This window comes from Rhododendron vialii, chromosome 7a (assembly GCF_030253575.1).
Source record: "Rhododendron vialii isolate Sample 1 chromosome 7a, ASM3025357v1".
Classification (NCBI taxonomy): Eukaryota; Viridiplantae; Streptophyta; class Magnoliopsida; order Ericales; family Ericaceae; genus Rhododendron; species Rhododendron vialii.
In genome coordinates this window covers 18,793,699-18,865,787 of record NC_080563.1, presented here as the reverse complement: position 1 = coordinate 18,865,787, position 72,089 = coordinate 18,793,699, and the positions used below count along the sequence as shown (strand labels likewise).

Below are 72,089 nucleotides of genomic sequence, written 5' to 3'. Positions count from 1 at the left end.
AAGTTCGGGATGGAGTCACTTTGTGTAACTTAACCGTTCGATCTACTTTGTCGACCCGAGTCGTTGAGGCCCAACAGCATGATGAAGAAACAAGGGAGTTTCGCACCAAGTTTCTTAGCGGAAATGCTCGAGAGGGGTGGATGATTCATGCTGATCAAGGTTTACGATACCAAGGGAAATTGTTCGTACCCATTTCATGTCGGGAGGAAATATTGAGGGAATTTCACCATTCACCGTTAGCCATGCATCCGGGGGGGACGAAAATGTATCACGATTTGCGTAGACAATTTTGGTGGCCGGGAATGAAGAGAGATGTCGTTGTCTTTGTGTCTAAATGTCTCACGTGCCAACAAGTCAAAGTTGAGCATCAACGACCCTCGATGGAGTTACAACCATTACTAGTGGCCGAATGGAAATGAGAGAACGTGATGATGGATTTCGTTACCAGTTTACCGAGATCGCCGAGAGGGCATGATGCCATATGGGTAATAGTTGATCGATTGACCAAATCCGCACATTTCTTTCCGATTCAAGTTTCGAATTCGATAGATACGCTTAGTCGTTTGTACATCCGCGAGATTGATCTCCACCATCCGCACTCTTCGCCGCGCAGTGTCGAACCTCTAGGATTTTGCCTTTGACTAGCAGGACGACAAGCATGACCCTGAGTACGTGCCGGAGCGCGGGTCTGACGACACCGCGAAGGATTCTGAAGGGAATCTGAACGGTTCTGATGACCGTTTGGGAAGCGCGAACGATGCTTCCGGGGAGGGGAGCGACTAAGGGAGGAGAAGAAGAAAAAAAAAAGGCGCAGTAGGATTTTCTTTAGGTTTTGTTTTTCTTTCCTCTTTTTTGTTGAACAAATGTAATGAAAATCCTAGGGATTACCCCAGGTTTATGCAATGAAAAGTCCCCTTTCTCTAATTTTTGATTGCCTATTTTTCTTTCTACTATTAAAAATCCAAATGATCATAGCCTCAAATGCCAAGAAATTGCCCAGAATCCGAACTGTCAAAATAAGCTAAAACGCCGCGCGTAGCCCTCAGAAAATCACACGTTACGATGAAACAAAATACCCTGTATGTCTGATCACTATGCCATGCAGTTTGATCGAAATGCCGTGCAGCGCTCTAGGCTGAAAACCCAGTCCAATTTTAATTCCAAACGGATCGATTCAAGGAGGTTATATACGGGTGAGGCGTACACAGTACACCCCACCGTTCGAAAATTTCTCTCTTTCGCCCTCTCTCTCGATCACTCACACACACACACACACACATACACACACACACACACACACTCTCTCTCTCTCTCTCACTCTCACAACGTCTCTCCCCCTCTCTCTCCGCTCATCTCTCTCTCTCTCTCTCTGTTCTCTCTCTTTCTCGATCACTCCCTCTCTCTCTCGGCCCTCTTTCTCTCACATTGCTTATTATGGACGACATTGACATGTCCGGTGGTGATCAATCACCAAGGGCCGAGGTTACACCTTTCCTAGTTCCTCCGGAAGGTGGTGCATTGATCGAAAGGGTTCTGGAGATCACAGGGGTTTCGGTTTCGGCAGCCACGGCCGAAGAGGCCACGGCCTCGGTTGCTGCAGAGGCTGGCGGAGGCGATGATGGAGTGCTGGCCGGCTACGACCAAGGCACGAAAAGTTCAAGTGCAATGAGGCCAAGGGATAAGGTCGAGGCCGCGAGCCAATCGGAAGGCCGATGACGGTTTGAAGGAGAGGGCCACAGAGGCTGAAGGTGGTGGTGGTTTAGACGGGGCAGAGTAGGAGACGAAAGCCTCTCATGTGAGAGAGCCTCGGGTCAACTTGGGGAAGGCCCCCGTTGTCGAGGAAGAGCCGGCGGAGGAGCAGGAGATACTGGTTATGTTTGTGGGCAGTGGCACAGGTGCAGGGTCGTCATCCCATATAGGAGAGGGTGACTACTTAGAGACGGCGTCTTTAGAGGACTTGGTGGAGACAATGCGAGGGGTTCCTAGGTTGGTGGAGACTTTGCTCGAGTCCGTGAGTGGGAGATACGGGCCGAACTCAAGACCGGAGCGGTCGAGGGGCCACGGGTAGAGGAGGAGGAGGTTTTGGTCCCGTGTAGGACCGTGGTGGACGAGGCGACTGCGGTCTTGGGGGAGGACCGTCCTTTTATCGAGGAGTCTTATGTGCCACTTTGGTATGTGGTGGTGCCTGCGTTGCTGGATGCCTACAGGCCAGAGAGGACCGCCTATGATGAGGCTTTGGTTCTGAGGGACCCTCGGCAGCATCTGTCCCTGCGACGAGACGAGGTATGCTTTAATACTCGTATTATCATGCCTATCCCGAGTATTATGCCTGTTTACTGAATATTATCCATTTATTGTAATAGGAGATCACGATCGCGTGCTATGGGGGTGCGGCCGATATGCCAAAGTGTGGGGGGGTGAATTCCACTTAAATCCTTTCCTCCTTCTGTTGGACGGTGTGGGGGCTCGCCGGTTCTGGAAAGATTCCTACTGAGCTTGGGGTGGTTGGCGCCGAGCCTAGTACCTGTAAACCGGATGGGGGTTCCTCCGGGTAGAGCCTCCGACGAGCTAGTTAGTACCCGGGGAAGATAAATCGAAACATAAAGCAAGAAATATAAGCCGTTTATGTAGGAGAGAAGAGTTGTGTACCTTAGATGAGGGAGAGCTTTGTTTATATAGAGAAAATGTGAGTGAAACTTAATGACTAAGTAAAGGCTATTAATAGAAAGTTACTATAAACGGAAAGTTTGGAGACTTAGGGAGTAAGTTAGGTAAAAAGTGCATAGGAAGCTTCTAGAAACTTCTAGAAGGTCACAACTTACCGCGTCCATATACCAAGCAATAGCGAGCAATCGTATATTTTACCAAAAGATAAAAATGTCTGTCGAGCTGGTGAAGTACTAGCTGAATAACATAAAGAACCTTTGAGCGATACAAAGAGCTGCCAAACGATACAAAGAGCTATCGAGCGATAACTGCCGAACAATACAAAGCGCTACCGAGCGATAATTGCCGAACGATACAAAGAACTACCGAGCGATAATAGGAACTACCGAGTGATATGAAGAACCCCTGAGCGTACTTAAGACAAATGTTCGGCAATACTTGTGGAATAATACTTTACTTGTTGAAATTGTGGGGCTATAATGATGTGGCTTTGGCAAGATAATAAATGAAAGTCCCAAAAATAAGAACAAAGATAACATCTTATGGTCCTTCCGAGATATGACGGTACCCCTTTTGGACCTTATGAACTGAGGGAAATTTGGCCCCCTACAATAGCCCCTCAACTTCTTCTTTATCGCTTAGATGAAGGAGGAGTTGAACCCAGGTGTGGCCGAATGACCGAAGTGAATTCCTTGCAAGATACAAATAGACCATAATTGCGCTTTGAATAGATTTAGCATAATAACCCAAGCCAGGGTGACGTAGCCGAGCCCCAGAATGCTAATAAAAGTCCTGTCCTCGGCCAAATTCGACTGGAATGAGAGAGAGCTCCTCGGCTAGATTCGGCCGAAGTAAGGGCAAGCCCCACGGCTAGATTCAGCCGGATTGTCCAAAGGTAATGAAATCTGAATGCGATAATAATACGAAATTCCGAACACTCTTGAAACCTGAATGTTTATAAGATGATGAATATAAAATGACAAGTATGCAATGATGAGCATGAAATGAACCGAGAGTGAACAGCTGAGGATACACGCCGCTCGGTATCCCCAAGAACTGAACACTCGAGCAAAAATGCCGAAGGTATGCATCGGGTTATGTGCCAAGTAATAAAGATAGTAACCGAAAGAGTATCCGAGATGGTAACAAATCCAAGCTGTCTTCGTCTTCTTCGTCGCCCGAACGTTGGAGGCCTACAACCCGTAGGGAGGGTTTAGTCCAGTCGTGAGAATCCTTCGACCTGTAGAGAAGGCTCAAACGAACGTAGGAGACCTGCGACCTAGAGGGAGGGCTTAGTCCGAACGTAAGGATTCTTCGTTGACCTTGGAGCGGCTACATGACTCTTCACCTTAGACTCGCAGGGAAGGCTCAACCGAACGTGGGAGACCTTCGACCAAAAGGGACGGGCTAAGGTTAAAGTGCTGAATCTTCAATCTTCGGTTGATCTTGTGGCTTTTCACCTCAGACCCGTGGAAGAGGCCCAACCGGATGAGGAAGGCCTCCAACCAAGAGGGACGGGCTGAGGTTAGAGCGCTGAATCTTCATTGCTAGGTGGATTTGGGCCATCTTCAACTTGTGAACCCCTATTTCGGACTAGAAGAGTCGGTGGTGGAAAGTGGGACCATCTGGATGTGAAATTAGGAGTGAGCCCCAATGCTCGATGGAAGAGTCCAACGCCGGGAGTGAATGCCTCACCGAACGATGGATTTTGCATGGAGAGAGCTTGCCATTCTTCAAGTCTAAAAGTTTTTGAGATGTCCGAATGAGTAGATTTCCGAGGGCTACGAGGATTTTGCCCGAACGATTAGATTACCAAGGGCTACGAGGATTTCGCCCGAACAAATAGATTGCCGAGGGCTACGAGGATTTCGCCCGATCGAATAAATTGCCAAGATAAACTTTAGGGAAGCAAATGAAATGAAAAATAAGTTGAGCACTAATCCGAACAATTGGGCAGAATGTCACGTAGTTGTAGAATATAAATTGCAATGAAAGAGTCTAGCACTTTAACTTTCTATTTAACAATAAAAAGGACAAAAAACCTGTTCCACGAAAGAGATGAACGGAGGGTCCTAGACGAGGACCCAAAAGCAGAAATTGAAGAGAGAACCGCTGCCGTACATTCAGAAATAGAGACGCTCGAAGTTAGATCAGGATGAGACCCACCAATATATGCCACGTTTTCTTCCCCAGCGGAGTCGCCAATTGTGGGGGGGTGAATTCCACTTAAATCCTTTCCTCCTTCTGTTGGACGGTGTGGGGGCTCGCCGGTTCTGGAAAGATTCCTACCGAGCTTGGGGTGGTTGGCGCTGAGCCTAGTACCTGTAAACCGGAGGGGGGTTCCTCCGGGTAGAGCCTCCGACGAGCTAGTTAGTACCCGGGGAAGATAAATCGAAACATAAAGCAAGAAATATAAGCCGTTTATGTAGGAGAGGAGAGTTGTGTACCTTAGATGAGGGAGAGCTTTGTTTATATAGAGAAAATGTGAGTGAAACTTAATGACTAAGTAAAGGCTATTAATAGAAAGTTACTATAAATGGAAAGTTTGGAGACTTAGGGAGTAAGTTAGGTAAAAAGTGCATAGGAAGCTTCTAGAAACTTCTAGAAGGTCACAACTTACCGCGTCCATATACCGAGCAATAGCGAGCAACCGTATATTTTACCAAAAGGTAAAAATGTCTGTCGAGCTGGTGAAGTACTAGCTGAATAACATAAAGAACCTTTGAGCGATACAAAGAGCTGCCAAACGATACAAAGAGCTATCGAGCGATAACTGCCGAACGATACAAAGAGCTACCGAGCGATAACTGCCGAACGATACAAAGAACTACCGAGCGATAATAGGAACTGCCGAGTGATATGAAGAACCCCCGAGCGTACTTAAGACAAATGTTCGGCAATACTTGTGGAATAATACTTTACTTGTTGAAATTGTGGGGCTATAATGATGTGGCTTTGGCAAGATAATAAATGAAAGTCCCAAAAATAAGAACAAAGATAACATCTTATGGTCCTTCCGAGATATGACAGTACCCCTTTTGGACCTTATGAACTGAGGGAAATTTGGCCCCCTACACAAAGTTTTAGGAGAGACTCTCGGAAACCTTGAGGGAGATGGTGAGGGTGGCTGGTTTTGGAGAGTTTGTCAGTGTGCTGACGAGGGCGAGTAATGATCGCCAGGTAGTGAGGGCACTTGCCGATAGGTGGTGGGACACGACAAACTCGTTCCACTTCTCTTTCGGTGAGATGATGGTGACGCCATTGGACTTTGCGGCGATCACCGATCTGAGGGTCGAAGGTGACCCTATCCCTTACGATGCTACAGCGGGGAGAGACCCCAAGCTTCAGAGGCGTCTCTTGGGGTATAAGCTGAGGGCAAAAAAGGGGGATACGCCATATCCCCAGTTGTTGGAGTTTTGGACGGAGCCCCTAGAGAGTAGAGTTCAGGAGGAGCAGATGGCAAGGTGCTTCCTAGTGTACGTGCTCGGTGTGTCTCTGTTTCCTAACAGACGCAACCGAGTACATTTGTCGTTTCTGCAGGCGCTGAGGAATATAGAGGAGATTGCCCATTTTGATTGGGGTGGCACAGCTTTGGGGGCGTGCTATGCCTTCATGGGATCTCTTTCCCAAGAAGCAGGGAAAAGCCTTGGCGGTTATTGGCGAGTCTAGGAGGTATATCTCGAAACCTTACTTTTTAGTGTTAGTTTTCCATTCATTCATTACATGCCTTGTGCTAACCCTTAATGCTTTGGTTTGCAGCTTTGGACGTACGAGGTACTGGTTATGTATCCTCCCATGACGTCGTGCCCCAACGATACGATACTCCCTCGGGCCCTCCATTGGTCGAAGGAGTATCGAGGAGTAAAGAAAGGAAAAGGCGATCTGAATGCCTACCGGGCTGTATTTGGACGAGCTGCGTCACGATCGGGTATATATGTTTTCTTTGATTTCGTAGTGCATTTCCATTGAATGACTTCCTAACGTATGCTTCTCATTGCAGGTACACTGGCACATCTGGGACCGCTTCGAGGTTCCATATGTGGCCCAGAGCAGGGTGGTAGCGAGAGGGAGGGTGCTGCTTGAGTCCCCTTACGACTGGGAGTGGTACCTGGGTGACCGGGTATCACATCAGTTGTTAAGGCTCGACGTTTTTCGAGTCCTTGGGCCGCTTCCTCCTTTCATTCAGAGGACGAGCGAATACACGCTGGAGGAGGTGGAACGGTTCACGCAGCCGGACCTTCAGCTCGAGCCATTGTTTCAGGCCGGTACTGACTACGCGGAGTACCAGGCTCAATACATGATGCAGGGCTTTAAGATTCGTGCTGCCTGGGAGGCACAAGGTGGTAGAGGTGGTAGGAGAGGTAGAAGGGGAAGAAGATGAGATGGAGGAAGAGGTGGTGGAGACCGTGGTGACGGCGCGGGTCAGAGCGGGGCTAGGTTGCCTGCGTTCTCCTCGACAGCGGATGTGGTGACTGCTCAGGGAGTCCCTGGCCTTGTGGAGATGCCACGCCCTACGGTCGAGCCTCTAGAGTTCGCTGCTCAGGTATATCCTATTTTTGTTTCCTTGGTACGTTTTGTCATTGTCACTACACGTTCTGATTTTTCCTTTCAATGAACATGTGACTTCGGAGTACGCTAGGGAGATGGCAGCGGCCATGATGGGCCTGGAGCAGCTGGTGCGGCAGTATGCCATGGGCCACTCCCCACCGGTACTGACTCGCACTGGAGGGACGATGATAAACCTTTAATTCTTAGTCATTCTCCATTACCTCTACTCATGATTATGATGTGAATGCTATATGAATGCTATTGCAGGCTAGAGGAGGAGCTGTTTGGGGGTTATGCAGGAAGTCTGTTCGCATGCATGTGCAACAAGCTTCCTCTACTGGCTCTCGGGAGGAGGGTCCGTCGAAGAGACAACGGCACTTTGGTGGCACCGAGGAGGAGCCTATTGCCGTTTCAGACGAGACCAAGGAGCCTATAGACATTGATCTGGAGGATACCTCTAGTAGCACCGTGCCCAGAGTGACTCGCACTCAGGAGGTCGTCAGCTCTAAGGCGGAAGAAGAGGTCTCTGAGGAGGACGAGGACAGATATGAGGATGAGGTCTGAGTTTTCCTCTTTGCTTTTTGCCTTTTGATGGAGCCTGCGTGCTTCCTTTTTGTAGGGTTCCTATTTACCCTCAGTAGATAGGATTTTGTGCATCAGGCTTGCAAGTCCCCCTTTGTACTTCGACTCATGAATGCCTGGAGATTTTATATATTTATGCGTAGAAACTGTTCTTTCAATTCTTTGCCATTCAATTTCTTTTATTGTTGTTTGTACAAAGAAATTGAGCAACCAAGACTATTACCGTAATGTGCAACTAGCCAATGATAAAAAATGAGTCCGGTACACAGTTTTGCAATAATAGATATGCTGACAAAGAAGTAGAATTCCAATAAGTAATTGCTTGATCTTGGAAAAATTGACGTTTCACCTCAGAATTTACACAAATGCCCTTGCCACGGGCTCGAATATGACTGTGACAGCCCCTGAAATTTGAAACATAACTCGGAAATTCATCTTTATGCTCGGAACATGTTAGAAAACTAAGAAAATGTTGACTTTGGAAGGTGACGACTTCGAATTTTGATTCGGGACTCAAACTGAAACTCAAACCGAGTCACTTTTGACCGTAGTGACCTGTGAGACTCAAAGAAATGGCTTGGAACGAACCGAGACGTGATTTGACACCTTGTCATGGCTTAGAAATGGGATTCTGTCGACTTTCTGTACTACGACCTTGGGTTTTGGGAGTTGACTTGAAACGAAACATCCTTGAAGTCCCAAATACATATTGGAGTGTGTTTTGGTGGTTGATGGTGCCCCGAGGTGCCTCAAATTCATTTCATTCCTTTGCTGTCAAAAACTGTAGAAATGCAGACACAGTATGCCGTGCGTTCCTTTAAAACGCTGTGCGTCATTCCTTAAGATTTCACGGGGTATCAAAGCTACGCCGTGTTGATCTTCCCAGATCTAATATGTCGTGCGTGGCTTCACTACGCCGCACGAGGTTATATTTCTGACAGTCTGCATTTTGTTGTTTCCCAAGGCAAACTACACGGTGGTTGAAGTTTGACCCGTGTGGTGGCATTTCTAAGCTAGTGCATGTCTGCATTGTGCTCCCATGCTATGACCAAGCCTTTTCCCATGCAAGACCCATGGGAAATTTGTACTTTTGAAACCCGAGGCTCTTTGAAAGTTGATATTGTCTCCTCCATCCTTCCTATAAATTCTGGCCTTTAAATTCTTTCTATCCCACTCAACTCTCATTCTTCTAAAGCTCACTCTTCCTCTCAATGGCCCTTTCGCTCACTGGTTCGCTCCGCCCATGGCTAGTTTCAATGGAGGGCATTGATTGGCTCAACTTTCGGGCTCACGGCCTCTACTCCATGAGGTACCTTCGCAACATCCGCCTTCACCCTAAACTTTAAAGGGCAACCGCTAGTTTTTGGGATCCCGAGATCCACGTATTCCATTTTGGCGAGCAAGAACTTTGTCTCACCGTGGAGGAGTTCTGCACGTATCTTGGCAGTTTCGGCTCGGGGGAAGTCATTATCCCTCCTATTCGTGAGAGCATCCACAAGGTTCTAACCACGGCCCTTGGATTGAGTAGTGGCGCTGCCCGCTACTTAGTTACCGACGATCACCTCAACGTGATGTGACTTATGGAGATGTTTTCTCCTCCGGGTGATCTTGCGGACATAACTTATTAAGCTCGGTGCATGACTGCCCTTTGCATGAGCCTGCTTGTGGCCTACCTTTTGGTGCCCCCTACCGGTCACGCTAGCTTGGCATTAGTTAGTATTGCTGTTCAAATCGAGGCTCGGATGGACGTGATCCCGATGGTTTTGGCTAAGACACTGATAGGTTTGAATAAAGTTCATTCTGGAGAGACTGAGACTTTCAAGGGTAATCCTCTCCTCCTACAGGTTGGCTTCTCACTCAGCTCTCCTTTTTCAAGTTTTTCTCACGTTCTCGTTTTACCTCAATGCTTCTCACTCAGCTCTCCTTTTTCGAGTTTTTCTCACGTTCGCATTTTACCTCAACGCTCGGTTTGGCTTTCTATGGTTTCTTACTTGTTTTTCTCTCTTTTGTAGATATGGCTTTGCGATAAGGTGAATGTGCTAACCATCCCCCCTGCCAATTGGGCGTATGAGGCTAGGTTGTTGTCCCTTCGATGCTTCGAGTTTGCGGATAGGTGAGTTCTTGAATGGGTCAACTTCGTGGAGGCATTCGTGGCTAAAGCTTCCTCCTATGACTATACACTTCATGGGCCTTCAGTGGGTTGTCCTTGCTGGTTTGGAGGCCTTTACTTTCTATATCCCGTACTGGATCCAGCGTCAGCTTGGCCTTAGATAGGAGGCCCTTACAGAGGTTGTGGCCAATGTCGTTCTGCCTTTGTTTCGTCATTCTGTTCTTTGCAACTACCAGCGGTTCTGGAGGACTCGTGAAGTGACTGATGCACACCCTTATCCATCTGTGATGGTTCGCGGGAGTTACCGGAAGTGGCTTAAGAGAGACATTGCCGCTAGGGCTGGAGCTCAAGGAAACTAACTCAACCTTACTACCCTGACCCTGGAATAAATTGTGGACCTTATCTTTATCATGTTATTCTTGAAAATCATGCTCAGCCTTATGTATTAGAAGCAATTATCGTAATAAAAATGAGTCGTGGAGGGTTTCCCTCTTTTGATTCAGTGCTTTGCATTCTTACAACCTGGATTTTCATTTTGATTGATCGTGACCGGGCCTCAGAATAAGGCTGCCTACGTATTCTTATGACAAAGGAATCAGGTCATAACGTAGTTCAGGTTAAGGTTCGCTCTGGTTTTGACACTCTCCTTTTGCGTTCTAAATTTTGCCTAGTACCGCCCTTTCGGGTTTTTGGTCTAGCGAGCTCACTTATTGCATGCCTTAATTTTTGCCTAGGACACCCTTGCAGGTTTTCATCCTAGCAGGCTTTTGCTTTAACTTTTGCCTAGGTTTGCCCGCCCTTACGATTTTCAGCCCAGCGAGCTTCTCTCAGGGAAAATATCGCTTGAGTTGATCCAGGTTGACCAAAGTCGAAATTTCGTTTCCGTCCAAGTCAATGAGTTGCGTAGCTCCTCCGGATAAGATGGTCTTAATGATGTATGGCCCGGACCACTTGGGTCAGAACTTTCCACGTGGATCGTAGACTGGTGCCTGGATTTCCTTTAAAACCATATCACCTTCTGACAAGTCCATAGGCTTCACCTTTTTATTGAATGCGCGTGTAATTCTCCTCTGATACCCTTGAATATGATAGAGAGCCCTCATTCGGCGTTCGTTAAACAACATGAGCTCTTCAAATCGACTGCTTAACCATTCTGCTTCCTAGACCTCACATTTGATCATAGTCCGAAGAGATGGAACTTCCAACTCAATGGGAAGTACAACCTCCATACCATAAACCAAAGAGTAAGGGTTCGCCCCTGTTGGTGTACGTATAGACATACGATATCCCCACAAAGCTAGCGGCAACTGCTCATGCTAATCTTTTGCAGATTGAATGGTCTTTTCCAAAATGGCCTTGATTGTTTTATTGGCCGCCTCCACAGCTCCGTTGGTCTGTGGCCGATAGGTGGTTGACTTGTGTACTTGAATCTGGAACTCTTCTAAGACTTCCCTGGCCCGTCCTTTGAAATGAACCCCATTGTAAGATACGAATGCCTGAGGAACTCCATATCAGTAAATGACGTTTTGCTTGATAAAGTGTGCGACCTGAACAGCGGTCAGATTGGCATAAGAAGCAGCTTGCACCCATTTTGTGAAGTAATCAACGGCCACCAAAATGAATTTGTGGGCCATTAGATGCCACTGGCACAATTCTCCCAATGACATCAATTCCCTATACTAAAAAAGGCCATGGCGAGGTCATTTGATGTAGTTCAGATGGTGGGACATGCATGAGGTTGGCATGGATCTGGCACTTGTGGCAATGTCGTACGTACTTCACACATTTTGTTTCCATGGTGGACCAGAAATACCCTTGTCTAAGGATCTTTTTGGCAAGCATCATGCCGTTCATGTGAGGGCCGCACACACCTTCATGAATTTCCTCCATTACCCTTCTTGCTTTTGCACCATGGATGCATAATTTGTGCATGCTGCAGTGTGACCTTCGATATAGATTTCCTCCACAGATGATGTATTGAGCTACCATCCTCTAGAGGACGATTTTGTCTTTCTTGCTTGCTTCAATAGGGTATTCTCCTCTTTCCACGAATCTCCAAATATCATAGTACCAAGGGTGACCATCATTGAGCTCATCCATAGCCATGACATGCTGGTATACTGGTGTGTCCCTTTGTTCTATCACAATTGGCCTCAGCTTCACACCGAGAGAGATTTCGACCATGGATGCTAAGGTTGCCAAGGCATCTGCAAATCGATTTTCGAGCCTCGGCATATGAGTGAAAAGTCACCTTGTTGAAATGGGGGATGAGGTCTTCGAGGCCTTGATGGTAGGGCTTCAGCTTTTCCTCCTTGACTTTCCAATCTCCATTGGCCTGTGACACTACCAAGTTGGAATCTCCCAGCACTTCCAATTTCTCTATATCGATCTCAATTGCTGCTTCCATACGCACAATGCAAGCCTCATATTCCGCTTGGTTGTTGGTAACCTCAAAATTTAGCTTGAAGGCGAGCAGGATGTGAGACCCATTGGGTGCTATTAACAACACACCAATTCCAAACCCTTTCTGATTCGCAGTGCCATCAAAGTATAACTTCCAAACATCCTCAGCTAGAGTCATTATGTCTTCATCGGGAAACTGAAACTCGACATCTTCACCTCCTTTGACTGGGCAGTCGGCCAGGAATTCAGCAACAACTCTCCCTTTTACAGATTTCCTGGTGACATACCTTAATTCGAATTCCGCTAGCATTAGTAACCATCGTGCCATCCTCCCGGTGAGAGTTGGTTTCTCAAACAATTACTTGAGAGGGCCCATTCAAGAAATCAGCCTTATTGGGTAGGCTAGCATGTAATGTCTCAACTTTTTAGAAGAAGCCTAGACGAGTGGCCAGCATGTTTTTTTCTCTAACGGAGTATAACGCTCTTCGCATCCCACCATCTTTTTACTCAGATAGTAAACAGCCCTCTCAACCCCATCGTCTCCTTCCTATGCCAACATACACCCCATGGAGGACGGAGTGACTGACAGGTATAGGATCAAAGGTTTTCCCGACACATGGGGTGTCAACACTGGCGGATTTCATAGATAAGTTCGGATTGCTTTGAAAGCTGTTTGGCACTTATTGTCCCATTTGAATGGCACACCCTTCTAGAGAAAGTGAAAGATTGGTTCACAAGTCTAAGTTAGTTTGGCAATGAACCGACTGATAAATTGTACCTTGCCGAGAAAACTCTTCACATCTTTCTCAGACCGTGGCGGCTCCATTTCCAGAATGGCCTTGATTTTTGAGAGATCAACTTCAATACCACGGGTGGTAATCATGAACCCGAGCATTTTTCCAGCCGTGACCCCAAACGTGCATTTAGCTAGATTAAGGCGCATCCTGTATTTCCTGATTCTTTCAAAGAACTTCTTGAGTGCCGGGAGGTGCCCTTCTCGTTCCCTGACCTTAACGATCATGTCATCAACATAGACTTCCACTTCCTTATGGATCATGTCGTGCAACAAGGTTGTGGCGGCTCGCTGATAGGTGGATCTGGCGTTCTTTAGTCCGAAAGGCATTACCCGATAACAAAAGGTTCCCCATTCAGTGACAAACGGGGTCTTCTCCCGATCGTCTGGGGCCATGAGGATTTGGTTGTATCCTGAAAAGCCGTCCATGAAGGAAAGTAAAGCATGCCCAGCGGTGTTGTCGACCAGCACATCGATGTGCGGCAACGGGAAGTCTTCTTTTGGACTTGCTTTGTTGAAATCCTTGAAATCAACACAGACCCTAATTCTACCATCCTTTTTGGGGACGGGAGCAATGTTTGCAACCCATTGAGGGTATTCTGTTACTATTAGAAATCCTGCATCGATCTATTTAGTGACTTCTTCCTTTATCTTAAGCACCCAATCGGGTCTCATGCGTCTCGGTTTCTATTTTACGGGTTTTGCATCGGGATAAAGGGGGATCCGGTGTTCCACGATTTCAAGATCGATTCTGGGCATATCAGCATGTGACCATGCGAAAACATCCTTATAGCAAACTTACGAGAGCTTAACGCTCTTCCGTTGACAGCACGGAACCGATCTAAATCATTCGAGGATTCGCTTCACCTCTCAAATTTATTATAACAACTTCTTGTTTTATAGGCTGAGCATGCCTTTCGTCTTCCCTTTCGACTAGGGATCGGATTTCTTTAGAGATGTCCCCATCGAAATCAATCTCTTCGTCATCAGGGTCGACATAATTTATTTCAAAGTCAGGGAAGTAAGTGGAATCAGATTCGTTTATTTCATCATTAGTAAAGGCCTCGGGGGCACCATACACACGGGTGTACTCAAATTCAAAGTAAAAACCATGAGGAGTGGGGCCAAGAGGCGCCGACCCTGACTTAACAGATTTGGAAGACTCAGAAGACTCCGATTCAGACTCGGACTCGAACTCAGAGTTAGACCCTTGGCATGTTGCACTCAGTAGAAAGATCCAGTTCTTGTAATCCCTGGTGGCATTCATGATGAGCGAAGTTGGGTCTTCAAGGACTTCCTGTCCTAGCATCAGCACTTCAGCTTCTTTGATTGTACTCATTGGTTCGTCCTCCCTAAACAAGATTGCCAGGCTTCCCATGTTAAGGACTTCAATCCAGTCGGTTGGTTTTGCTGGCTTTTTTGGGGCTTCAAATTCTTCCTCACTTTTTGGCAAGACATCGTTGGCAAATATTTTGAACCTCGGTAACAGATTGTTGGTCTCTTTATCCCAAAACGATTATGGCTCGCCCCGGTAGACCTGCTTCGCCTTCTCCTTGACAAAATAGTCTTCTAATCTGTCTCTCTTGTTTGTCTTACTGCCATTTGAGGGCGAATAACCGAGGCCAGTAGTGCGCATGAGGGTTCCGCGAGCGTCAAACTTCACAGGCCCCTAGAGGTTAACAAGGGGTTTAAACCTGACAACAGAAAAAGCTTAACAGGGGGTTTAAACCTGACAGCAGAAAAAGCTTAACAGGGGGTTTATTTTCTGAAAATGATTTTTAAGTCAAAGCTTAACAGGGGGTTTAAACCTGACAGCAGAAAAAGCTCCCTCAGGGTCAAGTCTGAAACTAACCTAAGGAAACTTGGTTTTTACATTTGATCTTGAGCTTAGATGACGACGGATGACGGTGGATGAGCGTTGGTAAGATTGATTGAGAAAAAAGAGGTGTGGATATGGGTAATAGATGCGTATACTAGGTAGTTGGGACCTTAAAGTGAATAAAAGTACTCACTTTCAATGGTGAGGAGAAAAATGAAGAACTTTGAGAAAGAAAGAGCCTAGAGAATGTTTTTGGAGCAAACCTTTTCAAGACTTGAAAGTGAGAAGTGGGTGTGAAAGCATGATGAGAGAGAAAGAGAGTTCAAGGCTATTTTTCCTTGAGTGGAGGGGTGTATTTATAGGCAAGAGCCAATGATTTTGAATTCAAATGGTGGAGGTATTTTCTGGACGGGCCAGAAGTGCTTTTTCAGCTTAGCCAACTTGTAGCTGTGGCTCAAGTGGGAGTGGCCGACAGCTAGCTAAGCATTCAGAACTTTATCCAAAATGCCGTGCGGTTAATCTCATGACCTTGTGTGGCATAATGAATTCTATTATGCTGTGCGGTGTAGAAGTGTTCTGTGCGGTATTCTAGGTCCTATCCAGGGCTTTTGGGCTATTAGCCTGGGCTTTGGGGTTTGAGCTGAAGGAGTCCTTTATCCAAGCTCTCAAAGGTATTGTTTCCTTTATTTCATCATCGGGATGTTCAAAGACCTCCGAGGTCCGGATTGGGATGTCTACAACGATGAATTCCTTAGGCTCGTATGCGTTGCATTTTGAGGAAATTCGGGATGGAGTCATTTTGCGTAACTTAACCATTCGATCTACTTTGTCGACCCGAGTCATTGAGGCCCAACAACATGATGAAGACATAGGGGAGTTTCACACTGAGTTTCTTAGTGGAAATGCTCGAGAGGGGTGGATGATTCATGCCGATCAAAGTTTACGATACCAAGGAAAATCGTTTGTACCCATTTGTGTCGGGAGGAAATTTTGAGGGAATTTCACCATTCACCGTTAGCCATGCATCCAGGGGGAACGAAAATGCATCATGATTTGCGTAGATAATTTTGGTGGCTGGGAATGAAGAGAGATGTCGTCGTCTTCGTGTCTAAATGTCTCACGTGCCAACAAGTCAAAGCCGAGCATCAATGATCCGCGAGGGAGTTACAACCATTACCAGTGGTCGAATGGAAATGAGAGAATGTGACGATGGATTTCGTTACCGGTATAACGAGATCGCCGAGGGGGCATGATGCCATATGGGTAATAGTTGATCGATTGACCAAATCCGCACATTTCTTAACGATTCAAGTTTCGGATTCGATAGATACGCTTAGCCGTTTGTACATCCGCGAGATTATCCGTCTTCATGGGATACCTGTTTCTATCATGTTAGATCGAGATCCAAGGTTTACCGCGCGCTTTTGGCAGAGTCTGCAGGCCGCTCTTGGCACCAACTTATTGTTTAGCACCGTATATCACCCTCAAACAGATGGGCAATCCAAGAGAAGGATCCAAATTCTAGAAGACATGCTTCGGGCTTGCATTATGGATTTTTGGGGAAATTAGGAAGATCACCTACCTTTAGTCAAATTTGCGTACAACAATAGTTACCAATCTAGTTTTCGAGATGGCACCATATGAAGCCTTGTATGGGAGACCGTGCCGATCACCCGTTTGTTGGACTGAGTTGGGCGAGGCTAGTTAGTAGGGCCAAAATTGATCCAAGAAACTTCCGAAAGTATGAGAGCGATACATCAATGTCTCCTTAAAGCACAAAGGAGAACCACCGAGCAAGTTAAATTGATTCACCAACGGTTGATAACCACACAAAGTAGACAAAAGAGTTATGCCGATCGTCATCGCCGACCGTTATCATTTGAAGTGGGGGATCACGTGTTTCTTAAGGTGTCACCACGTCGGGGACTATCTCGTTTTGGGCAAAAGGGAAAACTTTCACCCCATTATATCGGGCCATTTAATATAATCGAGAAGATTGGGGAAGTTGCATATCGATTGGCTTTACCACCAAGATTATCGAACGTTCATGATGTGTTCCACGTGTCGATGTTACGAAAGTATGAGCCGGATCCGTCACACGTTCTAGAGTGGTCCGAGTTAGAATTGGAAGCCGATGCATCTTATGAGGAGGAACCGATACGTATCCTAGATTCGCGTGAGCAAGTTTTGAGGGGTAAATCCATTCCGTTAGTACGAGTCTTATGGAGTCATCTCAGGAAAGAGGAGTCAACTTGGGAAAGGGAATACGAATTGAGGGAGAAGTACCCGCATTTGTTTCCGAGTTAATCAATGTGAGTCTTGAGATTTCAACCTTCTGATTGTTAGCTTATTGTTTAGTAATATGTGTTGTTGCATGAGCATGATTACTTGATGCATGACCTTAGTTGGCTTGTGTTGTAAATTTTGGGACGAAATTTCTTTAAGGAGGATAGACATAGAGACCCGTAATTTATTTAATTACTGAAAATGATTAATTAATGTTGAATGAGAAAGAGTGGTTTATTGGTGGTTGATTAGATTGATGATTGAGGTGGTGAAATAGAAACTAGAGGGGGTGAATGTGTGATTTACATATAATTTAGTATATATAGTGTGTGTGAGAGTGTAGGAGATAATTATATCTCCATATCTCACTCTCTCTCATCCGTCCCCCTCCCTTTCTCATCCGGCTATCTCTCTCTCTCTCTCCTCTTCTCTTACTCAAAACTCCACCTCATCTCCCAAAATCTTCAAGAATCAACCTCCCTCAAGCCTTCCATTCGTGTTCTTGAGCTCGGAGATCCGTGAGTCGAGGTTGAATCGAAGTTTTGGAGTTCAAGAGGCTAGGGCTCGTTCAAAAACACTTGAATCTCAGCCATTGTTGCGAGGTAGCGACTTCCTTACCTCTTTTATATGTTTATATGTTGATTTGGTATAGAATTGCGCCTTTGATTGTTGGATTTTGGTTGTTGTACATGCCTTGAAAATCAGCTGGAATCGCTACCCGAAGCCCTGTGGTATCAATACAGATTTTGTGCGTATCGATACAATAAGCTTATCTTTTTGGACAGTTAATATTGTATCGATACGGTTTTTGTGCGTATCAATACCACAGCCTTATCTCTAGTTTTGCTCCTGTTGTCCCTCCATCGATTGTTTTGACCCCTGATCACTTTTAAATCCTTTTGGACACCTCTTAACCTATCTTAAGCTTGTCTAATTGACTTCCTTTGACCATTCGATGCTATCCTCGTTCCGTTAGCAAGAACAGAATAAGAAATTATGTAGTTAAAACGTCGTTAGAGTGTATTCTATAAATTATTGGTACTTGTGATTGTTCATGGTGCATTTGTGATGACGTTGGCATAACGTATGATGTTTCATTTATGAATGTGGTCATGGGTGAGTCTTAGCTTGCATATTGTATGAGAAAATAGTCAGAAGTTGGTTTAGGGAGTCTCGAAACGCAAGGGGTGGTAATATGGAGAATTAGAGTGGTCTCGTAACGCAAGGGGTGGTAATACGATAACCCGAGTCGTTAGGGATCACCGTGACGCATGGGGTGGTAACACGGTAATCCTTGTGGCATTGTACGGTAACGCAAGGGGTGGAAATACCGATGCTGGGAGTTTAGTTTAGCGAGTCAAGTTCGGATTGTTGAATTGTTTGTGTCATATGACATATGCATTCAATCTAGATAGAGGCTCATTTACAAGTTGATTGATTACCACCTATCTTGCTGTGTTTCCTTATCATTTTATTTTGTTTGCACTTATCATCATGTTTACATATAAGACTGGTAAAGATTTTCCTATTGGGCTAGTGTACCTCAACAAAATCCTTTTTTTCAGGTTCAAATGCCGGGTAATAGATTGCATGCTATGGTGTGCTTGGACATGAAGATTTTTGGAAGCTAACCTCTTTTAGTTACTTATTCATCTTTGTAATAGACTTACTTTTGGTTAAAGATGGCTTTGTAACTAATTCGTTCTTGAGTTATCTTTTGACTAAAGTTTGTAATGTTCAAAACACGTTGTACTTGTATCTAAGCTAAATTGGGCCGTAGTGCCAAGGTTGCTATTGTTTAAGAAATGGGGACTTGTTGGTAAATTAATCAGGTGGGAAACTCTTTTGGGTAATATGTATGATACGCAAGGCTCATTATTGAAATGTGTTATTTATTTATGCTGAAAATCGAGGGCGTGACACATAATCTTTCACCTCTTCAAAAAAAAAAAAAAAAAAAACACATAATCTTTCAGAAGGTGTATTTCGCGATTTCGGAATCGTTCGGAGTCTGTTTTACGCGTGTGAGTAGTTAATTTCGACTATCTCGACGTTCCGGATCCAATCGTGAGCTCCATTTTTTGATTGGAGGCTCCTAGGCTGGGGCTATTGCTTAGTTGAGCAAGAATTAAGTGTTTGGAGGCGGTTTGGATTGTATGGAGGCTTGTTGCAGCATAGTGATCTATTCCGAACGGCCATGGGAGGTCGTGATCAGTCGCGGGAGACCTAGTGAGCAAGGATACATTCTTTCGAGTGTTGCATCCCGGTTCGAGGGCGCTAGAGAGCTTGTTTGGTAATGACACAGGCGCTTATTAAGGGCGACATATCGAAGATCAAGGGTTGCAGGGAAAAGCTTGGAGTGGAACAAGGATGGACCGAGTGGCAGGAGAAGACCCGAAAGAGATGACTGAGAGTGGTAGGATGCACTTGGAGTGGCAGATGTGATGAAGACATATCATCGGGAGTTGCAGCTGTGATTCGAGTTGCATGAGGATGATGATGGGCAACCGAAACAGGCTTGTAGAGAGTACATACAGATGGAGCTGATGTTTGGTACGAGATAAGTAGATGAGTTTTTGTGACAGTGAATAGGTGAAGCAACAGTTGCGGAGACACACAGGAAGGGCACTGGAGCACAATGAGTCATGTCCTGAGATGTACAGGAGTGTCGGTTACTAAATCGGTTTGTGTGTGGAATAGTCTGCAGACGACGGGCAACTGGTTGTTGAGAGATGTTCACAAAAGCTCCAGACAGAGGAATGGAGATGGAGACCAGACGATGCATCGTTGGGATCTCCTCCTTTGTGGATTTTGTGATTGGATTCTCTCTATAGTATGCGGTTGCATAAGGAGGAGAGATGGAGTCACGAATCGTGCCTTGTGAGGATGCAAGCACTCTGGTCAAGGGGTGCGACACTTTATTGAGGGGGTGCTTAATATCAGCAGAGATGTCGGTATTGCAACCAGACAATGCTACGGGTTTAGCCTTGGAAGATCTAGACGTGTAAGGAGACATTCAGTCAGGCAGGAGTATTTCGGTGAGGAGGTGTTAACAGCTAGACTTGGAGTGACACAGGCGCTTTGCTAGAGAGGTTAGACAGATGCAACGATTACCCACTCTGGGTGGAGAGGGTGATTATTGGGGTCCACCCATAGAAGAGGGGTTAGTTTGTGTAACACCCTTAGTGTTGGGTGTTAAGCGTATTTACCTTTGGAGTCCCTTATATGAGTTGTAAACCCTATTAGGGTTAAGGTGTGACATAGTGTGAGGGAGAGGGCGAGGCGAGCGTGGGAGGGCCGGTCTATCGCCTCCTGGAGAGGAACCAACGCGTGGTTCTTGGAGAGTTTTTTCATCTTTGTGTATATTGTGTGAATCTATATTTAAAGGGAGTTTTTTTTTCTCTGAAATCACTGTGTGGGTTTGCGTGTGTGGTGTCCCTCCGATCCTAACAATATTTGAGAGCTTGGATTGTCCATAAAGCAAATTTATCCATGAAATTGGTTGGCTCGTGGTGCTTCTTCACATTTATCGATTGATCTGGTTTGTACGATTACCACGGCTGGATTTTAACACAACACCCACCATCATCATGTGTTTTTTTTTTAATAAGTCACCATCATCATATCTTCTTTTTTTTTCTAGAAACAAAATAGAGTTATTGCTAACTTACTGAAGGGCCAGAGCTCGGAACATCATCAATCACTAGTGCAGATAGCCATTGAGGAAAATCCACTCACCAACTATCCTTCCTAGCAACTAGCAGGGCATTTTTAGCTGCCGAGTGGGCAACCCTGTTACAATCACGCATAACATGAGAGAAAAAGCAAGATTGAAAACGAGAAGCAAGTTGGATACAATCTGAAATGATTTTGAGTCACAGTTATATAGCCTAACCCTAGCCAGTGTTTGGAGGAAAGGAAAATATGGAAATTAGAAAATGATTGTGTTGTGAAAATGTGTGCGATATCGATGGATTGAGATTATGGTGTTTGATTTGGGTTTTATATATATACTAGTGCATGTTCGTGCCTGAAGGCACGGCGCAACACGTTTCGGTTATACGCTTGGCATTAGGGGAAAGAGCGATAGAAAGGGATGTGCTGGTCCTGTAATGATTTGATCATATTGTTACCTAGGGGAAAAGGATGTGCTGGTCCTGTAGTGATTTGATCAAACAATACCATTCAAACGAAAGAGGAACAAAGTCCATAACAAATAAACTCCCAATTTAAATACTTTTTAAGGTACATATGTTATCCTGGTTTTTAAGAATTTTTAAATTCACTTTGCCATGTCCCCAGCATGTCCCCTGGTAATGGATATCTCATGTGGCATGTCCAAATATGTCCCCACATGTTTCCGACGTATCGCGTGCCCTTGCAATGTCGGACCACAAAGTCTATCCAAAGTCAACCAAAACAAAAATTAAGAGAGCTACACTAAAGTAGGCATAAATAATTAATTCAATCTCCACTAGTTTCACTCTGTCAAATATGCATTTTAACAAACACAAAGTGAACATCTTTGAAAGACAAATAACAAAAGTTGTAGATAAAAAAGATTACCATCCTCAAATTTGTGTTAGGGCCATTTAGAACTCAAAATATCCACAACCGCACCCCCCCCCCCCCAGCTTGCAGCTTATACTATAAAGAGAAACTACCTTCTGATGTGTGATACTCAGTGAAATGACATTACTGGTTTATACTTCAGAATCACAATAGTTGCAAAAAATCAAAATAGAAAACCCATAAAATTAGAACTAAGAACCAACATACTATAAAAGTAGGTTGCTATCACTGTTTTCTCGAAGATGTTAATATCATTGCTTTTAAAAGTGAAGAAAAAGATGGGTAGCAATCACCTAATTTCATTCAATAGTCTTTAGAAATGTCTCAGAAGTACCCAAAAAAAAAAAAAAAGTATTTGAAGTTCCAAGGAAAAAAGAACTATCAGAGGTCATACCGCTGGACATAAATTTCCTTTTTCCTTCCCTGCAGTGGTTACCTTTTTCTTTCCTTTATCTGCAACTATTCCTCTCTTTTTTTCCGTAGCCATTACTTTAGCCTTTTGTTAATCCTTTCCAACAATAAAGAGTAAAATCAATACCAAACTTTTAATGTATAAACCAAAAGCTTGTAGTATTACCTCACGCAAGCGCATAATGTTTTGCTCATTGCAGATCACAAAACAAGTATTTCTTTCTCGAAGAACTTGAACATATATGTGCACAGTCAATAGAAAGGAAAAAATTGTTTAGGTAAGAAGTTGTAGATGATAAAAAAAAAAAGAATAACTGTAGAATAACTGTAAGAGGTCATACCACTGGACATGAATTTTCTTTTCCCTTCCCTGCGGTGGTTAGCTTTTTCTTTTGCCTTATCCTCGACTATTCCCTTTTGTTTTTCCTTAGCCATTGCTTCAGCCTTTCATTAAAAAAGAATCTGTATAATTAAACCAGGAGGCCATGACATGAAGAATTGGCTATACATAGACCATGACATGAATAACCCATATTCTACCCATCCTAATAATCGAGATCCAAAAACTAAATTGTAGAATTTGGAAGCAATAGCCGCCATCAGTTTAATTTCGAAGTTCGAAACCGAACAAAAATTCAAGTTGGAAAACTTCATAGGCCTGTTTAGGCAATCAGAGTTTGGAAATCAAACTCTCAAACGAAGGCCATGTATTAGTAGTAGTAAATCAAATTCCCAAGCAAAGGCAATTAAAAAGCAATTTGTTTGTGGGCGCTGTTTTTTTTTTTATTCGAGCACTGAGCTCTTCTGTGTGCGCCAAGGAGTGGATTTTTCGGAGAGAGAGAGGGGGAGGGAGAGAGAGAGAGAGAGAAGAGAAGAGAGGAAACACGATGGAGAAGAGGAAAACCGCCGGGTAGACAGACGTGGGAAATAGGTTGGAATTAATGATTCAATTCAACGGCCGTAACTTATTGAAAGTGTGATCCGATGGTTGGAGGGGTGCTCATGTTTATATAGGTAGACAAAAGACCGCTCTGTTTTATAATATAGAATCCAACGGCCGTAACTTATTGAAAGTGTGATCCGATGTTTGGAGGGGTGCTCATGTTTATATGGGTAGACAAAAAACCGCTCTGTTTTATAATATAGATACGGAGAGGATTAGGTTGTAATTTGGCACCGGAAAGAGGATGGAAGGCCGATCGATGAGAGGATTAATTGGAAATGGTTTCTGATATCTGTCCACATGCAGCTTACTTTGACCAAGCTAAACCCTTTGCCTGCATGAGGATTCTAGAATAAATCCCCTTTAATTACTCCTAACTCTTTTTTTTTTCTTATCGATCGGCAAGGAAAATTCATTTTCATATAGATAAAAGACGAAATAAATCATTACAATAAAAGAAGAATTTCCTTTAGAGAGTTTCGGAGAATATAGAACTCTTCTACTCGCAAGAACTCAACTTATCCCCTGACCTCCCAGTTTTTTATAATGAAAAAACACAACAAAACAAGATAAAAAAAAACATCCACGAGATTATAATCCTAGCTCTAATCCCCCGCCCCTTAGCTCTAATGGCCCCACCAAACTTATAATTCTAGCTCTAATGTAAATTTGGACAATGATTTGCTATCTGTGGTGTTTTGGTTAAATAATTGAGTCAGATTATTTTTTTTTTGTCCTTATTCAATATTTTTTTTTTTTTTTTGCATTTGTTAGTTTGTGTGGCTTATTGGTTCGTCTCCACGAGAGAAATCTAAAACGTAAAAAATTATGATTCAAAATCTTTAAAAAGTTTATTAAAGATAAAAATAATTCAAAACTAGCTAACTTTTTGGATTATTTTTGTTTGTATTCAAGAAAATTTAAGTTTGGTTTACAATTTTTTACTTTTTAAATTCCTCTTGTTAATATGAATCAATAATCTACAAACAATTGACCCAAAACTAAATAAATACAAAAAAAAAAGAATTGAATAAGGACAAAATACAATCTGACTCAATTATTCAGCCAAAACTTCGGCCTAAGTAATGAATTAAGATACATAATTGATCTCAATTGAAAATCCTAGATCCTTTAGGTTTAAAAAATTTGCTATGTTTTAATCTCAATCAACGATTCACCATGCGATAAACAAAATCAATCTCACAAACGGAAAGCAAACAAATAATGAACACCGAGATATACGTGGAAAACCCAAAACGGGAAAAAACCACGGGAAGGAATCAAACACTACTAAACACGAGGTTACAAAAACTCTTACGATAAGTTTGAACTCTACAAACCTAAACCTAGACGCTCTTGCTGAATCCTCATACACCTCTCTGAATGCTTGACCGCCGTTGCCTTGAATCCACAAGCCTTCCATTTGCCTCCGGAAATCCATCGAAGGACTTGAACTTGCCAAGAAATCCTCCTTAGCGTTTTTCTCAAATAAATTGAAGAAGCTATATATTGAAACCTCTTGGAGATATCGATATGGTCAATGATCCATCTATTTGATTGGAACTCCAAGATGCAAAATAGACTTCATTCACCGAAGTCTATTAATTTCCTGCTGCCCTCTTTTTTGTTTTTCTTAAACCCACATGCCAAAAAACAGCTGCTCCCTTTTCGTTGTTTCTTTTATATTCAAAAGGCAATAGTTTGACTGCCCCTTTTCTCCCTTACCCTAGCAGCCGAAAAGAGACAATAAAAATTACTTGTTCCGCTCCCAAATTTCGCCTTATTAAGAAAGGTTGCTCCGGTTGATAACCCAATCAATCCATTTCATATATGTTAGCTCGATTCACTCACTCTCAATTATAGATATAGATTCGATTTCCTTCCACTTCTTAAACAAACAGTCTAGAAATAAAAGAAAATAAAATACAACTCGATAAATAGGGATACAAATAAATGTGTGTTTTGTCTTGGAATTTGCCAACATAGAGAGACTGTGGCCCGAAGTCCTAACAATCTCAATCTCCGCTTATTATATTTCGGCAATTCTTCTTTCTTTCTTTTTTTTCCCTTCTTCTTGTATTTCAAATACAACATTATCCTTTCATACATAAAATGATAACAGAAAATAGAATACTCCTTCTGTCTTAAAATTTCAGTACATTGCGAAAAATCAATATATTCATTTTCTTATAAAAAAAATAACATAATTTTGAAATCTTTTACTACCATTTTAAAGAACGCATGGAGAGTATATATAAATTGGGAGAAGATTTTCAGTGCTGGGACGTGGTTCCGAGTACCATCTGGGCTGTCCAAACGTGTTTTGGATGACCCAGATCTGTTTGGGTAATTTTTAGTGTAAAACTAACAAAACACCTCCTCAAGCCCAAACAAATCTAGGCCGTTCAAAAAGCTGAGATGCGTGCTCGACACCACGTGGTCCGTGCCCACCAAACACTGAAAAATTTCTCATAAATTTGTGCGTCAAAAAACAGAGAGCATGTGGAAAATTCAACCTAAAATTGCCATGGAGATTCCAATCTTGTGCAAATAGGATTCCATGGTTTAGCGTTCAGACTGTTGACTTTTATGAATTCACACTGGGCATAGACAACTAAAGTGAATGTTTGGGAGGCACGTAAAGTCTAACCAAGGAGAGATTTTGGGTGCCGGGTTGCCGGGCAGATACCACACACTAGGGGCGGACCCAGAATTTCTTATCACTGGGGTCAAATATCTTGATACACGAAGGCTCATTGTGACTTGTAGAAATTGATAGTTGTAATGCTTCCTTCCTTTTAACATAAATCTCCATAGTTATAGAAAAAATTTTAAATGTTAACAAACTTTAATAGGGCCTGTGTTTATCCTAATTTTAAAAAGTTTGCTTAGGTTGGATTAATGGTACGGCCCAACTAGATACACAAAATTCAAAGTCTGACATTAGATTGAACCAACGCAGGTTGAAGGTTTGGTAGTAAAATAAAACTGAAGAAAAGAAGAACTCTTGCATAGTTATTATGAAACGTTGGAGAAAAAACTTGCCCACAATGCAATTAATTCACAACTCAATCAATTTCCCCAAAATACAATTGTACAATTCCAAAAGCAGAACAAAACAAAGAAGTCACAAATATAATCAATTTTGTCTCAAATTGATCTAGGTTTTTTTTTTCAAATTATAACCTAGGGTTTAGATTATTTACCAGATCATATAATTATGGTTCATGGGCCATTGAATTTTAATGAAGTCTATTTTTTAGGATTCCATATAATGTTTACTTTAAATTGTTAACGCACAATCCAATCAAGTTTTACAATCTACAATTTAGAAAAAAAAAAAAAAACACTCACACACACACAAATAAAGTCACAATCTAAGGAAAAAATCAAATTTCCCTCAAAGGCCAACGGTTAGGTTTTACCTCATAATAATCAAAGTCTTGTTTTGCAAAAAGATGGGAGAGAGATAAAGATAAGCAATGCACTTTGAGTAAAAAGAACTCTGAAAACTTTCAGTTTTTTATCTAGAAATAGAAGAACTATTCTTGCCCATTTTTCCCTTATTGAGAGAGAGAGAGAGAGAGAGAGAGAGAGAGAGAGAGAGAGTCACTGATTGGAAAGGTGGGTGGGACCACAAAAAGCAAAAAGACAATGGGTGAAAAGTTGGGCAAGCTTGTAATTTTCGAAGACCACTTGGGGCAAGATATAAAGGAGAGATGAGAGGAGAGCATAGGTCTTATTAGGGCAAAATTACAAAAATATCCAAAATCTATATACATTTACATGGGGAATTTTCATCTAGTGGGGCCACTTGACTCCTCTTGCCACCATGTGCGTCCGCCAATACCACACACGTGATACTCCATCAGCGATCTCAGCCGTTTAAACGTATTTTGGTTGGAATATATGGGTTTTAGAGGGAAAAAAAAAACAGAGAGAGAAGGGAGAGAGGTTGGGTGAGGGGAGAAAGAGAGATTGGATTGTCCAAAATATGTTTGGATAGCTAATCGCCACGTGTTAGGCACCCCAAAATTCCTCCCGACCAAGACCAGACAATATAAATAATTATGTAGCAAAAAAAGAGAGAGAATATGAATTCGGCACTCCATTTCGACGAATCTTCTAGCGGAAAACGTAGAAATGTCCAACCCTCAGTGTAGTAGTCATTTTCACATGAGCAATGCTAGCCTCCTTAGTACTCAATAAGTGGAGCGGGGTGCAAAAAAAGAGACAAAGAGAATATCAATTCGACACTTCATTTCGACGAACCTTCCAGCGGAAAACGTAGAAATGTCCAACCCTCAGTGTAGTAGTCATTGTCACATGAGCAATGCTAGCCTGCTTGGTACTCAATAAGTGGAGCGGGGTGCAAAAAAGAGACAGAGAGAATATCAATTCGACACTCCATTTCTACGAACCTTACACTCCATTTCTACGAACCTTCCAGCAGAAAATGTAGAAATGTCCAACCGTGAGTGTAATAGTCATTTTCACATGAGCAATGCTTGCTTGCTTGGTACTCAATAAGTGGAGCGGGGTGCCAAAAAAAAGACAGAGAGAAGATCAATTCGACACTCCATTTCGACGAACCTTCCAACGAAAAACGTAGAAATGTCAACCCCCAGTGTAGTAGTCATTTTCACATGAGCAATGCTAGCTTGCTTGGTACTCAGTAAGTGGAGCGGGGTGCAAAAAAAGAGACAGAGAATATCAATTCGACACTCCATTTCGATGAACCTTCCAGCGGAAAACGTAGAAATGTCCAACCCTCAGACTAGTCATTTCCACATGAGCAATGCTAGCCTACTCGGTACTCAATAAGTGGAGCGGGATGCAAAAAAAGAGACAAAGAGAATATCAATTCGACACTCCATTTCGACGAACCTTCCAGCAGAAAATGTAGAAATGTCCAACCCTCAGTTTAGTAGTCATTTTCACATGAGCAATAAGTGGAGCGGATTGCGGGGAGAGAGAGAGAGAGAGAGAGAGAGAGAGAGAGAGAATATCAATTCGACGAACCTTCTAGTCGAAAACGTAGAAATGTGGATCCAACCCTCAGTGTAGTAGTCGCATGAGCAATGCTAGCCTACTTGGTATTCAATAAGTGGAGCGGGGTGCAAAAAAAGAGAGTGAGAATATAAATTCGACACTCCATTTCGACGAACCTTCCAGCGGAAAACGTAGAAATGTCCAACTCTCGGTGTAGTAGTCATTTTCACATGAGCAATGCTACCGTGCTTGGTGCCCAATAAGTGGAGCGGAGTGCAATTGTTGCCTCCCTTATACACCTATATACATGGGCAAAATTCAATTTTCGAAAGCATTCATCACCCTCCCCAAGTTCCCTCAGATAGAGTAGATTAGGTTTAAAGAATGGTAAAAAAAAAAAATGCTAGGTACTCAAACAACTTATCTAGAAAATGCCCTGAAAAAGAAAATTCAGGGTCTCTAGATTCACTCAAAAGATAATCTGGACCCTTGTTTTCTTTTTTTGGGATACATTCTGGGTTAGTTTTTAGGTACCTACCATTAATTAATGTTTTCACATTTCTTGAATATTTATACTGCTCAAATTCATATTGCCGCAATTAATTATTAGAGTTGTAGCCTGCAATAACTCTCATCTATTTTATGTGTACATCAATTTATTTCACTATTCTTGCTCGTAATTAAAGGTTGTGGCTGCTATTATCAGCCACTGGACGTTCGATGGGAGGAACTTTCCATCAATTCCATGTCAGTACAGCACAATGTTCAAACTGGGGCAGTTGTAGTTTCTAATAAATCTTTGCTTCAAAAGACAATCTTACCCTCCAAATGCAACTTTGGCGGATGGCTATTACCACCCACTTTCAGAGCCTTCCTAACATGCATGCACGAAGAATAGTAATACAAATTGAAATTGTTCTTTATTCAAAAAAAAATTTAAATAACTAATTTCATGTCAAAATTATATATGCCGTTCAAATTATGCATGCTACTATTTTTTTTTCCCACAACTTTCAAACACACCCTAAAGTAAGACAGAATTGAAAAAAACAGGACCAATAATTGAAGTTCCAAGCACAAAGCAAGCAAAGCAAATGGGCAGAACAGGGAAAAAGAAATGAAATGAAGATCGATAATCAACAGGAAGTAGACAACGAGTCATATATTTTGGACATCCATCTTTGGGAAGACAACAAATCCAAAGACGTGAGCTTTTTGGACATCCAAACGTACGTAAGTTTCTCTATATTTTTTTTTCTGTCAAATGGAAATTTCATTAGATTAAACTAAACAAATCGAGTCATTATCATATTACAGACATGCCTAAAGAGGGAAACAAGAACCATATATCTAGGTTCTAAGGTGGCTGACACCCATGGCGTCAGCAGGATGCAAGAACAAACTCCCTAGCCGCAAAAGGAACACTTCTTGTGATAATCAGCTCCTCCTCTTGTTGGAACCTAGCCATGCTAAACAGTCATCAGCTGCTTGGTTTGCTTGGCGAAATATGTGGGTAATGATAGAATTGGTCCTGCGCATGAACCAACACGAGGGACCTTCGTTACAGAGTTTCACTGCCAAACTTGAGTCAAATTCAATAATGACATTTGGCATTCCTTTCTCAAGTATGATAGTCAAGACCTCTATAAAGTGCCCAGATGGCCAGATCTCTATATTTGGGCAAGATTTAGATGTGCTTTAGCTCATGCTATCTTCTCGGGCGACTTATCCGATGCTGTGGAGTTTCCTTCGGTGCCAAAATGCTGAATACAATAAAACCTAATTTAAATAATTGTACGCCTCTCAATCATACACTCCAATCAATCACCGTTAGCCTTTCTAACGTCGCTTCCTTCATCCTTGAAATTAATAACCCCAACACCTTCAGAAATTGTATGAAAACACAAAACGAAAAGAAAAAACACTCTCATGATTAATTAACCCCTATAGCAAAGATTAGAGGTGGCAAATGGGCGGATTGAAACGGGTCGTGGGTCAAATATGGGTGGACTAAATATGGGTCAAATAGTAAACGGGTTGAAACGGATTGGGTCAAGTCAAACCCAAACCCTCCCAACCAACCCATTCCCTTCCCTCGGGGCTTTTTTTTTTCTTTTTCCCTCCCCCTTGTTTTCCTTCTCCACTGTTTTCCTCCGATATGGGTTGAAGCACGTTCACAAATGGGCAAAACCCCATGGGCTCTTTCGGCTATATAAGCCAATTGTTTTTTTTTTTTGTCTTTATTTAATTTTTTTTTGTATTTGTACGTTACACGTCAATTTTTTGGCTATATAAGCCAAACTAAAATTTAGGAGTATTTGAATAAAGAAAAACATCAACCAAAATGCCAGATTTTTTTTCATCTTTGTGTGTATGTGTAACAACCTAGTTTTTCGACCCAAATTTTTTTTTATAAGATTTACAAATTTTATTCCGGTATGATTATTTTTAGTAAATTAGTTATAAAGATTTTATTATAGTATAAATTTCATGTGTGTATTGTGTTCCACATGCACCATAACCTTTTTTCAAAACAATTTTTTTGCTCTCTCTCTCTCTCTCTCTCTCTCTCCATTAATTCTCTTCCTTTCTCACCAAACCAAACATTCCCCCTAATTCTATATTTCAGCTAACCTTTTTGTCTTTTCCAACTATTCATTTGTCACCATTATCCTCACCCATTCCTTGCACCCTAGTTCACTCCATCTCCATAAATACCTCTCTCCCTCTCCAAAATTCACAGCACAAAAACACAACAAAGTACACACACCTTGCTAAAATCAGTAGGAGGGAAGAAAGAAAGAGAAAGCTTGGTAGCTCCATTAAATGGAGGTCTAGAGATAGAAACCCGAGCGGTTTGGTTCCGCACAAGTCGGACACCAATTCGGGTTATCCTTTCGCAGCCCAGTCCTCGAACATCTCAGAACTGTACCTCAATAATTTTGATCCATTCCCGAGGTCCTGCGCTCCGTTGTCTTCTCCAATTGTCAGAAAAACGTCCAGAACCGTTACCCACTTTTCGACCAGAACCGAGGTATTATAATCTCTTTCCTGTAAATCTATATCTCTATTAAAACTATTATGCGGAAAACAGATATAACATGATCTTGAATTCAAAACATTTCAAGAACAATAAATAGCGTACCTTTGTTGGCCACCGTGATTAGAAGGAACAAACCCCTTAATTAGAAACACCTTAATTCTTGGCTCACCTTCTTCTCTTTGTCTCTACTTTGCTAGAATACCCCAGTAACTTTAATTGATGGAAAAACCCGTAAAAATAAGGGGTGAGTATTCTACCTTTTATAGATGAGAGAAGAGGGCCTTAGAGATAATTATTAAAAGACACCTAGTCCATCAATGTCTCTTTTATTATCAGGAGTTTTTCTTCATCTATAATTCTAATTAGTTATCGTAATAAACCATATCACTTCATTGGCTTATAGAGTCCCACATGCACAAAATGTGGAGGCTAGTGGGCCACATTGATAGAAAAAAACTAACATTTCCTACCTCTCTCTAAGTATATTTAGTGAATACGAGTTGAATTTTATTCTCCAAAATGAAAAGAAATCGAATCCAACGTCGCACGGCCAAAAATGGCCGTTTCCTCTGTTTTCCGGCGTTAACAGTGAAACTGTCTCTTAGTTTCAAAATGTTTTTGTAAAACTTACACTTCAACCCTTCTAATTTCATTAGTTTACGATTTCGGCCCAAATAATAGTAAGTCCTCACCAAAAATTTCAGTCAACTCCCCTACAACTTTCCAAGGTTAAGTTTCAGCCCAAAACAATAGAGGTGTTCTCATTATAGATTAGTCTCTAATTTAATCAAAGTTTATATTTTAGTCTATTAAATACGTTTAGTTAAAATATAGTTAAGTTCCAAAATATTAAATTCTACTTTGTAGCCAAATAATCATGATATTTTATGAAATGTTTTATATCGTTGTAAAAAAAAAAACATTTTAAAAAAATAATAAAGTTTTTAATCGAAAAGTTCTTGCAACCTTACGAACCAACATTAATAATGCAGGATAATTATTATTATTTTATTCCTAAGAAAAGATCTTGTTAACCTCAATATATTTTTATTAAATTATTATTTTAATAATATTTAAATAACTTTGTGACCCTCCAAAACCGATCTTTGAACATGACATGTAGGACCATTAGGGCTCCTGTCATGTATTGATAAATATTCTAATATCTTCTTCTTTTTTTATCTAATGTATCTTATATATATACTAATCAATTTTAAATTAATACAAGTCTAGAGATACTAATAAATGAACAAATCATTTTTATATATTACAATAGAAGAGATTCGTAACAAAAGAATAATAAAATAACGATTAGCCAAACCGCTAATGCTTGTGTCCGATTATTCATGTAATTAACTTGATTGTGGTTTTCCAAATCAATTGAGAGAGAGAGAGAGAGGGAGAGAGAGAGAGAGATCTTTTTTCCAAATCAACTAACATCCTGTACAATGCCCACATTTTGCGTGAAGCTTTGAATTTTTTTTTTTCTAAAAACAACTTACGGGGATTTCACATTTGAGGAGTATAACAACTCTTTTGGAGAGAATGAATCTTTTAATTCCAACCCATATTGAACTTATTTTTAACTCATCTAAGCCCATGTATATATGCGTTTATATGGGTTGAACCCATATAAACTCATCTATATGATATGACAGGAAAGTTCTCAAATCTCCTATATTTTGGACCATAGGATAGGTACAAATGTTTTCTACAGCTGAGATCTACGGGTAGAAGGGCTAACGATATATTTGGAAAGAATCTATATATGGAAAAAGGATGAAAGGAAACTTAAAATTGTTATTTCCTAATCTTATTTTGATTCCTTATTTCCCAATTTTAGAAGAGAAATCAAAGGTAAATAGAAAGAAAAAATATATGGCTCATAATGTACAACGTTTGCAACAATACCATATATACTTAGTTTGAATTTTTCTGATTGCCTAGAGGCCATAGTCATGGTAAACATAGTTTTTTTTTTTTTTTTTTTTAAGAAAGGAAACAATAGCACTTCGACCGTTAGTAAATTAGGGATGTCTACTTTGAAGTTTAAAATATTGGAAAGGAACCCAATCAATAAAAACCATATATTTATCATCAAAAAGTGAAAATGTAAGGTACGGAGCTCTAATCTATTCCTTTCAAATTATTGAATAAGTGTTCAAAAACTTTTCTACGGGTTGAACATTCCAAAAAAGTAGTTTTTTTTTGGCCAATATTGTATACATCAATTAGCGGGAGTTAGCGGATAGTTAGAAAGTTAATCCATAGGGGGTTCAGAGGTTGTCCATAGCCCTGAACGTCCATAGCCCTGAACCCCAATCAACCACCCCTCATGCGGCTTGAACCCCTCAGATGGATAATGCCAAATAAGCTGAAAAATAGTTTAAACTTTCAAATAATTTTCTAATTATGGGAGTAAATGCATTTTCCAAAATAAGCATAACACACCTCTTTGATTTTATGAGATGAATGATATTTTTCTTAAGGAAACTTGAAGACTGCATTCTCCATTTTACTACAAAAGATGAACCCGAGAAAGCATGACAAGTCCCTCCTATATTCTCTCTTCGATCCAATGCAAAAATACTAGGACCCCCCTTTTTTCTCCTTGTTTTTTGCAAGCGGTAGAAGAAAACAAGTTAGGTATATTGTTGCAAGCGGCAGGAGAAATGGACACCTTATAAAAAAGGGGAAAAAAAAAAACTAATAGGTACTGACAAATGGACACCTTATAAAAAAGGGAAAATTTTAAAATACCCACTATTTTTCCATGAGAAGAACTATTTCACGGAGCTTTCCATGAATAGTGGTTTACGGAGGAGAATCGTATCTGTTCGAAGTGTATTGGACGGTCCGAGTTTTATTGAAATTTTTCCTGAGGAAATGTAAACTTTTTTTTCCGAAAAAGTTTCATTACAATCCAGACCGTCCAATGCCAAACGGATGACTGATATCAAGTGGCTCCGTAAATTAACTCTTTACAGAGGTTCCGTGTGTGAATAAGCCCTACTCTTTCCCCATACAACCCCAATTTCTATATGCAACCCACAACCATTTTTTATTTTAACAAATTTACTAATACAACCCAACAAATTCCCCTATATCAATTTCCCAACATACCCCTCACTCGAGAGTAATTTTTCAATGCTGAGCGGTTACCACGTGGTGCCCACTCGGTGCATCTGAACCGTCTATTTCGGTTTTGAAGGGCTTGGGTTTGGAGAGGGAAAGAGAAGAGAGAGTGTGGGGGTGAGAGGAGAGAGAGTGTTTCAATCTGGACCGTCCAATACACTTTTGGACAGCTCGAATGTGCCCGCTCGGGCACCACGTCAGTCGGATGACATGGTGCCCACCCGGCACTGAAAATTTTCTCCTCACTCGAGGTTTACAACAATCCAAAGACATGTGAGGCTTTTGGACATCCAAACTGTGTATTTCTGGCCAAGATGTGCTTAGCTCATGCTCTCTTCTTGACTTGACTTATCCGATGCTGTGTTGTTTGCTTTGGTGCCAAAATGCAATAAAATCTAAACCAGCGTCTCTCAATCATACACTCCAATCAATCACCGTTACCCCGCTTCCTTTATACTTTAAATTATCACCCCCAAGAATCGATTGAACAATATATATCACCACTTCTCACTCTCTCTCTCTCTCTCTCTCATATTTTTCGGTTCTTATTGGGCTTGGAGTTACTACAATGGTACCAGTATCAACAAAAACAAACGGGTCAGATTCGGGTGGAAAAGTAGCAGATCCAGTCGGCTGTCAAAGCGGCTTAACAGCAAAAGCAGGTCTGAGCCAAAATGGCAAAGACGAGGTACGTACATACACATCAGCTCTTACCCATCAGCTCGATCTCTTTCCATTCATGCTTATATATAGGGGAAAGTTTACAATACACACCACTTAAAATAGTGTATCATATGCATCTATTTTATGGTTCATTCATAACATTTTAGTGTATTTCGTAACTTTTATTCTAGAATTCATAACCTTTTAACAGTACTATTCGTAACATTTTAATTATGATTCATAACATTTTGATGTATCTCGTAACGTTTATACTTTTGTAACTTTTTAACAATACGATTCGTAACATTTTCTTTATAATTCATAACATTTTGGTGGTGCATATGATACACATCCAAATAAAAGGTATATATTGTAGTTTTTCCCTATATATAGACATATGCACTAAATGTGATTAATTGTGTGCTTTCACTTTGTGTGTCGCTAGCCGAATATTCAATGAGGTCTATAAATTGTACTCAACATAACATTTACGTGGATGACATTCTAATCAAAAACTAAAACATAAACTGTTCTTTCGAGACGTTCTGGACCGCGCGTCAAAGTGACTGAAGTCAGAACAGGATCAAGCCCCTTTAAATCCTATTTCTACATATATATATATATATATATATATATATATATATATATATATATATGTATATATATATATATATGTATATATACAGTCCACTTCTTATAAAGGCGCCCTTACCGTATTACGGTAAGGGCTTCCCCTTTTCTCTCCTTTCCTGTCCAAATTTTGATGATCCGAGCCGCTTAATGTGTTCAGAACGTAATTTTAAGGGTACTCGCGAGAAATCAGCAAAAAAAAAAGACCGGGAAGAGCTTGATTTGAGCAGTTTTTATTTGAACCGTTCGATAAAATACAAACAAAAACTGCTCGGATCAAGCCCTTTCCGGTCTTTTTTTTTGCTGATTTCTAGCGGGTACCCTTAAAATCACGTTCTGAACACATTGAGCGGCTCGGATCATCACACATTGGTCGGGAAATGGACGTCCTTACCGTAATACGGTAAGGGCGCCCTTATAAGAAGTTTTGTGTATATATATATACACACCCCAATATGTGCCAGTCATGAGGTGCATAATTTCTTTTCGTTTAGTTTTTTTCATACTATTTGAAGGTGTTGGAATCCAATTGTTTAGCAAGAAAGAAGTGTTGCTTATATTAAGTCCGAGTCTTGCAACGAAATGCAACTGTTTTCTTTCTTTATTAATTTCCTCTTATCAATCGCAAAAAAACATAACTCAAGCGAAATGCATGTGATTAGCAAGGCACCGTACATGAAATATATAAGACTCGGACTTAATATAAGCAACACTTCTTTCTTGCTAAACAATTGGATTCCAACACCTTCAAATAGTATGAAAAAAACTAAACGAAAAGAAATTATGCACCTCATGACTGGCACATATTGGGGTCATAATATTTGTGATCAATTTATCTTAGCTGTTTTAATTTTTGCTAGTTTATCATATATGCATCATAGTTCGTGTTACAATATTAATGATAAATTATGCCCTATAGTGACGAACAATGTTTCGACTGGTTTATACTAGTATATTTATCATATATTTGTGTCCAATTATATTGCTTATATGATTTTTTGATAATTTTTTTCCGTTAGGGTTTGTATTTTTTTGAAATATATTTTATTTCTAGCGTTTGGGGAGAAAAGAAGAGAAGAGAAGAGAAGATAAGATTAAGCGAGACTATTTGAAAGATTAGAAGTGAAAAAAAGGTGATTGCCAAGTGGTCTTAGCCTGAGATTTAGGTGTTTGCTCCATCCTAAGGTTTTAGGTTCAATTCTCCATATCAACAACTTTTAGAGCCATCTCACCCTCATGCGTAAGCGTATGAAACGATTGTGGGAGGGGCTGTAAGAATAAATCCAAGGTGCGCGCAAGCTAGCTCAAAACACCCTATATTAAAAAAGTGTGATTATTGATTTATTTGGAAGCCAGTATCAAAAGATAGCCTCCCAAAGAAAGAAAAACCAACTCCAGGGAAAAAGAATACTAGAGATCATGACAATATTTAATTTGATTACATTAATCAATTATTATTTGGTTGTCACTTGGCTCACATGCCTAGAGGTTTGAAGTTGCCGAGTTTTTTTTTTTGACAAGTTGAAGTTGCCGAGTTGGTAAGTTGAAATATGTACTACTGATAGGTACCAACAATTAGACACCTTATGTATAGAAAATAAAAATTAACAATTTAAACTTTACTATCTGTAGGAGTTCGATTTATTGGGATCTTGACTGTGAATCGGTTCCTGTTCTTTCCTCCCTCACTCCACGCCCTCCGCCTGACCTGCAGCAAGTCACTAGGGCTGTGGTAGCCCAATGATCCTCCGACGATCAAGTTAGATGTAGGAAAAAGTGTATAGGTCTAAGCTTAGGGTCGAATGGCATACCTCTCTAGGTTAGAGTGCCCTTATATTTATAGACATTGCTTTGCTTAGCCTCCATGCTAGAGCGTGGAGGATTCGCTCAGGTAACCACATCGGGTGACGTCATATGTGACAAATGGGATAAAACGGTTATGGAGCACATGCCCAGGTCAAAACCCAATGATTATTCTCCAGGCATAACCGTATGGGACCCTCCTGGCGTAACTGTATTCCTTTCGGCAGCCTCTGGGAGTCGGAGTCAGGTATACTTCGTGCCCTAACTAACCGATAGAGCCCCGACCGGACCCCCTAACTGAGCGACATTCCGAGGGTGGCACTGTGATCCCATAGATTCTCATACCGAATAGCAGGCGGGCACCCTCATGCTCACTAGGTGCAACATGGCTCGGTCAGCTGTCCGAGCCTCAATTTCGGAGCAACTACAATAGCCCCTCAACTTGCTGGAGCGTCATCTTCGAGCTCGGAGGAGTTGATTATGCTTTGTGAAATGCCACATGATTGGAGTCCTTTACTCGTAGGTAACTGAAGCGAAAAGCGGCCTCAGTAATCGTCAGACTCTTAGCCCCAGCGCTAAGAACCATGTGTTGATCATCGCCAGGCTATTTTGTGATGCGAGGTGTCTTGGCACGTGTCGCGTCAGTTGATTGGTACGAAGCGTCCTTCGAGGACATGCGTTAGCCACTCAGTGGCTCGGTAAGTGGCGCTCCGACTCTCGTGTAGGCTTTTTGGTACTGACCGTCCGATGACTGCCACGTGTCCAAGATTTGACGGCTCGGTGCGAGTTGCTTCGTGCGCGCCCCTTCGATTCCTCCCCTATAAAAGGGAAGGTAGAGAGAAATAAGTACGTTCCTCCCTCTTCTCAGAACTCCACCGCTGCCACCGCCGTTCTTCATCATCCAATCGAGTTTTGAAGCGATTCAGTAGCAGATCTTCTTACGAATCTCAGGTATGTTGATCTCTTTGAATTAATCTTCAGTTTTTTGGACATTTTTTTGCGCTTTTCATCATTTTTTGGGTGCGTTGAGGCGGAAACGCCATTTGCCGCTGTTTGAAGCATGGCTTAGCACTATTCATTGCACTGTTCACGTTCTTCTGGATGCGTATGTTCTTCGTGAGGCGTATCTCCTTCCCGAGGCCATCAAGATAATTCCCGGCCCCAGGTGTTCTTCCTGAGGAAGGATATCCTATTATTGCCAGTGACCTAGAGGTTTCGAGGAGTGATGACCAGTCCGTCCCGAGCGTTAGATCTTTTTTTTTTCCCCTAAGCATGTAGCTAACGAGTTTAACATATCCCTTTTTTCTAGGTAGGGGTGGATGGTTGTTGAGATTTTCTTGGACAGTTCCAGTAGCTCATACATGAGACCCTTCGGATCTGAGCATTCAATCGAACTCCAATCGATTTCATTGAGCCGTATGATCCTTTAAGAGCCCCGCGCCCGGTCACATCGTTTGACCCCTGGGAGATGGAGACTCCCAACACCTCGGATCACGATCCGGGACCTTTTGCAATTTCTTCTGAAGAGGTTCAAGAACACATGAGGGCGGTGAGGCCATGCCCTTATCAGAATCAGTTCTTTAACGGCGCATCGGGCACCTATGAAGAGTTTAGGAGGGTCTATAGCATCCCACCGGACATGCAGGTTCGATTACTACCAACCACCGACCCTCGTCAACTGCAGCACCGCCCGGGAGAGCTGATCTTCCCCTCATGGCCATTACCAAGGGCAGAATTAGGTTCCCCCTCCACTAATTCGTACGTTGGGTGCTTCAGACCTTATCACTCACCTCTTCTCAGCTCACAGTTAATTCCTACCAGGTCATAACGAGTATTATAGAGCTGAGGAGGTAGTTCAACCTGATGTTCGGTTTGGAGGAGCTCTTCGGGGTCTACCAAGTCAGGGTCCACCAAGACTACGACCGCTACTATCTATCTTGTAGGTTGGGGTATCGGCTGGTATTCACATCTCGATAATCGAGTACTTCATGTTTGGTCCCTGCGAGAACCTTGACACTGGAACGACGATTCCGTTTAGGACAGGTACACCTGGTTAGTAAATTTCTCATCCCCTTGTATTGCATGTTTCTTTCTCTCCTTCTTGCATATGTCAATTTCTTTCTTTGTGACATCTTACAAGTGAAGGGGTCGTGCAAGGCTATCAGGAGAGGGCAAACCGAGGCCTAATCAACATTGCTTATGCTATCCCCCTCGCAAACTGATTCACCCCGGACCTGCTCGATTACATCCCAACTTACACGAGCTATCTGAAGAAGAAATCGAGATAGCAGGGGGTTCCGAGGGCAGGTCGATGGATAGGTAGAGGAAGAGGGAGATGAGGAAAAAGAGAATGAGGAGGAGTAGCAGAAGTCGAGGTGAGCAACTCTCCCCCTTTCGGCATCATTTGCGAAGAGGTGGACTGTGAGATTCCCGAGCGGACTGGGCTGAGCGGCGACATGATAGGTCGTACCGAGAGGGTGGTGCTAAACTTGAGGCAGAGGCTGAGGGGCCATGGTGTCGATTCACCACCAGGGATGGCAGACACAGGTAGTTCGATGGTCGCTCCCATTTCGTTGAAGGAGCCGGCGAAGAAAAGGGCACAGATCGAGGAGGGGGTAGCAGTTGGGGGAGGGAGAAGGAGATTATCAACATTCTAGAGGAGGAGGAGGAGCAGGATGGTGAGTTTGCCAAGGGGGAGGCCGAAACCGAATCCAGGGTTCGGGCGAAGGGGGTCCCCTAGGCCCCTAAGTTTCGTCACTTCAGTGGGTGCCAGATCCACCATGTTGACAATGCATCTTGGAACATCAGGATGGCTTGCGGGATGTTCCGAGCTTGCATACTCCCGAGGGATGCCAAAGCCGTCACAGGGTGCACAAAAGATTTGGTGGGGGAGATGGCGCAATCACTTCTCAATGTAAGCTTCATTATTTCCCCTTTTTTCCTTCGGTTAAAAGCAATGCTTTTTGTAATGTTTTTACCATTCCTGTTGGCAAACTGGCGCTTGGGCTTTGGCAATCCACAAGAGGTGCAAGGGGCAGGTCTTGGAGATCGAAGAATTGAAGAGGGCCTTGGCGTCAAAAGAGGAGGATCTGAGAGTGGCTTGAGAGGCTTGCGACCTTTACCAAGTGGACTTCCAAAGGGTTGATGGGGAGCAGGTGGCTACGAAGAACCGAGCCAAAAACGCCGAGGAGGCCGCAAACATTTTGAGAGCCACCCGAGCCTAAGAGGTCAAGGCTGTAAGGGAGAAAGGCTTCAATGAGGGTTTGACTCAACCGAAGTGGAGTACAAGAAGTAGGTCAGAGAGATCGAGGCCGAATTGCACAGAGACCGCTTCTGGGATGGAATGCGGTATGGTTATGAATTTCTATTGAGCAAGCTTGATCTTCCCGAGGATTCGGAGCTTCGTGCCGTCCTCGAACCGCCTCCTGAAGAGCTCGTGCTGCCCGAGGAAGAGGAAGAAGAGGTGCCAAACCTCGATGCCCATGCCAACCCCGCAGACCAAACCGATCCCAATGCCAGTGCTACAACTGATGCATAGGATGACTCCGAACATTTGGAATTTGTCGTTTCTAGGGTTGTGTAATTAATTTGGATGTGACTGGCACCGAACAATTGGCCTAAGCCAGATCACTGTAATAGTTAAGTAGGACTGGTGCCGAACAATTGGCCCGAGCTAGATCCTCGGTAGGGTTTTAACTTGCACCATATACTTTTGTTTTGTAGCCTTTGCACATTAACATCATTTTCAAACACTTGTGTTTTATCTCCAAAATACTATCATGTGCTTGTAGTTGTTACTAGGGTATGCCTGTGCCCCTGCTTCGGGTAAGCTTATGAGTTGGAAGAACAAGTATTAACTGGAACACTAACCAAAGCATACTTAGAGAACTGATATGTTCAAAAAAATCAAATTGTCAGTGCCCCCTGTGTCGGGCGGGCTTGCTAACCATACGGGCAAGGTTGGAACCGAAGTAGAGTAGAAAGAAAAATGCTTTTGGAAAAAAGTGATTTTTCGGTGCCCCTTGCTTCGGGCAGGCTCGCACAGAGCCGGACGAGCTAAACCGAAGCATTTAGATGAAAATTGTTTTTAAACTTCCCGAGCCCTTACTTCAGGTTAGGTTGCCTTGGCTACACGAGGGGAATGCTCGAATCGAGGGGGTTGACATTTAATGTCACACACTTGGAAAAGTCAGCTAGGGGATTTGTGTTGGGGTCCCGTATAGGGCTAACGTCGGCCAAGGGTCCGGGACATAGCGTATCCTAGCAGTAAGTGGCTTTATGATGGATCGAGGTAAAGGGCTCGGGGAAAAGGCCGAGTATCCTTAGAACGATCTGTCGAAAGCCCGAACGACCGTGTTGGTCAGGACGACTTAGTGGCAATTGTGCCAGAAGGGTTTTACCTTTTGGAGGGCCAAATCCCAGAAGCCGAGATAAAATGGTTTTTGTGAGATTAAACTAAGTGATGAAGAGTAAACAACAGTAGGGGGGATACGGGTCTGCGCCGAGGGAGTCGCTAACCATAGAATTTCTTGAGGTTATTAGCATTCCAAGATTTTGCAATAGGAGCGTCGTCCAGCTTTTCCAACTTGTAATTTTCCGAGCCTAGGTGTTTGAGGACACGGTATGGACTATCCCAATTGGGCATAAGCTTTCGTTTCTTGGACTTCTCGACCACACTTTTCCAGACAAGATTGTCGGGCTTGAGCGAGTGAAGGCGGGCGCTTCGGTTGTAGCCTTTGGCGACCTCTTGTTGATATTAAGTGAGCCTGATCCTCGCGTTTTCACGCTCCTCTTCTGCCAAGTCGAGATTTGAGGCGATTGCATCAATATTAACTGATTCGTCAAAATTTTCAATGGGGATCATGGGAAGCCCGACCTGGAGGGGAATGACGGCCCCCATCCCAAATTCCAAGGAGAAAGGGGTGCGTTCGGTGGAGTGCTGGGGGTAGTTCAGTAGCCCCAGAATACCCTTGGTGATTCCTCAGCCCATTTGCCCCGTCAGAATTTGAGTCGGCTTTTGAGTCTAGAGGAGATAGCCTTGTTGGTGGCCTCTACCTGTCCATTGCCCTGGGGGTATGCCGGAGTGGATGTGTCCCATTTGATGACATACTCGTCGAGGAGGGCCCGATATTTTTGCCCAGTGAATTGCTTCCCGTTGTCAGTGATGATAGTGAAGGGTACACCGAAGCGGGAGATGATGTTTCTCCAGACCAAAGAAATGACAACGACTTCCTCGATGGTCACCATGGGTTTGGCCTCGACCCATTTGGAGAAGTAGTCAGTGGCAGTTAAGAGAAATTTAAATCCCCTGGGAGCAACTGGGAACTTGCCCACGATGTCCATGCCCCACTGCGAGAACGGCCATGAACTGGTGAGGGGATTGAGGTCTTGGGTGAGCTGGTGGATGATGCGAGAAAACATCTTGCACTTTCGGCATCGTTTAACGTACTCCTTAGAATCATGCTTCAATGTCGACCACCAATAACCCTAAGTGATGGCTCGGTGAGCGAAGGAATGTCCTCCCGAGTGACAACCACTATCGCCAGCTTGAAGCTCTTCAATGATGCCAGGCACCTGGTGTGGGTGTGCCACCAACAAGTATGGGCCGATGAAGGACCGTTGGTAGAGCTTGCCATTGGGCTTCCACTAAAAAAAAGCAGCCTTGTTACGGAGTCGATGAGCTTCCTTTTTGTTGGAGGGAATGATATCATCCTGCAAGTAGCTGACGATCTCATCCATCCAACTCGGTCCAAGCTCGATATTGAGGACCTTATGATCTGGAATGTCGAGCTTAAAACTAAGTTTGTCGACAGTGCCGAAGGAAATAGAGCAAGGCCTCGAGGCCGAATATGCCGAGGTAAGTCCAGTGAGGGCGTCGGCGTATGCGTTTTGCTCTTTAGAGATGTGTTCGATCCGGATGGCTTTGAAGCTTTTAGTGAGTCGGATAGCTGAACTAAGGTATGTACACATGCGCTCATCTCGAGCTTAGCATTCTTCTGTGAGCTGATTGACAACCGGTTGGGAGTCGCTGTAGACGATGTGCTCTTCAATGCTAAGCGCCTGGCGGTCTTGAGTCCTGGGATTAGGGCTTCGTTTTCAGCCTCATTGTTTGAGGCTGGGAAACTGATGGCGAGGGAGCTTTCATGCAGGATTCCGGTGGGAGAAAGGAATACGATCCCAGCCCCGGTGCCTCAACTATTTGAGCCTCCGTTGACGTACATTTTCCAAACATCACCGTGGAACAACTTCCAAGCGATGTTGGGGTTAGCTTGGAGCGTTACTTCTGGATTAGGGGTCGAGCCTGGGGCGAGGGAATTGCTTGGTGTAACCTCGGCGATAAAGTCAGCAAGGGCCTGAGCCTTGATAGCTGTTCGGGGCTAGTAGTGAATTTAGAAGTTTGCAAGTTCCACAGCCCACTAGAAAATTCGGTTAGAGAGATCTGCTTTTCAGAGGAGAGATTTGAGAGGGAAATCTGTGAGAACGACGATTTGGTGAGCCTAAAAGTATGGAGCGAACTTTCGAAAGGCCGAGACGAAGGCGAGGACAAGCTTCTCCAAAGGTAAATAACGCGTCCCGGCAGAGGTCATCGTCTTGCTTGAATAGTAGATGGGATGGTGGTCTCAACCCTCCTGGCGAATGAGCACCGAGCTTATGGCCGGTTAAGTACAGGAATAAGTCTTCCTGGTCCCGAGGTGTGACAATGAGCGAAGGCGCCGAAAGGTAAGCCTTTAGCTGTTGTAATGCTCGATCACACTCCTCGGTCCAATTGAAACTGCGCCGGCTACCTTTCAAAAGAGTGAAGAATGGTTGGCACATGTCAGAGGACCGACTGATGAACTGGTTAAAAGCAGTGGCCATGTTGGTGAGACGCTGGACATCCCTTTTGTTGTGCGGAGCAAAAAGCTTTTCAATTGCAAAGAGTTGCACGGGGTCTGCCTCAATGCCGCGTCGGGAGACGAGTTGACTGAGGAATTTTCCCAAACTAACCCCGAATGTGCACTTTTCTGCATTAAGACGAAGTTTGTGAGTCTTGAGGATCTCAAAAGCTTCAGTGAGATGGGCTAGGTGATCACTGGCGAGCATGTTTTTTACAACCATGTCGTCAATGTAAGCCATCATGGTGTCTCCCAGTTAGCGCTCGAACATTTTAGTTATCATTCACTGAAATGTAGGCCCGGCAATTTTGAGATCGAAGGGCATGACGAGATAACCGAAAATATCATGCGGGATGATGAAGACCGTGTTGTCAACATCGCCCTTGCTCATCGCTATTTGATGATAGCTTCGGTAAGCGTGCATGAAACTGAGTCGATCGTGGCCGGCGGTAGCGTCAACTAACTGATCAATCTGCGGAAAGGGGAAGAACTCCTTCGGGCAGACATCGTTGAGATTGGAATAGTTGACGCACACACGCCACTTGCCATTCTTTTTCTTAACAACCACGGTGTTGGCTAACCACCTAGGGTACTGAACTTCGCAGATGGCCCGAGCATTGAGGAGTCGACCGACCTCTTTGATAATGGCCTCGGAATGGACCGGGGAAGACCGCATTGCCCTCTGTACAACTGGACATCTGCTTTTGTTGATGTTGAGCTCGCGGCAGATGAACGAGGGGTTGATCCTGGGCATCTCGTATGGAGTCCAGGCAAACACCTTAATGTTACGATTTAGGAAATTGATCATCTGGTCCCGCTCGACATCGCTGAGGGATGATCCGACAAGGAAGAAATGGGAGCCATCCTTGTTGATGGGAATAGTGACGAGGTCTTCAATTGCTTTTTCGTCGGCCCTTCTATTGACGTCTTCAAGAATTGGGGCATCAGGGACCTCGATGAGGTTGACTTGGGACGTTTGTTTACTGCTTCAGACAGTGTTGACATAGCACCTTTTAGCAGCGGTCTGGTCTCCGTAAAGGTCTTCCTGACGTGCGTAAGTGCCAATGAACCATACCACCTGGTGATAAGTGGAGGCAATAGCCTTCATCTTATGGAGCCAAGTGCGCCCGACGATGGCGTTGTAAGGGCTAGGTACATCCACCACAACAAACTCCATATCGTGTGTCACCGACTCGGCGTGAACAGGAAGGGTAATCATGCCAAGAGGCCATACCGGAGCCCCATTGAAACTGATTAAGGGAACCTCCAAGGGATTGAGGTCGCACTCGGGGAGCTTCAGGTCTTTGAATAGCGAATAGTACATGACTTCTGTTGCACTGCCCTGGTTAACGAGGACGTGCCGAACATTAGAGGTTCCAATGCGGAGCGTGACCACAAGGGTGTCATTGTGCGGGAGCTAGATGCGGTCTAGATTTTTCCCGGTGAACGAGATAGTCCACTTAGAGCCGTCGTTGGTTCGAGCGCGTTTTGGCTTGGGACCCACTAACATGACTTGTTTGGATGAAAAAGCATCATTGAGCTTGGCACGGATGATGCACCCAGCCTCAGCATTCTGGGGACCAAGGGTAACATGGATCATTTGGATCTCATCTTCATTTTGGGTCTCGGCTCGCTATGCCCGAACCCTGGTATTTTTGTGGTCGATGAGATTACCGAGGTAGCCCCCTACAATAAGCTACTCCAAGTAAGCCTTGAAGGGCTTCCATGCGGTGGTAAAGTGGCCTTGCTCGTTATGGTAACTGCATCGGACGATTGGATTCTTAATCTTCTTGTTCTCAATGCTAAACTTCTGGTTCGGGAAGGAGAAGTAGGGCTGATCCTTAACCTGATCAAAAATATGATAGATGGGGACGGTGAAGACAATTTTTTTGGTGTTGAAATCACTCAGCTTCGGTCCCTTCTTTAGAGATTGCTTAATATTGTTGACCTATTTTTTAGGGGAGACAGCTGCCTAAACAACAGGGACCTTCAAGCTCGCTTGCTTCCTGATTCCCTGCTCGGCCTTGGACTCGATTAGTTGGCACCATCCTTCGATGCGGGTCATGAGCTCTTTCATGTATCCGGATTTGTGCTGAGCTAGGTCGTCGTATACCTGCTCGTCTTGCGAAGTGAGACCAAGCTAAAATCCTCGGGCTGAAATAACTCCGTTGAATCCCTCAATTTTGTTAAAGAGCTCCCAGTAACGACCTGCGTATTGGCGAAGCATCTTGTCGCTTCGTTTGCACAGTGCAAGGAGAGAGTCGATTTCCTTTTCGTGCTTGTTGCTGGGGATGAACCGAGCCATGAAGGCACCGCAAAGGGAATCAAATGAGGAAATGGATCAGGCAGGCAGCTAGTTAAACCACGTGAGGCCCAGGTTCCCAAGGTTTGCAGGAAAGACTTTGCACAGAAAAGCATCGTTCGAGTGCTCGTTTCGAAGGAACAGAGACATAACGTGCTTGTACTATACCAGGTGAGTGTACACCTTAGACTTGCCGTTGTACTTGGCAAACTTGGGTTGGGTGAATCCATTTAGGGGGGTGACCAAATCGATCTCTCTTGTAAATAGAGAGGTCGTGAGTCTCTCGAGTCGGGCGTCGCGATGAGGTCGGATCAAACGGTTGGGACCATCTGGACGCTTGGTCGCGAAACACTTCTTTGGGATGAGATGGTCCAATCTTTCGTAATCTTTTCTTTCAGCGGAACTCTCCCCGACTTTTGGGGGGAGTGTTCGTGCCGGTCCATTCTGTAGCTATCTCTAGGGTGGCGCTCGAGGAGCTCGGTGACTAGGCTTCTGTCACGACCATTTTTGGGGTGCTTGATGATCGGGTTTTTTTTGGGTCCATTTTTTAGGCGTTTGTTGTACCCCTTGCTTTGGTATTCCACGAGGCTATTTTCCTCCTTTATGATTTTCGTGAAACTAGGGGTGGGCTCAATGCTCCCCTTGCCGATTATGACAGAATGGGTGGATGAGGCCGAGACGCTTCTAGCTTTGAGCCTCTCGAAGGAGGATTGCTTGCCATGATGTCCTACGGGGTTGGGGTTAGGGGAACAAGAGCGCTCCCTGCGCCAAGCACCCTTTTCAGTACGGCCTCCCTCATCTGGTGGTTCGAGACGATCTTTTGCTGAGGGCCAAGGTCGATGCTCCACCAAGGGCCCCCCTTCACGGTTGCGAGGGGGGCTGTGCTGGCTCCTTTGTCCGTCATGGTAGAATGGGGAGATCTGGAGGAGGTGCTTGATCTCTGCCAGCTCATCTCTGACGTACCTGTCCTGCTCCACAACTGTTGTGAGTTCTTCAATCTTCCACTCCAAGTGACGGATATAGGTATGGAGTTCAGAGAACGTCCCAGCGTTTGGTGTCGTGGTGCCGACTTTAATGCTGATGGACATGTGATTTTTGCCCAGGACATTGGCTCTGCCGGAGCCAAGGTGAAGGTTTCCGAGGGGACCAAGTTCGAGGGTCGTATCACTGGGATATGGATCTTTAACTTCCACCACCTTGGTTCAGGAATTTTTTGAACGAAGCTTAGGAAAAAGAAGGAATGAGATGCTGAGAAGGTGGCTAGAACCCCAGCAGAATTGCCAATTGTAGGGGTTCGATTTATCGGGGTCTTGACCGTGGGTCGGTTCCGGTTCCTTCCTCCCCTGCTACCTGACGTACAGTAAGTCACTAGGGTTGTGGTAGCCTAGTGACCCTCCGACGTTCAAGTTAAATGTAGGAAAAAATGTATAGGTCTAGGGTTAAGGTCGAATAGCATACCTCTCTAGGTTAAAGTCCCATTGTATTTATAGACCTTGCTTTGCTTGGCCTCCAAGCAAGCGCATGGAGGATACGCTCGGGTAACCACCTCAGGTGACGTCATATGTGATGAATATATGGGATAAGGCGGTTATGGAGCACATGGCAAGGTCAGGCCCCAATGATTATTCTCCTGGCGTAACCATATGGGGCCCTCCAGGTGTAACCGTATTCCTACATGCGGCCTTAGGGAGTCGGGGTCGGGTATACTCTGTGCCTTAACGAAGCGATAAAGCCTCGACCGGACCCCCTTACTGAGGGACATTCCGCGGGTGGCACTGTGATCCCTCAGATTCTTATACCGAATAGCAGGCGAGCACCCTCATGCTCGCTCAATGCCCCAGTTCCGAAGCCACTACACGTTCCACCTACCGAATTTTAATATGAGATTGGAACAAATTAACATGTGTGGTTTTGGGCGGTGATTTTCTATTTTGATACTTCCAAAGTTGTGATAGTGTGTAACTCACCACTTTGACTCGGTGATAGTTTATATCTATTCTATTCCTGTAGGGCTCATTTGAATGCGGGATAAGGATTGGGGGTGTTATTTAGGAAGGGGGGGTAAAATAGTAGGAAGTATTGGTTAATAAGGGATGAGCCACATTGATGTGATGTTTATAAAGAGAAATTAAATAGTAATTGGTTTGGATGAGGTATTAAAAATGGGGGGATAAAATAGTACTTGGTTTGGATGAGAGATAAAACAGGGAGATAATGTTGTTTTGTAGTTGAAATAAAGGAGGAGAGGTTATTATTTCGGCCTTATCCGAGGATATTAACTAATAACACCCCAAAACCCACTCATAAATAATCCCCCCGTAGGGAGTATTAGCCAGTATAAGAGAAGAGGGGGAAATCTAATACCCTTGCGTTTTTGGGTTGCCAAACTAGGTGATAAACCTGGGCCCACAGCCCAACATTAATTCATCAAACTAGAATCTGAAACGTCTTGAGGCGATTGCAGGTGATTCTTGCTCGGGGGGGAGATGTCCTCTTCCTCCTCCCCTGGGCCATCTTTTCTTCCTATCCCTTCTCTTTCCCTATTCTTTTCCCTTTATCATTTCCCTTTACCGCCTCATTTCCGTTCATCTTCCCTTTTGCGTGAGTTCAGCGCCGTCGCAACTACTGGGTGCGTCAAGTTTCTGCCTAACAGCATGTCGTTCCATTCTATCCAATCGTGCACCCTCTACTCGTCGTTGGTTGGTACCTGGTCTTTTGTTTAACGGCGAAGTGAGGCCGCAGCGGAAGGCATTGGGACTTTGGGCCAGTTACGATTGCTATTGTTGAGCTCGACAATGGCGGTTGTGGTGGTGGTTTGGTAGTTTGGTGGTGGTTGGTGGTTGAGGGAATGGTTAGGATTTTGTGTTATTTGTTTTTCTTTTTCAGGTGGTGGTTGTAGAGGAGATGCTGCTGGTGGCAGCTCGGGTTTGTGGTGATTTCCCGTCTGTATGCTTTGGAGGTTGAGGGAGGAGATAGCTTTGGATCCACTTGGTGGCTGTAGCGAAGAAGAAGGTGTGTGGAGGCTTGGATCCTTGGTGTCTGAATGGCGTTATGGCAGCAAAGCTGTGGATGAAGGAGGACGACTTCGAGTTTTGCAAGCAAGCGGAGGCTGAACAGGGGTGGATGGGATTTGAGGGACACGGCAGTTTCCGCGGCGGAGGCTTTCCGATCGTTTTTGGGACTAGCGACATACGACGGGTTCATGGCGGTCTTTGTTTCGCGACAGCAACAGCTTAGAGCTTTGGATTCTAGATCTGCATTTAGGGTTTTGGATGTATTTGGGCTTTATTGTAGGGCTAATACCCTTGTATTTGGGATTTCAAGCCTTTTTTGATGTTTGCTTTTTACTGTGTTATCTGGGCTTTGTGGCTTTTTAGATGTTGGGCTTTGGCCCATGGGGTTTTCTCCTTGTTTGGCATCTTGCCAATCATGGACTTAGGTCTCAGATAGGCACTTGTTGCCTTTCTCCTTGTCCTTTTAGTCTTTGTAATCTTTCAAAGATTAATAAAACTTTTTTGCCGTTAAAAAAAAAACCTAGGCCCACAGTCTTAGGAGGGGGGAAAACTAATACCTCTTCTCAATACCCCATCCAAATGAGCCCTTAAAATACCAAAACCACAATTGAGAAAAATTAGCTCAATTCGATGTGTGTACGTGCTTGATGTCCTGTAATCTAAATGAAAAATTAAAAGATTGGATCAAACACCTATACATATTGAATTGAGTTGAGTTGATTTTTGGTGGAGTTACTTGAAAAATTATTTTAAAATCATTAAACAGCTCGGATTATCCGTATGGAACCCGTAGTGGGCCCCATGTGCCGTCTGTGCACCGCATGTGCACTTTTGGTTGGTTGCTTTAGCATTTTCGGACAATCTCAAAGGGAGGTCTTTAGTGTTTACGGAAAATTCTACCAGCAAATTTTGAGATTTTAGCTTTTAGAAAGATATTTTAATTGTTTTCGTTAGAAAAAATTAACATAGTTTAGGAATCTACGGATTCCTAGAATATGAAATGGAAAAATAAATTTGATTCTAGAGCAATTGAATTCTAAGTGCATTTTGGATCAAATTTTGGATCGGAAGTTGATTTTCAAGTTTTTACAAGTTAATACTTCTTTTGTCCAAAAATGTTTGTTGGGTCTGGATAACGCGAAGTATTATTTTTGAAAAATAATTTAAAAAATTCAAAATTTAAAAGAACTCATTGGATATCTAGCTAGTAACTTGTTGAGAAAATTTAAAATTTTTAATTTCTCGTTTTGCGAATTGGACAAACATTTGGGATAGAGGGAGTACCAGCTTTTACTATAACTTAATCATATATATTTTTGAGCAACAAGCAATTCATTCCCTTCAAAAGCCCGAAAGCAAAGATTACATCACAATAAACAAGAGTGAACCAAAACTACCAAAATCTAAGACACAAGCTACGTAGTTGACAAACTAGCACTAGGTGTTGGCATAGCATTTGTCAGTCAACTTGGTAGTAGAGCACCCAACGAGAAACCCAACTCAAACCATAGGTAAGAAGCACAGATGAAATCTTCAGTAAACCCCATAAATATGCTCTTTGAAAGCGTCTTCGGCCGGCTCGTGGCACAAGAAAGTGTCAACTAAGACAGTGAGCCCTCGTTACCACAAGCGAAGGACGCCACTTCGAGAATAGACCTTGCTGACACGGCTGACTCTGGATGCGGGAACACAAACGCTGACAAAGCCGAACCTACGAGACCATGGCAAGCACGAAAGCAAAAACAGGGCCAAAACTCGAATCAAACAAAACTAAAGTTGTTATCCACCACCAACCCCACGGGATCTGAGGAAACCAAATCGAGACACAATGCTGAACTGTGGAAAATCCAGCCGGGGAAGAAAGGGCACAAACAACCCTGAAAACTAACTAAAACTCCCCTGCCTCGCCACTAAAACTAACTATAGCCTAATAATGCTCACCGCTATAGTAAACATATATATTGGATTCTACTAAAGTCTAGAATTTTCAATTTGAAGCTAGAACTTAAAATTTGTATACACTATCGCAAACACGCCATAGTATAATTTTATACCAAACATAATTTTGGTGACAGAAAGCATATGGACATTGATTTGAAGTTTGTATTTGAGGGTAGAGATCTATTTTAGACCCATTTCAGGTCCGAAAAAAGGATCCAAGCCTGCTCATTGTTTAAAACACTTTCTTTAGTGTTTTTGTAAAATAATCTGCTCAATTGGATATCGGTAATGACATTTACGATACATATAGCTTTAACTTGCTTCAGAATTCAAGCCTAAACTCAAGACAAAATTAGATGTTTCATAAACACCCTTACCCATATCCGATTAAGCTAATTCCGTATAAGAGAGTTGCATAAACCAATACCATCATACTTACGTGCATTATCAACCACTCGGATTGGAGAGCAAGTACTATTATTGCGAAAGAATGGGCGAAATAGATGCGGAAGCCAATGCTATATCTCCTTTTAGCTTTGTCCCACGATTCGAACAAAACACTGACTCTTTTTGTACAAGTCCCTAAACAAAATATTTTAAATAAAATGAGTAGCTCCAATCATTGTTGTCAGGCTAGAGACGGGTTCATATCAAGTCTGTACGCGCGGGTACAGATTTGAAATCTCTACCCATAGCAGTGTTGTTTGGTGACACATGTGGCAAGTTGAAAACCGCTTGCACCACGTGCACTCCAATGAGCTCTTCAAATCTAAAGTTTACTTCATCTTTTTTTTTTTTGACAACAAAATAAAAAATTATTAATCTTTGGAATAACAAACAAAGATTAACTTTCAAGAAACCCACTTTGATAGGAGTAACAAAAAATAAAATGATAAGGTTAACAATCCAAAATTATAAGTAAGTTTGATGAGCACTCTTAAAACTTGAAGAAAGTTAGAGATACACTAAAAAGGTGTAGCAAATTTCCCGCATTTGTATGGCTTTCGATGATATTGATCTGTAAATATAATTTAGTTTTTTTTTTTTTTTTGCTACCTCCCATTGCAAGGCTCTTGGTGTGGCTTTATTTTCTAGTTTCTAATATATGAATTTTTCATTTGTTTGATGTGGGAACCTCTCAGATCTTCGTTCTGATTGCAGACTGACGAGCAAACTTCCATTGCAATGGGGGTACACAATGGTGCCTCAAATGTAGCTATTAATGGCGCACCTTCTTCTCCCAGGGCTACTAAAGTTGGAAAAGTCTCGGTTTTGCCCCTTGTTTTTCTCATCTTCTACGAGGTATCGGGAGGACCATTCGGGGTTGAGGATATTGTACGCGCAGCTGGCCCACTTCTAGCCCTAATTGGTTTTTTGGTATTTCCATTTATATGGAGTGTACCTGAAGCCCTAATAACTGCAGAAATGGGCACCATGTTCCCAGAAGACGGTGGCTATGTGATATGGGTTTCATCCGCATTGGGTGAGTATTGGGGGTTTCAAATAGGTTGGATGAAATGGCTAAGCGGGGTCATCGATAATGCTCTATACCCGGTTATGTTCCTTTATTATTTAAAGTCAGCAATCCCGGCATTATCTGGTGGTTTGCCAAGAGTTGCAGCAACGCTAGGTTTGACTGCTATGCTCACTTACATGAATTATAGGGGTTTAACCATTGTAGGATGGGCTGCTGTTCTGCTGGGGGTTCTCTCATTCCTTCCTTTCGGTGTTATGGGACTTGTCGCAATACCCAAGTTAAGGCCTAAAAGATGGTTAGTGGTAGATTTACACAACGTTCACTGGAATTTGTTCCTAAACACACTATTCTGGAACTTAAATTACTGGGATTCGATAAGTACGTTAACAGGAGAGATGGATAACCCGAAGAAGACTCTGCCAAAGGCTCTATTCTATGCTTTAATTGTAGTTGTAAGTGGGTATTTCTTTCCTTTACTAATTGGTACAGGAGCTATACCACTCAATCGAAACCTGTGGACCAATTTGTATTTCTCTGATGTCGCCAAGTTGGTGGGTGGAGTGTGGTTGAGGGTTTGGGTCCAAATGGCTGCTGCAATGTCAACAGTAGGAATGTTCGTGGCTGAAATGAGCGGTGATTCTTTTCAACTTCTTGGTATGGCGGAAAGAGGGATGCTTCCGGCGTTTTTCGCCAAAAGATCTCGTTATGGAACTCCTCTTGTTGGTATTTTATTTTCGGCTTCAGGAATTATTTTGCTTTCATGGCTGAGCTTTACAGAGATAATGGCCGTAGAAAACTTTTTGTATTGTTTAGGAATGATTTTGGAGTTCATATCCTTCATAAGGTTGAGAATAAAATACCCAGCTGCATCTCGGCCTTTTAAGATACCTGTGGGAACAGTCGGATCAATTCTACTATGTATTCCTCCGACCATATTGATGGGCGCTGTGCTGGCTCTTTCTTCGCTCAAAGTGGCAGTTATAAGCCTCGTTGTTGTTGTAATTGGACTAGTGATGCAGCCTTGTCTCAAGCATGTTAAGAAAAAGAAATGGCTCAAGTTCTCTGAGAATTCTGATCTCCCTGATCCACTATGTGGTGCTGCTCATGAGAATACTGAAACATTGGTTCAGTAACTAACCATTGTCGAATGGATGACAAGAGAAATGTTATTTGCTCATCAAGATCTCAAAAGGCTCCAATGGACGACAAATATTCTCTGACCGGTATCTCATTAAGGTATTTGCGTTGTTCAGATGTTCACAATCAAGTAGGTATTCAACTGAGGGCGGTAGCTCTAACTGATAACAGTAGAATAGATGCATGTTGAAGCCAAGACCGCAGGTCCCCAATGAAATGGCCCAAATTCAAGTCTCTTTATCTTACCAGGCAAAAAATATGTAATGAAGTTTGTTGAATCTTACCTCATATGATATTACACAAAAACATTAAGAACTAGAAGCTTCTAAAAAGTTCATTTATCATAAGTGCTTTTATGTGCCCCAAGGATCGAAACCTAACACATACGAAACACACACAACAAAGAGTTTTACATGATTTTCCAAAATCAGACGGAGGAATCGAAGCAACATTTACGGAAACGAGCTTTAACAAAGGAGTTCTCAACTCCTAACTCACTACACTTTGTATCTACATTGCTAACCTTGACTGATACAAAATCTGAGAGCTCAATTTATAGGTAAAGATTGAGCTTTGTTTACAAGCAATGTGTTGGAATTTGAGGCCGGTCCGGGACCAAATCGGGTCGCCCATGTGGGCATGACCTGGTGACCCATATATTAGAGAGTCTTATCTCATCTTGTAGATAAGATAGGAGAAGTCGAAGTAATTCTAATCTCTTAGGATTAGAAGACTTCTAAAGCATTTAGGATGCACCTTCTATTTATTTCGTGCAGGATGTTCATAAAGAACATACACAAGATATACACACAATAATATACACTAGAGGTATACAAAAGTATAGAGTTCTGGGAAACTCTTTCTCTCTCTTCGATAGTTCTCTCTCTCTCTCTCTCTCTCTCTCTCTACCATTAAAGAACAATCTGAGCTTTTGCACCGTGGAATAGAGGATGATACTCGATTCTCGTAGTATCACTCCATCGCAGGAATTTATCGTTGATTTGGTACGTGATCAAGAGTTTGTAATCCATCCAAACCAAGGTCCGGTTTGGTTAAAGTTCGTAAGGTAACCCGAACCACCCGCTTCCGCACTATGGTTATATTTTTCTAACATTGGTATCAGAGCCTTAGTTGGATGTTTTCGTGCTCTTTAGTACTTGAATAGCCATATGTATCATGTTTTAGGCATACGGATTGACTGATTTTCGTGTATACTGGATATGGGTCCGAAAAACATAATTTTTCAAAAGTTCTCGGAATTGCTTCAAAATTTTACAAAACATAGTCCATAACATGTAGATCAAATCTGGAAAGTTTCGTGTTGATTGGATAAACCGTTTGTGAGAAAAATCAAACCCTAGTTGGTTTTTCAGAAACTTTGACTGGCAGAGCTTTTTCTGTTTTTTGATCCAGCATGTGGGACTTACATCACTGTGTAGCTCTTGTTTCTAGCTTTGCAACGGTATATTATAAGCATAATTTGGAGTTACGGAACAAAAATTATGGCAAACCCTAGTTTGGGCATGTTTTGGAGAAGATGAAGTGCAGATTCTGTACACTCTCACTCTCAACCAAGAGAGAGTGAGATTCACCCCTCACTGTACTGGTGTCATATGAAAAAACCAAGAGTACCGTTGAACTCGAAATTGAATTTTTTACGTTTCTGTGTATTTATTTTATTTTTCAGAAATGAAATTATTTTTCAGAATTTTAAATATAAGAAAAATGAAATTTTTGACTTAGTTTATGAGAGAGTGGGGGATGCGTGCCTTCTCCATTGGGAACCAAATTTTTGGTGGCAGATTGTAATATTGTTTCCCATTGTTTGGTGTATGAGGTGTAATATTCTAGTGAGCATGGTTTTTTATTCTGTATTTTCTGTTTGTTGTTTATTCAGATAAATTAGAATAAAATTTTAGAAAATTATAAATTTTCATATTTAACCTCCTGGAATCAGAACCAATTCATAGGAGAGGTTGGTGTAATTTTTTAGTGTACAATGGTTTTTTATTCTATTTTTCCTATCAGTTGATAATTTGGAAAAATTAGAATAAAAATCTGAAAAATTATAAATTTTTGGATTCAACCTCCTTGATTTAGTACCTATTCATTGGTGTAGGTTGTGTATTTCTCCAGTACATGTTGATATTATTTGACATTTTCTACTTGTTATTTATTCTTGGAGAATTAGAATAAATCCTGAGAATAGACAATAATTTCATGTGAGCAACTGCAAATGTACGAAATATTGAAAACAGCATGTTGAACATTTTGGATGATTTTACATGTTGTATGTGGCATGTTTGGATAATTTTTGGCATTGTTCAATGTTTAAATTATTCATTTTGATAGCATGAAAAATACTTTTTAATGCATAAATTGTGTTATGCACTGTAACAAATTTGTTTCATGCTTGTGATGTGCCATATCTAGTGGGAGGTTGTTTGGTAGAGAAAATATTTTCATATATTTTTCCCGAAAACTAAAATTTTGCGTATGAATTAAATTAAATTGTAATAATAAAATACTTAGAGGCGCAGGAGATGATTAAATGCTTTGCGAGTTTTCGATCTTGCGACATGTATGATATTATTATTTTCTAATTTAGATTCTTGCTGCAAAATAATTCTGTGTTGTGTGGTTATTAATAATCCCATGCGCATTTCTTTGATAGAGTTGAAATGGAAGCTAAGAAAGTTGTAGCTAATTTGACCCAGGTTGAAAAATTGAAAAGCGACAATTATAATGTTTGGCGCTATGAGATCCAATTTCTCCTTAATGAGCTAGAGGTCTTGGAGACCCTCAACCATGAGATGGTTGAGCCAAAGCATAGTGACTCACCACAATATCTTTGTGATCTTGAGGCCTTTGAAAAATGGTACAAGAAAGATCAGTGTGCGCGACTTACCATGGTACGCAGCATGCATAACGATTTGATATGTGAGTTTGAGTACTATGAGACTGCTCATAAGTTGTGGGTAGCTATCAAACATAAATATAATATCGACTTCTTGACTAAGATGGTCTCAAACTTAAAATGTGATGATGAACATAAATTAGAGGACATGGAGGCTAAGCGCCAAGAGGCAGCTGAGCCAAATGGTTCATGCATCATACTTGAGACTTTCCTTCGCAGGTCTGGGTACCAGCAAAGGAAAGCTAAACATGCCCTTAAGAAAGGAGCTATTATAGGCCTTAACCCTATTGGCGTTGGATATTTTAGGCGCAATAGAGGCAAGAAGAAGAGTGGTAACAAAAATAAGGCTAGAAAGGCGTGCTTTTACTGTGACAAGTTGGGACACTTTGTTCGTGAGTGCACTGAGCCTAAGAAGGTGCACCATATTTTTTGTTTCTCGTGTTGACTATTTTGAAACATGTCAAGGTTTAGTTGCTTAATCTCCTCATTCGTGGGTTGTAGACTCAGTAGCAACCAACCAATTAGTGAGGAAACAAGATAGATTTGTGGAGTATCACTGAGTTCCAGTTGGAGGCTAAAGAATTTTCATGGGAAACAAGTCTAGTGTGTTAGTGTTGGGGGTTGGCAAGCTAGACATGCGACATGAGCGCACTTTGTTTTTTCATGAAGTACTTTATGCTTTAAGAATTTGACGAAACTTGTTATTAGTCACTAGCATGATGGGTCTAGTTTTATATTTTTGTTTGAGAGTAGCTAAGTGAGGATTGATTTGGGTACAATTTATTATGGCTTTGAATGGTTTGATAATACTAGATGTTATTAATTTTTATTTTAATAATATTGCTAGTGATTCTATTTGCTTTGTTACTTCTTTTGTTGATGTTGATTCTTTTAAATGGCATTGGAGATTAGGTCACATTGGGCAAGAGGGGGATTTATTAGTCAACCTGCCCATTTGTGACCATTGCCCAATAAGAAAAGCAATTAGAAAATCATTCAGAAAACCATAAGGGCATTTGTTCCATTACAGCCTATCCGTTAAACATTTGTGATTGAAATTGAGTCACTAGATGTGGATTTCTCAAGGAAAATTTTCCTAGCAGATGAGAAGTTAATAGAGATGTAGAACTCTATGAGATGGAGAATACAACGAAAGGCGCACCAAATTGTCCAATTGAAAATGGGGAAGAAATTCTCCTACCTCCTGGGGATAGTGGGAGCGACTTGCTTAATCATGGATCAGATCTAATGAACATGGATTCTCAAGATCCTCTAGGCATAGAAGCAAACATTGAATAATCCATTGTCGTCTATTTGAGATTGAGGAGGATTTTTTCATGATTGCTTCTGAAGATGAAGGAGAGCCCAAAACAGTGGGAGAAACTCCTTTATTGCCTGCTAGTAAGGAATGGATAGATGCAATAAGATGAAATGGAGTTTATGAAGATAAACCTTGTCTGGGACTTGGTTGATCTTTCGCTTGGGTGTAAGATCATTGGGAACAAATGGGTTCTTAAGATCAAACACGAATCAGATGGTCCCATACTGAGCAATAAGACTCATCTCGTGGCGAAGTTATTCTAGCCTTAGAACTATTTTAGATGGACGTTAAGGCAATAGGCTAGGAGCGCAGAGTTTGCTAGCTCCAACGGTCTATCTATGGCCTAAAACAATTATCCAGGTTATGGTACCTGAGATTTCATCGAGCCATTTGGGTTTACGATGATCAATGAAGGTCATTGCGTGCATATGAGACGGTCCAAAAATAGTTTCTTGATATTGTCATTCTATGTTGATGACATTTTAGTTGGCTGGAATGACTAGGAGATGATAATCGCTACACAGTTGTGGTTATCCTTCACTTATGAGATGAAGGAATGGACAAAGCAAGCTATGTGCTTAGAGTTGAGATCTTAAGGGATCCTTCTAGGAAGATTCTTTCTTTAAGAATATTTTTAGAACGATTTCGGAGACAAACCTGCAAACTCATAGATACTTCTATTGTTAAAGGCGAGACTTAAAGGCTTAAAGTGGAACCTAAAACTCCTTAAGAATTGGAACTGATGGCCCACGTGCCCTATTCAAATACCATTGGCAGCTTATAAGTAGTTATTGGTCCAATCTTTGTCGTGATCGTTGACAAGCAGTCAAGAGGATATTAACTTATCTCTAAGAGATTGCTGATATATGTTTGGCTTCGAGAGTGTGTATCTATGCCTAGTCGGGTCAAAGATATTGTTGCGCAAAAGAAAATGATTATAAAACACATAACTACGAGTCGCATAATTGTATGCCCTTTGTCTAAATCCGTTGCTAAGAGGACTTTTGAGACTCATGATAAGGCTTTAGGACTGCGTAGATGATGATAGATGTGTTTTATTTATTAATTTCATTAATCACTTCTTTCAGATTTATGGGATATTTATGCCATTTGTACACTTAATATTAGTTTATTATTGTTGCAATTTGGACAATTGTTTATTGAACAACACATACGGAATTTAAAGATTGATGTCAGCAGGTTAGATTGGCTCACTCACACGAGCAATCGCCTTCGGCGCTTGAGATAGCGAGCGAAGATGAGACGGATGGGTGGTAAGATATACCCACCATATGTTGCCTTGGTTGGAACCAAGATGAGATCTATTAGCAAGAGACCAATTTCGGATAGTTCCCCCTATATTGAGATTAGCCTGTTTTTGTTAGCCAGATGTGAGGACTTGTACAGCGTCATGATGGCAAGCTATCTGAGAACTCGGGTTGGGCGCTAGGTAGCGACTAGACTAAGGTCTGTACGGTGTTTGGAAGTATGACGTTGCTTTTTGGAAAAGTAACTCCACCGTAGCATGTATTCATACTACATGTGCTTGGCGATCATTTATTTTAGAGGTGAGTGAATGGATCCTTGTTTCCTCACTGTGTGAGTCTAAGCAGTCATTTAGATAAGCTGACTGCATATATATTAAATGTGCTCTTTGATTTTTGACTATGTCATGTAGTAGAGGCTTTGTGTTGCTATTCTAGCTTGACTACCAAAGACCACGAAATGTCAGGGTCCCATGGAGCATGTCTGGGAAAGCAGCAAGGTTAAAATGAAGTGACATGAGGGCGAAAAGAGGATCATTTTGTAGTACACCCTTGCAATATATTCACTGTCGACAACTCAGGTCGCTCTATTGGGATGCGGATCGGGTGTGAATATAGAATGCATGATGTTTGGGGGTCAAGCATGCTTTTTGGAAGGATTAAAGATGCTTGGTCCGGTGTAACTAAATGGATTCAGGGTACATGAGACACTCTTATGGGTTGATGTCTCTATACTGGCTCTTAAAGAGTTATTAGTGTAGAGCTCCCACTTGCAGGTCCTCCAGCGATCGCACGGTTCATTAACGCGTATGAGTTTGCTTCTTAGTTGGGTAGATGGAAGAGAGATTGATACAACTTGTCATGCCCATACATGGACGAGTGGGAGATGTTGGAATTTGAAGCTGGTCCGGGACCAAATCGGGTCGCCCATGTGGGCATGACCCGGTGACCTATATATTAGAGAGTCCTATCTCATCTTGTAGATAAGATAGGAGAAGTTGAAGTAATTCTAATCTCTTAGGATTAGAAGACTTCTAAAGCATCTAGGATGCTCTTTCTATTTATTTCCTGCAGGTTCAAAAAGAACATACACAAGATATACACACAATAATATACGCCAGAGGTATACAAAAGTATAGAGTTCTGGGAAACTCTCTCTCTCTCTCTCTCTACCATTAAAGAACAATCTGAGCTTTTGCACCGTGGAATAGAGGGTGATGCTCGATCCTCGTAGTATCACTCCATCGCAGGAATTTGTCGCTGATTTGGTACGTGATCAAGAGTTCGTAATCCATCCAAACCAAGGTCCGGTTCAGTTAAAGTTCGTAAGGTAACCCGAACCACCCGCTTCCGCACTATGGTTATATTTTTCTAACACAATGCAAGGAAGAGAATTCCCATAAGAATTCTTCTTCAGTTTAAGCCAACAAACATGAATTCCATGCATGGAAATTCAACGGCTTCTGGTTACAGCATCTCATAGGGGCTCAATTGGCAACCCGAGATGCAAAATACCTCTTGGCAATCTCGGTAGCCATTTGTAGCCAACGAGGCAACTCTTGTTTACAGATTTCACAGGAATGTGTGCAAGGTCGGCTCATAAGTTTTGGAGGCCGGAAGCGAACCTCTTGAATGAGGCCACCCTATATTTTTCATATAAAAGTGGTCTACAAAGAGTCATAAAAAAAAAAAAAAAACCCCCAATACAAAAGATTTACCATACCTCAAAATCTATCATTTGAAAATTATTTTTCTTGCACTTTTTGCTGCAAACGCACTGATTAAGTCTCCATAGTCAAGCTTCTTCTCCAATTCCTTCTCGATAGACAACATAGCCAATCCATTTAATCTTTCTTGAGACATGGTTGACCGAAGACAATTTTTGATCAATTTCAACTTTGAAAAGCTTCTTTCCCCCGATGCAACTGTAATTGGAATAGTCCACAATTTGGTCTTATTTTGTGGCTCTTAAATTTCAATTGGGCCTATTTTGTGTAAAGGAGGCTAGTGTAATTTTTTTTTGGACCATATATACATACATATATATATATAGGAATCCTAAAAATTTGGGGGCCCTCGTTTTTAATTTTTTTCGGGGGCCAGAAGCGCCTGCTTCCCTCGCCTTGGCTATAAGCCGGCTCTGAATGTGTGGTTGTAAATTGGTTCAGACTACCACACGGCGATACTTCCGGACTATAGTATAATTTCACATGAAACTCTTGTTCACAGATTCGGCCACAGCCCAATCTATACCAATCCTAAAAGGGGTTTCCGTCTAGAATCCAGATAGCCTTTTTTTCCCTTGAAAAATCCTTGATTTTCTGGCTATATATGTTTCATGAATTATCTCCCCACCTAGCAAAAACATCCTTCTTGTGTTGATGAACCATAGGGGATTTGTCCTTACCCCTTGTTAGAACTATGGCTCATATGTTATTGGGGGGTGCAGGGGGCGTTGTACGGTAGGGTTCGTACAGGGGTATTTTTGGGATACAGACCAAATACCAGATTAGGATTAGAATAGAGTCAATATAAATACTCTATGTTGTAAACCCTAATTCATACTGTGATAATAAAGAACAGCAGCCGCTCTCGCTCCCGTGGACGTACCAGGTTGTGGGGAACCACGTATATCTCTGTGTTGATTCTTTATTGTTTATACTCGTAAATCGTGTGAGTGTGTGTGTCGATCCTAACAAGTGGTATCAAAGCCAGGTTGTTTTAAATCACACAGAAGAACGATGTCATCGAGTTCGTCTGTTTCGAAGTTCGATGTGATGAAGTTCGATGGAACTTCAAATTTCGGATTGTGGCAACAGCGGGTAAAGGATCTGTTGGTGTAGCAGGGCTTGTACAAAGGATTGAAGGCGAAGCCAGAAGCCATGTCTAACGACGATTGGGAAGAACTCCAGATGAAGGCGATGAGTACGATTCGTCTGTGCCTTGCAGACGAAGTTATGTATCACGTGTTGGGTGATGAATCGCCGGCTGGGGTCTGGACTAAACTGGAGAGCAGGTATATGTCAAAATCGTTGACGAACAAACTGTTTCTAAAGCAGAAACTGTTTGGGTTGAAGATGGCCGAGGGTGCTAATCTGATTCAGCATATCAACACGTTCAATCAGGTTGTGAGCGACCTGCAACGGATTGACGTAAAGTTTGAAGAGGAAGACCAAGCGTTGATGTTACTGTGTTCACTACCGATTTCTCTCGAAACCCTAGTTACAACCTTACTTTGGGGGAAAGAAACCCTAAAACTTGAGGAAGTCACTACAGTCCTTCTGGCGTATAATCAACACAAGCAACAAACAGAATCGCTGCAGGGTGAAGGTCTAGTGGTTAAGGGGTATGGGGATCGTGGCAGGAAGAATGAGAGGGGTAAATCAGTTTCGGGGCATGGGAGGTCTCAGTCAAAGAACAGGTCCGAGGGCACGTTTGAGTTCAAGTGTTACAGGTGTCATGAACCGGGGCACATGAAGAAAGACTGTCCGCAGAAGAGTAAGGGAACTGACTGGAAGAAGAAGGGAAAGACAGGGGAGAGGAAAGATGGATCAACTTCTGCAAATGTTGTGGAGCAGGAGTCAGATGATGGTGATATGCTTTCGGTCTCAGCAAGTTCAGATCACATGGCAGATTCGTGGATTATGGATTTAGCATGTTCTTTTTACATATCTCCTATCAAGGAATGGTTCAACACATATAGGTCAGTGGATTGTGGTAATGTTCTTATGGGTAACGATGCATCGTGTAAAGTCATAGGAATAGGCACAATTAAAATCAGAATGTATAATGGTGTTGTGAGAATTTTGGGGGATGTTAGACATGTTCCAGAATTGAGAAAGAATTTAATTTCGTTAGGAACCTTAGACTCTAATGGCCGTGGGTATAAAACAGAGAGTGGAGTCATGAAGGTAACGAAGGGTGCTATGGTGATGATGAAGGCTTGTAAAGTTCCTGGTAATATTTACAAGTCGGTAGGAAGTACAATTATAGGTGGAGCTGCTGCCACTACAACAGACGACACTGATGATACTATGCTTTGGCATATGTGGTTGGGACATATGGGAGAGCGTGGGATGTTAGAGCTGCATAAGAGGAATCTATTGAAAGGGGTTAAATCGTGTAAATTGGATTTCTGCAAGTTTTGTGTTCTAGGGAAACAGTATAAGGTGAAGTTTAGGAATGCAACTCACAGAACGAAGAGAATTCTTGACTACGTTCTTTCAGATGTTTGGGGGCCAGTGAGGGTAGCTTCGAAAGGAGGATCTTTATATTTCTTGATCTTTATTGATGATTTTTCAAGAAAAGTTTGGGTGTACTTCATGAAGCACAAGTCTGAAGTCTTTGCTAAGTTCAGAGTGTGGAAAGTTGAAATGGAAAACCAGATAGGGAAAAAGATTAAGTGGCTCAGGACAGATAATAGGAAAGAATTCAAGAATGGGCCTTTTCTGAAGTTTTGTGAGGAACATGGGATTCAGCGACACTTTACAGTTCGGAAGACACCACAGCAGAATGGAGTGGCAGAAAGAATGAACAGAACCATTGCAGAAAGGGCACGGTGTTTGAGATTGAATTCGGGACTTCCGAAGGTTTTTTGGGCAGAAGCAGTGAGTATGGCATGCTTTGTTATAAACAGGTCACCGAGTGCTGTTTTGAATGGGAAGGTAGCTGAGGAGATGTGGACAGAGAAAGAGGTTGACTACTCAGGGTTGAGAGTTTTTGGGTGTCCGGCCTATGTTCATGTTCCCAGTGATGAGAGGTCAAAGCTTGATGCGAAGTCTAAACAGTGTATCTTTCTTGGTTATGAGAAATGAGTCAAAGGGTACAAGCTTTGGGATTCAGAGACAAAGAAGGTGGTGATCAGTAGGGATGTGGTATTTGATCAGGACTCTATGATCAAGGCACATCAGAGGGTTCAAAATTCTGAGTCAGAGGAAGTGAACAGCAAACAGCAGGGCGTACAGATTGAGCTGGAGAGTTTTGATATAGGTGATACTCAGCCAGATGAACAGCTTGATCAACAGCAGCAGCAGGAGCAGCACCAAAGCTTGGCCGCTGGGAGAACCAAGCGAACTATTAAGCCACCAGTGAGGTATGTGTTTGATGACTTGGTTTCTTATGCATTGACTACTACTAATGGGGATCCATCTACTTTTCAGGATGCTATTACGAGTTCTGAAAGGGACCAATGGATGGAAGCCATGGTAGAGGAAATGGAGTCTTTGCATAAGAATAAGACTTGGGAGTTGAAAGAATTGCCCAAGGAAAAGAAGCCAGTGGGTTGTAAGTGGGTATACAAGCGGAAAGAGGCAGCAACAGAAAAGGAGAGGAAAAAGTTCAAGGCTCGGTTAGTGGCAAAGGGGTATTCACAGAGGAAGGGGATTGGTTTTGATGAGGTCTTTTCTCCAATGGTGAGGCATACGTCAATCAGGATTATCTTGGCATTGGTGGCTAGCTATGATCTGGAGTTAGAGCAGATGGATGTGAAAACGGCATTCCTCTATGGTGATTTGGAGGAAGTCATATACATGAAACAGCCTGAGGGGTCCAAGCAGCCAGAGACTGAGCATCTTGTTTGTAAGTTGAAGAAGTCCTTTTATGGGCTGAAACAGTCTCCAAGACAATGGTACAAGAGGTTTGACTCTTTCATGATACGGATTGGGTACACACGCTGTGAGTATGATTGTTGCGTTTATGTTAAGAGTCTTGATGATGGTTCCTATATTTTCTTGCTTCTTTATGTGGATGATATGCTGATTGCTGCAAAGAGTATGGTTGAGGTAAACAAGTTGAAGTCTTTATTGGGTAAAGAGTTTGACATGAAGGATTTAGGAGCGGCTAGGAAGATACTTGGGATGGAGATTCGCAGAGATAGGTCAGCTGGTAAGTTGTGGTTATCTTAAAAGAATTAATGGTGAAAGTGTTGGAGAGGTTTAGTATGAATAATGCCAAACCGGTCAGCACTCCATTGGCAAGTCATTTCAGATTATCTTCAGCTCAGTGTCCGGTGTCAGATGAAGAAATTGAGGATATGTCAAGGGTGCCTTATGCAAGTGCAGTGGGATAATGTATGCAATAGTTTGTACGAGGCCTGATTTGGCACATGCAGTTAGCACAGTCAGTAAGTACATGGCCAAACCAAGCAGAGAGCATTGGAAGGCAGTCAAATGGATGTTCAGATACTTGAAAGGTACTTCAGATCGCGGGATTATGTTTGGTAGGCAACGGGGTTAGATTTCAGTTGTTGGGTATGTGGATGCGGATTATGCTAGGGGTTTGGATGACAGAAGGTCTACAACTGGTTATGTGTTTACACTTGTGGGAAGGCCTATTTGTTGGAGATCCGTGGTACAACCTCTGGTGGCTTTATCCACTACTGAGTCTGAGTATATGGCGGTGACTGAGGCAGCTAAGGAAGCATTGTGGTTGAAAGGGTTTGTTAAGGAGCTTGGCATAGATCAAGGTGGAGTTCAGTTGCATTGTGACAGTCAGAGTGCCATTTATTTGGCAAAGCATCAGGTGTATCATGCTCGAACCAAGCATATCGACGTGAGGTTTCACAAGGTGAGAGAGTTGGTTGATGCAGGAGATTTGATACTGGAAAAGGTGCACACTTCTGAGAATGTAGCTGATATGTTGACAAAGATGGTTACTGCAGACAAGTTCAAGCATTGCTTGGACTTGATTAATGTCTCCCGGTGCTAAGAAAATGGAGGCATCCCCCCAACTTATTGGATAGTGATGGTTATCTTTTGAAGGGGCGAGAGTGAATTCGCCAAGGTGGAGATTATTAGAACTATGGCTCATATGTTATTGGGGGGTGCGAGGGGCATTGTACGGTAGGGTTCGTACAGGGGTATTTTTGGGATACAGACCAAATACCAGATTAGGGTTAGAATAGAGTCAATATGAATACTCTATGTTGTAAACCCTAATTCATACTGTGATAATAAAGAACAGCAGCCGCTCTCGCTCCCGTGGACGTATCCGATTTTGGGGAACCACGTATATCTCTGTGTTGATTCTTTATTGTTTATACTCGTAAATCGTGTGAGTGTGTGTGTCGATCCTAACACCCCTAAAAAATTAAAGAAAAGGAACTTACAATCAAGCACTTATTCAAATTCTTGATTAGTTTTCTTAAACTTTTTTATCGGCAATTAATTGTTTTAAACAACAAGCAAATGAAAAATAAACTACTGCAAATAAATAATTAAGATTCTCGATGTAAATGGAAAAAATAATTATTTGGAGAAATAGACATTTTAACATTGAATCTATTTAGCATTGATGCATTTCAAAAATATATCAATCATGATAAATTTGATTTCTGGGGTAATCCCTTCATTATTTAGACAAGTTCTAAAAAGTGAAAAATTTCTAACATATAAGAAGCCTGAAAAGAATCAACAAATTATTGAATAAGAGTAACCAAAGATGATCCTTTTACAATTTTTTTTTTTAAAAGCCAGTTATTCCCTTTGTCCCAAATTATGTATTCCTTGTTCTATTTTAACCGGATAGAAAGTTATTTTTCACCCATTCTATCTTAACTAGCTAGAGAATTGTTTGTATTTGAATTGAGAGCACTCTTTTTATATAAAAATAACGGGTCTTGTTTGGTATAGACCTTTAGTTCCGTACAGACCTTCCATTAGTTCCATTAATTAAGTGATAAAACTTTCTATCTCAGTTAATTCCATTAGTTAAAATTACAAAAAAAAAAAAAATTCAAATGATACGGACCTTCAAAAAAGACTAATTTATTATTGTTGTTTTATCATACCCACATTTGACTGCCAAACTCACTTCTCTAAAATAAAGGATTTGATTTGTCTAGAGTCCAAATTGGACGGCAACAACATTCCGGGCTCTAGCTCCTAGCACTGCCGACGCTTGTAGTGACATTGAACCTTATAGTTATAGAAGCAGTCGTATTTCAATGGCTGATTTTGTGAATTAATTATTCAAATTAGTCATTAAAAAAACTATTATCAGAAAGATATTCATAAAGATTTTTTTAACAAATCTCAATTTTTAAAATTATTTTCAGAAGATTCGAATTGGAAGACTGTATTTTCATTAAATTACATAGTCCCAATCTCTACAGTGCAAACCAAAACTGGAAACACTACAAGAAAATCGTTCTATAACAACGATCGAAAGCGTCGCCAAAAAACCAAAAAACCGTTGGTAGAGACCCGTTTAGGCTATACCAACGGTTCGAGAACCGTTGGCCAAACCGTTGCAATATATCTGTTGCTGTAGAGGTATAGCAACGGTTTTGATGAGCGTTGATACAGATTTTTTTTTACTAACGGTTCATATAACCGTTGCTAAAGGCAATTTTCATTTTTATTATTTTTTTTACTAACGGTTCATATAACCGTTGCTAAAGGCAATTTTTATTTTTTTAAAAGCCAACCACTGTGTGACGTGGCAGCCGCGTGGCGTTGACGTGGCAGCCGCGTGGCGCTGACGGGGCGCTCGCGCGGCAGGCGAAATAATCTTGCTCTTCCTGAGAATCGAACCGCCGACCTCGTATGTGCGCGCGCGCGAACCAACTGGGCTAGCCCATAACTTGTGTAAAATCATACACCTTTTAATATTTATACTATACTAACCGGATTTTTTTAATCTTTTTTTTTTAATCCGGTTTATACTATACAAACACTTATTAATATCATTTTTTTCACTAGGTTCAATAATTACCTTTTAAAATTGGTATAAATGCACAAGACTATATGCATGTAATCATATATGATACTATATTTAATTATTATTGTTTTTTTTTTAACAGAAATTATAATTATTTAGATTGATGCAAAGTAGGATAATAATTTTGAGAGGTGTTTTATTTTGTAATATTCATTTACAAAAAATGATATCTTGCGTGAGAAAAATAGTTCCATTATTCACTCATATTCAATTAAATTGACTTGCACCATGTACATAAAAATAAAAATAAAAACCTCTCTGTTTTCCTAATTTCTTTTCAATATTAATTTTGCCTTTTCTAAATTTTTGTTAAATTCACAAAAAAATTTTGATTGGTAAGTCATTTCTATGAGATGAGTCTAAAAAATAAAATAAAAATGCAATTAAAAGCATAAAAAATCAATATGGGCAAAAAAATATCAGACAACTAACATTTGTTGTCTTTAGTGTCATCTTATATGATATTTTTTTCATCTTCGGTCCACAATTTTATACTTTTTTTATTCTTATTAAGATGAATGATTAATCCCAAAATGAGATTAGTTTCAAAAATTACCACAAAATGCTAAAAAAATACGTTAAATAAACAATACCGGAAAAAATACCACAACAAAAATTTAGGAAAAATAGCCCTAACAAAAGCAATGGTCTCGATCATCATGATTGTGTCACGGTCAAGGGGCTAAAGTACGTTCAAGAATGAAGTTAATCGAGTATCGCTACACACTTATCGAACATAAAAACTAATTTTATTAATGAAATTGTGTATCGATAAAGAAATTTTCTAAATCTGATCGAGCCAAATTTCTACGAGAACGATTTAATCAAAATGAAAAAAAAAATCAACGATCTCGATCGTTAGTTCGGGTTTGGAAAACCGATCGCATGAAAGAAAATTGATTTTGGCGGTGTAAAATTCTACTAACGGTTAATGAAAACCGTTGCTATAGTCCAGTTTATAGTAACGGTTATTTAAAACTGTTGCTATAATCCAACTTATAGTAACGGTTATTGAAAACCGTTGCTATAGGTCAATTTTTACTAACGATTAATGAAAACCGTTGCTATAGTATTGTAATCTACTAACGGTCACACGAAAACCGTTGCTATAGTCCTGTTTCTAGTAACGTTTTGTAAACCGTTAGTATACACCATCTATAGAGACAGTTTTTTCAACCGTTGCAAAAAAAACTGTTGGGAGATCCTGAATTTCTTGTAGTGAAAGAAGCCATTCCAAACCAAAAATGCAAACAAAACAACAATTAATTTGCCTTTCAACTTGGCTCGCTTGTCCTTGAAACTACCAAAGTCAACAGCACACTCCTCTCTCTCTCTCTCTCTCTCTCTCTCAAATTTTTTTTTTTTATGGGTTGACACCAACCTTGGGGTATTATTCTTACAGTGATGGTGATAGTTCAAACATAAATAGAGAAAGTAGAAGATCAAGTTGGCCGTCAAAGCAGCGTAAGAAGAGAACAAGAAGTTGGCCCCAACCAAGAATATGGCAACATTAGCACCAACGACGGCGACGAGCTACTTGCAATCTATAGCAAGGTACTACGAATTCAACCCCTCTAGAGGTGTCAAACGTGTCTGTCGTGCCGTGTCGTGCCATTCAACTTCTTTGCCAACCGTGCCGTGTCGTGCCCGTTTACTTTATTGTGCCATGGCATGCCATACCGTGCCGTGCTTTAAGTGTTCTGTGCTAGGCCATTTTACTTTATCGTGCCGTGTTGGGCTGTGCCTTTTTTAAATCGTGTCGTGTCGTGACATGCATTTTTTATCGTGTCATGTTGTGCCGTGCTTTTTTGAATCATGTCGTGCCGTGCTGGCCCGTTTACTTAATCGTGTGTCGTGCCGTGTCATGCCGTGCTAGGATTAGACCATCCCTGTGGCGTGCCGTGCCAGGATTAGACCGTGCTTGTGGCGTGCCGTGCCGCCTTCAAACATGTGCCCGTGCCGATTAACAAATCTAAGGCTTGTCTTAAAAATCAGTTTCGTAGAACATTTTTCAAGTATGAAAATGAAAACAATCATAGTCTGTTCCATCAAACAGACTATCGACAAATGTTAGAAAAGTAAGGAATTTCATTCTATTATAATAGCATGACAAGGGTGACCAAACCTCATAAACTCAGGTTGTTTAGTGAAATAGAAGGTACATGGTGGACTAATAGGCATGATGGCTCTGATCTGTCTAAAAGCCACTGTTAGACAAAAAAGAAAATGCATAACTTTTAGTGCATAAATCATGAGTAATCAATGATTACTGTAGAATTTGAATTCAAAGGTAATTAGGTGAATGTAGTGTATAAAAAAGCCACTATCAGACTAGAAAACGATGCACAAGCTGTAACCCATAATTCGTAAAAGCGAATCCATTCCCCTATCATTTACCTGGTTCATTAAGGGGCTGAACAATGGCCACACCATCCATACTTCCTTCGTGTCACTAATTGGAATCAGGCTCTACATGGGCTCGTCCAGTATTACGAGTCATTTGGGCCATCACCTAAAACATGTTAATGAATAAAGCATAACACAATGATGAGGCCTCTAAGAACATTCCAAAAACTGAGAGGAATTAGCAGCAAGGGAGGGGGGGGGGCGATGAAAGCAAGTGGTGCTTAGAAGGGCACAGACGAGGGGTGAGCCCACCTTTGCCTCTCGTGGTAAAGGCACTCCGATGCCTGAGTTAATGTCACGTACTAGCAGAAGAACCCTAATTATCAGTAGGTGAATAATCGTTTTGCAATGTATTGCGTACCTTTTACCTCTAAGTTTACCTCATATTTATAGTCTCATGGATGTTTGCTGCCCAAGTTTCCGTGTTGCCCTAGGTTTCCTACCTCGTATAGGAAACCCAAAATATCTTGGATTCTTATTCCCTTATCGGTTCATTACTTTAGTCCTTGATGGACTCCTTTTCATAATTGAACCGAACATCCCATTCCCGCTGGGTATCTTTCCAAGATCCTACATTCTCGAGATCTCATTTCTTAACGGAATATACTCTTTTTGGACCCTTTCAGAGTGTTCCCTCTACTTCAGCACTTGATTGGAGCTCTCCCTCTATTCGGCTATCTCATCGTCGAATAGACTGCCCGGACCAGTGACTTCACATGTTATTGGCCTTTACTGTCGAACAGATAACCCGGACCAATGACTTCACATGTCATTGGACCGCTATGCCGATCACCGCCCTATCAAGATAGTATTACCTGCTTTATTTACTATGTGTTTCTTCGTACCACGTGTTCAGCCACTAGTCGTGCCCGTTCGGGAATACCTCCCTACAATTGCTCCTCAGCTTTTGCTCGATACCACTGTTCGGGGGAAATGAGTAAAGCTTAAGAACAAGCCATAGGCCGAACACCTTGGATCTTATGCAGACATAGTATTTAAACCTATTGATGTTTTCTGGCGATTTAGTCATCATTTTCTTGAAATAGTGACTCCACGTGGCGCATTTCGTACGCCTCTTATTTAAATGCGAACTGATGTTTTAGCCAAACGGCGTTAGAACGACATCTGTTGAATCTCATTTTTCTGTTACTTTTCATGTAACGGTGTGAGAGGGGACGTTTCAACTCCGTTTCTCACCTTAACCAAAAAGGGATGTTTCGAGTTTTTTACCCCAAACTCGTATCTCACCCCTCTCTATCTATAACCAGGCGAGAGCTCTCTTTGCTTCCTTCTACCATTGCCGCCGTTTGCAACTC

At 42.1% G+C, this 72,089-nt stretch overlaps 2 protein-coding genes across 4 annotated transcripts; both read left to right on the top strand.

The window, feature by feature from the left end:
• Positions 1 to 5,781: 5,781 nt before the first annotated feature.
• On the top strand, positions 5,782 to 7,048 carry LOC131332755 (protein MAINTENANCE OF MERISTEMS-like). Its single transcript, XM_058367051.1, has 3 exons — positions 5,782 to 6,330; positions 6,427 to 6,567; positions 6,668 to 7,048. Exons 1-3 carry the CDS (start codon positions 5,782 to 5,784, stop codon positions 7,046 to 7,048), a joined length of 1,071 nt encoding a protein of 356 aa, XP_058223034.1.
• Positions 7,049 to 30,823: 23,775 nt separating this feature from the next.
• LOC131333973 (probable polyamine transporter At1g31830) lies at positions 30,824 to 54,354 on the top strand. 3 transcript variants are annotated; one of them, XM_058368821.1, is made up of 3 exons: positions 30,824 to 31,160; positions 34,865 to 34,992; positions 52,694 to 54,354. In XM_058368821.1, the coding sequence occupies exons 2-3, from the start codon at positions 34,873 to 34,875 to the stop codon at positions 54,140 to 54,142; spliced, it is 1,569 nt and encodes a 522-aa protein (XP_058224804.1). In that variant the 5' UTR covers positions 30,824 to 31,160; positions 34,865 to 34,872; the 3' UTR covers positions 54,143 to 54,354. The 3 variants fall into 3 exon arrangements, with proteins under 3 accessions (XP_058224804.1, XP_058224806.1, XP_058224807.1); XM_058368823.1 differs by having other exon boundaries at positions 34,865 to 34,996; XM_058368824.1 differs by lacking the exon at positions 34,865 to 34,992 and having other exon boundaries at positions 30,825 to 31,160.
• Positions 54,355 to 72,089: the final 17,735 nt, after the last annotated feature.

Excerpts from the sequence above, each read along its gene's own strand:
- LOC131332755 (XM_058367051.1), top strand. The coding sequence starts at position 5,782 with ATGGTGAGGGTGGCTGGTTTTGGAGAGTTTGTCAGTGTGCTGACGAGG. Across the intron at positions 6,331-6,426 it reads GCCTTGGCGGTTATTGGCGA|CTTTGGACGTACGAGGTACT; the intron begins GTCTAGGAGGTA and ends TTTGGTTTGCAG. Across the intron at positions 6,568-6,667 it reads ATCTGAATGCCTACCGGGCT|GTACACTGGCACATCTGGGA; the intron begins GTATTTGGACGA and ends TTCTCATTGCAG.
- LOC131333973 (XM_058368821.1), top strand. The coding sequence starts at position 34,873 with ATGGTACCAGTATCAACAAAAACAAACGGGTCAGATTCGGGTGGAAAA. Across the intron at positions 34,993-52,693 it reads GCCAAAATGGCAAAGACGAG|ACTGACGAGCAAACTTCCAT; the intron begins GTACGTACATAC and ends TTCTGATTGCAG.